This window comes from Nyctibius grandis, chromosome 11, assembly GCF_013368605.1.
Source record: "Nyctibius grandis isolate bNycGra1 chromosome 11, bNycGra1.pri, whole genome shotgun sequence".
Taxonomy (NCBI): Eukaryota; Metazoa; Chordata; class Aves; order Nyctibiiformes; family Nyctibiidae; genus Nyctibius; species Nyctibius grandis.
In genome coordinates this window covers 3,740,063-3,811,991 of record NC_090668.1, presented here as the reverse complement: position 1 = coordinate 3,811,991, position 71,929 = coordinate 3,740,063, and the positions used below count along the sequence as shown (strand labels likewise).

General features: G+C 49.9%; 1 protein-coding gene across 1 annotated transcript; it reads right to left on the bottom strand.

Annotated features, from left to right (window-relative positions):
- Positions 1-26,434: 26,434 nt before the first annotated feature.
- On the bottom strand, positions 26,435-63,769 carry LOC137668909 (maternal embryonic leucine zipper kinase-like). The gene is given in 18 exon segments (XM_068410723.1): positions 26,435-26,720; positions 27,890-27,993; positions 30,354-30,397; positions 30,400-30,521; positions 30,970-31,063; positions 32,808-32,912; positions 37,378-37,498; positions 45,391-45,537; positions 50,827-50,955; positions 52,249-52,335; positions 53,345-53,443; positions 53,992-54,060; positions 57,152-57,250; positions 58,429-58,521; positions 62,168-62,379; positions 62,494-62,601; positions 63,374-63,475; positions 63,705-63,769. Coding segments are annotated over 17 exon segments (1,875 nt in total). The 5' UTR covers positions 63,438-63,475; positions 63,705-63,769; the 3' UTR covers positions 26,435-26,542.
- Positions 63,770-71,929: the final 8,160 nt, after the last annotated feature.

The window sequence follows — 71,929 nt, the reverse complement described above, 5'->3', positions numbered from 1 at the left end:
GCTGGTGCCCACCCAGCTGCTCCGTCAGTGCCCTCCACAGCCAGATGGGGGAGAAAACACGAGGAACGGCTTGTGGGTGGAGACAAGGGCAGGGAGACACTGCCCAAGAGCTGTCACGGCAAAACAGGCTCGACTCGAGGGCATTAATGCAATTTCTTGTGAAGTAGGATAATGAGAAATAAGAAGAAACCCACAAAGCCCTTCCCCACAGCCCTCCCTTCTTCCCGGGCTCAGCTTCCCACCACAATTCTCTTCCTCCTCCCCCCGAGCAGCTTAGGGGGATGGGGAATGGGGCCTGTGGACACTTTGTCAGACGCTGTCTCTGCCGCTCCCTCCTCCTCACACTCGTGCCCTGCTCCTGCGTGGGTGTCAAGGCCCGAGTTAGATTCTGGGCTCTGAGAAGGTTCTTTGCCACCCCAGAGAGCGACACTGAGACACAAACGAGGTCAGATGCTGCCACTCAGACCGCTTTATTGAACGAGAGGGCAGAGAGAAAATGAAGCGACAGGAAAGTTGGGAAGTGAGAGGAGAAAACTAAGCAGGAGAGCGGAGAGAGCAGCAGGGCTAGTCACCACCACGGACCCAGCGGTGTGCCGTCGGTCCTCGTTGATTCTCGGCTGTCAGGGGTGGGCGCGCGCGTGGCGGGGCAAAACGGCCTCTTTTTTAGAGAATTTTTGCAGAGTCACGCTGACGTGGAGCCGCCAGCCACAGTTCGCACCACTCACAATCCCGAGGGCGTGACAGGTCTGGTTCCTGCACCATAGGATTGGCCCATTGCCAGGCTGTTCCCCGATATCCCGGATGGGTCTCTCCGGAGAGGGTGGAGGGCTGCAGGGCGGAGACGTCACTCACCCCTAGTTGACGACTAACTTCTTGGTTCAGAAAATGTTGTACACAACTGCAAACTTTGAGATATTCATCTGCCATTTTGTGTTCCCCCACAGTGGGGTCCACCCATGGGAGACAGTCCTCCCACAGCGGCTCCAGCATGGCTCCCCCAGGGGGCCCCAGGACCTGCCAGGAGCCTGCTCCAGCGCGCGCTCTCCACAGGGTCACAGCCTCCTTTGGGCCCATCCCCCTGCTCCGGCATGGGGTCCTCCATGAACTGCACGTGGATATCTGCTCCACCATGGAGCTCCATGGGCTATAGGTGGATTTCGCTCCACTATGGACCTCCATGGGCTGCAGGCGGAAATGTGCGTGGGAGGCAGAGATGGGCTGGGGACATGGAGATGAACTGGGGTCATGGAGAAGGGCTGGGCCGTGGAGATGGGTTGGGGCTTAGAGATGGGCTGGGGACATGGGGATGGGTTTGGGCCATGGCTATGGGTTGGGGACTTGAAGATGGGCTGGGAACAAGGAGATGGGGTGGGGACATGGAGAGGAAATGAGGACACGGAGATGGAAAGGGACATGGAGACGGACTGGGTTTTGGAGATGGGCTGTGACGTGGAGATGGGTTGGAGACATGGAAATGGGCTGGGACAAGGAGACTCAGCCAAGGAGCAGGCAGGATGAGGCATATGAATCTCTAGAGATGTGTGCTGGTCCTGGACATGCCCACCCGTTGGACACACACCTCCAGCAGACACAGAAAACCACCCATGGGACAAAGAGCCCCAGCAGGCACGCACACCCACCCATGGGGGACACGACACCAGGGGACACACAGCCGGCGCACAGGCACACCAGGGACACAGAGTCTGTTCATTTGTTCATTGCAGCTTTACTGGAGCCGGGGCCACACTGGTGCTGTGGCACGGAGGTGGTGGCCGGGCACCTCGGCGACCCTGGCTCCGCAGTCCCCCAGTGCTGGGGTCAGCTCAGCGGCGGCGGCGGCTGCGTGTCACCCGCCGGCGACGGCTGCTTGTGTGCCGGCGCTTTTGTGCCACAGCCTGCAGTGGGCTCCTCCCATATTGGCGGCGAGGACGGCGCCCGTAGCGGCCTGGACTGCGGCGGCGGTGGCTCCTGCTTCGTGTCTTGGTGTGCTGGGCCCGGGCCATGGTGGGGCGGGTGACGCTGGTGTGCAGCTGCCGTGTCCTGCCGAGGGGGACTGCAGCTCTGCGACCCCGTCCCCTTTTGTAGGGGCGCCGCCTTGTGTGACATGGGCTGACCTCATCAGTGACATCACAATGGCCCCACGGTGACGCCCGGCCACGCTCCGGCTCCCAACTCTCGGTCCGCGTGGCCGGGGTGGGAGCGGTGACGGGCGCAGCCGCTCGGCATCGCTTCCGCCCCCGTGTCGAAGCCAGGGCCAGAGCTGGCTATTGGGGGAGGAAGAGCAGGGTCCCATGAGCCTCGCCACGGCTGGACCCCAGGGACACCCATGGGCACCATCGTCACCCGCTCCATCATGGTCCCCCAGGCTCCTGGGGACACACTGGTCATTAAAGCCCCCACATGTCACCCCACAGCATGGCCTCCAGCCTTCCTGGTGCCACCGACCCCCACACACTCTCCCCCCAGCCCTTCCCCAGCCCCCGGCGCCTGGCTCCGGCACAGGACAGTGCTCCCGTCAGCCCCAGGGATGGGGTGCTGGTCATGGCTGGGGTCGCTCCAGCCACGCTCCCAAGCGGGGGCTGCTGCACCCAGCAGGCAGGGAGGAGAGAGGGGGCGGGGGGCAGGGGGGAGCTGCTGCTGGGGGACACCGTGCACCGCCATGACCGGAGGGTGATGCCGAGGGCTTTGGCGCAGCCGGCAAAGCCGCTGCGGTGGGTTGACCTTGGCTGCGCGCTGGTGCCCACCCAGCTGCTCCGTCAGTGCCCTCCACAGCCAGATGGGGGAGAAAACACGAGGAACGGCTTGTGAGTGGAGACAAGGGCAGGGAGACACTGCCCAAGAGCTGTCACGGCAAAACAGGCTCGACTCGAGGGCATTAATGCAATTTCTTGTGAAGTAGGATAATGAGAAATAAGAAGAAACCCACAAAGCCCTTCCCCACAGCCCTCCCTTCTTCCCGGGCTCAGCTTCCCACCACAATTCTCTTCCTCCTCCCCCCGAGCAGCTTAGGGGGATGGGGAATGGGGCCTGTGGACACTTTGTCAGACGCTGTCTCTGCCGCTCCCTCCTCCTCACACTCGTGCCCTGCTCCTGCGTGGGTGTCAGGGCCCGAGTTAGATTCTGGGCTCTGAGAAGGTTCTTTGCCACCCCAGAGAGCGACACTGAGACACAAACGAGGTCAGATGCTGCCACTCAGACCGCTTTATTGAACGAGAGGGCAGAGAGAAAATGAAGCGACAGGAAAGTTGGGAAGTGAGAGGAGAAAACTAAGCAGGAGAGCGGAGAGAGCAGCAGGGCTAGTCACCACCACGGACCCAGCGGTGTGCCGTCGGTCCTCGTTGATTCTCGGCTGTCAGGGGTGGGCGCGCGCGTGGCGGGGCAAAACGGCCTCTTTTTTAGAGAATTTTTGCAGAGTCACGCTGACGTGGAGCCGCCAGCCACAGTTCGCACCACTCACAATCCCGAGGGCGTGACAGGTCTGGTTCCTGCACCATAGGATTGGCCCATTGCCAGGCTGTTCCCCGATATCCCGGATGGGTCTCTCCGGAGAGGGTGGAGGGCTGCAGGGCGGAGACGTCACTCACCCCTAGTTGACGACTAACTTCTTGGTTCAGAAAATGTTGTACACAACTGCAAACTTTGAGATATTCATCTGCCATTTTGTGTTCCCCCACAGTGGGGTCCACCCATGGGAGACAGTCCTCCCACAGCGGCTCCAGCATGGCTCCCCCAGGGGGCCCCAGGACCTGCCAGGAGCCTGCTCCAGCGCGCGCTCTCCACAGGGTCACAGCCTCCTTTGGGCCCATCCCCCTGCTCCGGCATGGGGTCCTCCATGAACTGCACGTGGATATCTGCTCCACCATGGAGCTCCATGGGCTATAGGTGGATTTCGCTCCACTATGGACCTCCATGGGCTGCAGGCGGAAATGTGCGTGGGAGGCAGAGATGGGCTGGGGACATGGAGATGAACTGGGGTCATGGAGAAGGGCTGGGCCGTGGAGATGGGTTGGGGCTTAGAGATGGGCTGGGGACATGGGGATGGGTTTGGGCCATGGCTATGGGTTGGGGACTTGAAGATGGGCTGGGAACAAGGAGATGGGGTGGGGACATGGAGAGGAAATGAGGACACGGAGATGGAAAGGGACATGGAGACGGACTGGGTTTTGGAGATGGGCTGTGACGTGGAGATGGGTTGGAGACATGGAAATGGGCTGGGACAAGGAGACTCAGCCAAGGAGCAGGCAGGATGAGGCATATGAATCTCTAGAGACGTGTGCTGGTCCTGGACATGCCCACCCGTTGGACACATACCTCCAGCAGACACAGAAAACCACCCATGGGACAAAGAGCCCCAGCAGGCACGCACACCCACCCATGGGGGACACGACACCAGGGGACACACAGCCGGCGCACAGGCACACCAGGGACACAGAGTCTGTTCATTTGTTCATTGCAGCTTTACTGGAGCCAGGGCCACACTGGTGCTGTGGCACGGAGGTGGTGGCCGGGCACCTCGGCGACCCTGGCTCCGCAGTCCCCCAGTGCTGGGGTCAGCTCAGCGGCGGCGGCGGCTGCGTGTCACCCGCCGGCGACGGCTGCTTGTGTGCCGGCGCTTTTGTGCCACAGCCTGCAGTGGGCTCCTCCCATATTGGCGGCGAGGACGGCGCCCGTAGCGGCCTGGACTGCGGCGGCGGCGGCTCCTGCTTCGTGTCTTGGTGTGCTGGGCCCGGGCCATGGTGGGGCGGGTGACGCTGGTGTGCAGCTGCCGTGTCCTGCCGAGGGGGACTGCAGCTCTGCGACCCCGTCCCCTTTTGTAGGGGCGCTGCCTTGTGTGACATGGGCTGACCTCATCAGTGACATCACAATGGCCCCACGGTGACGTCTGGCCACGCTCCGGCTCCCAACTCTCGGTCCGCGTGGCCGGGGTGGGAGCGGTGACGGGTGCAGCCGCTCGGCATCGCTTCCGCCCCCGTGTCGAAGCCAGGGCCAGAGCTGGCTATTGGGGGAGGAAGAGCAGGGTCCCATGAGCCTCGCCACGGCTGGACCCCAGGGACACCCATGGGTGCCATCGTCACCCGCTCCATCATGGTCCCCCAGGCTCCTGGGGACACACTTGTCATTAAAGCCCCCACATGTCATCCCACAGCATGGCCTCCAGCCTTCCTGGTGCCACCGACCCCCACACACTCTCCCCCCAGCCCTTCCCCAGCCCCCGGCGCCTGGTTCCGGCACAGGACAGTGCTCCCGTCAGGCCCAGGGATGGGGTGCTGGTCATGGCTGGGGTCGCTCCAGCCACGCTCCCAAGCGGGGGCTGCTGCACCCAGCAGGCAGGGAGGAGAGAGGGGGCGGGGGGCAGCGGGGAGCTGCTGCTGGGGGACACCGTGCACCGCCATGACCGGAGGGTGATGCCGAGGGCTTTGGCGCAGCCGGCAAAGCCGCTGCGGTGGGTTGACCTAGGCTGCGCTGGTGCCCACCCAGCCGCTCCGTCAGTGCCCTCCACAGCCAGATGGGGGAGAAAACACGAGGAACGGCTTGTGGGTGGAGACAAGGGCAGGGAGACACTGCCCAAGAGCTGTCACGGCAAAACAGGCTCGACTCGAGGGCATTAATGCAATTTCTTGTGAAGTAGGATAATGAGAAATAAGAAGAAACCCACAAAGCCCTTCCCCACAGCCCTCCCTTCTTCCCGGGCTCAGCTTCCCACCACAATTCTCTTCCTCCTCCCCCCGAGCAGCTTAGGGGGATGGGGAATGGGGCCTGTGGACACTTTGTCAGACGCTGTCTCTGCCGCTCCCTCCTCCTCACACTCGTGCCCTGCTCCTGCGTGGGTGTCAGGGCCCGAGTTAGATTCTGGGCTCTGAGAAGGTTCTTTGCCACCCCAGAGAGCGACACTGAGACACAAACGAGGTCAGATGCTGCCACTCAGACCGCTTTATTGAACGAGAGGGCAGAGAGAAAATGAAGCGACAGGAAAGTTGGGAAGTGAGAGGAGAAAACTAAGCAGGAGAGCGGAGAGAGCAGCAGGGCTAGTCACCACCACGGACCCAGCGGTGTGCCGTCGGTCCTCGTTGATTCTCGGCTGTCAGGGGTGGGCGCGCGCGTGGCGGGGCAAAACGGCCTCTTTTTTAGAGAATTTTTGCAGAGTCACGCTGACGTGGAGCTGCCAGCCACAGTTCGCACCACTCACAATCCCGAGGGCGTGACAGGTCTGGTTCCTGCACCATAGGATTGGCCCATTGCCAGGCTGTTCCCCGATATCCCGGATGGGTCTCTCCGGAGAGGGTGGAGGGCTGCAGGGCGGAGACGTCACTCACCCCTAGTTGACGACTAACTTCTTGGCTCAGAAAATGTTGTACACAACTGCAAACTTTGAGATATTCATCTGCCATTTTGTGTTCCCCCACAGTGGGGTCCACCCATGGGAGACAGTCCTCCCACAGCGGCTCCAGCATGGATCCCCCAGGGGGCCCCAGGACCTGCCAGGAGCCTGCTCCAGCGCGCGCTCTCCACAGGGTCACAGCCTCCTTTGGGCCCATCCCCCTGCTCCGGCATGGGGTCCTCCATGAACTGCACGTGGATATCTGCTCCACCATGGAGCTCCATGGGCTATAGGTGGATTTCGCTCCACTATGGACCTCCATGGGCTGCAGGCGGAAATGTGCGTGGGAGGCAGAGATGGGCTGGGGACATGGAGATGAACTGGGGTCATGGAGAAGGGCTGGGCCGTGGAGATGGGTTGGGGCTTAGAGATGGGCTGGGGACATGGGGATGGGTTTGGGCCATGGCTATGGGTTGGGGACTTGAAGATGGGCTGGGAACAAGGAGATGGGGTGGGGACATGGAGAGGAAATGAGGACACGGAGATGGAAAGGGACATGGAGACGGACTGGGTTTTGGAGATGGGCTGTGACGTGGAGATGGGTTGGAGACATGGAAATGGGCTGGGACAAGGAGACTCAGCCAAGGAGTAGGCAGGATGAGGCATATGAATCTCTAGAGACGTGTGCTGGTCCTGGACATGCCCACCCATTGGACACACACCTCCAGCAGACACAGAAAACCACCCATGGGACAAAGAGCCCCAGCAGGCACGCACACCCACCCATGGGGGAGACACCACCAGCAGACACTGCCACCCACCCATGGGACACGACACCAGGGGACACACAGCCGGCGCATATGCACACCAGAGACACAGAGTCTGTTCATTTGTTCATTGCAGCTTTATTGGAGCCAGGGCCACACTGGTGCCGTGGCACGGAGGTGGTGGCCGGGTACCTCGGCGACCCTGGCTCCGCAGTCCCCCAGTGCTGGGGTCAGCTCAGTGGCAGCGGCGGCTGCGCCTCACCCGCCGGCGACGGCTGCTTGTGTGCCGGCGCTTTTGTGCCACAGCCCGCCGTGGGCCCTCTCCCTTTAAAAACTGGATCCTCTGTCCCTTTCCCGGTACATACTGGTCCTCATCCCTGTGCAAACTGAATGCCCTGGCCTTGTCCAAGTACAGACTGGGCCCTCTCCCAGTACAAACTGGATGCCCTGGCCTTGTCTCTGTACAGACTGGGTCATGTCCCAGTACAAACTGCATCTTCCATCCCCTTCCCAGTACAGACAGGGTGTAGCCCTGGTACAAACAGGATCCCTTGGCCTTGTCTCAGTACACACTGGGCCCTGTCACAGTACAAACTGGAACCCCTTTGACCCCTCCCAGTACAAACAGGGTCGCGTCCCAGTACAAACTGGATCCCCTAGCCCCTTCCCAGTACACTCTGGCAGCTGTAGCCCCAAGCCTGAGGCCAGCACAGAGTGTGCTGATGTTTGCTTCAGTGTGAGGCGTGGGGCTCCGGGATGCTTAGCTACGCAAACGTCCAAACCTTTCTCACGCTCTCTAAAAACCAAAAGAGCTGAGAGCCCAGGTCAAGGGTGCGAACGTCCGCAGATTGCTCCCCCAACAAAGGTGCCAGCCCTGAAAGCTATTCCCGGCTGTAAGCATCCCCTGGCAGCCCTTTCACGGCCCCAACAACAACGGGGCTCTGAACTTGCAGAGGTCTGTTTTGGACCCCTGTCAGCACAGACTGGGCCTTGTCCCAGTACAAACTGAATCCCCTGACCCCCTGCAAGGGGTCCAAAACAGACCTCTGCAAGCGCAGGGCCCCATTGTTGTTGGGGCCGTGAAAGGGCTGCCAGGGGACGCTTACAGCCGGGAATAGCTTTCAGGGCTAGCACCTTTGTTGGGGGAGCAATTGGCGGACGTTCGCACCCTTGAACTGGGCTCTCGGCTCTTTTGGTTTTTAGAGAGCGTGAGAAAGGTTTGGATGTTTGCGTAGCTAAACATCCCGGAGCCCCACGCCTCACGCTGAACCAAACATCAGCACCCTCTGTGCTGGCCTCAGGCTTGGGGCTACAGCTGCCAGAATGTACTGGGAAGGGGCTAGAGGATCCAGTTTGTACTGGGATGGGGTCCAATCTGTACTGGGAGGGGGCCACAGGGGATCCAGTTTGTACCGAGATGAGGCCCAGTCTGTACTGGCATGGGGCCAGGTCATCTAGTTGTAGTGGGACATGGGCCAGTCTGTACTGGGAGGGGGCCACAGGGGTTCCAGTTTGTACTGGGACAGGGCTCAATCTGTACTGAGAGAAGGCCAGGGCATCCAGTATGTACTGGGACAGGGCCCAGTTTATACTTGGACAAGGGCACGGCATTCAGTTTGCACAGGGATGAGGCACAGTCTGTACCGGGAAAGGGCCAGGGGATCCAGTTTGTACTGGGAGGGGGCCAGTGCGTACTAAGACATGCCAAGGAGATCCTGTTTGTACTGGACAGAGTCCAGTCTGTACTGGGAAGTTGCCAGGGGGTCCAAAAAGTACTGGGAGGGAGCCCAGTCTATAGTTGCAGGGGGCCAGGGGATTCAGTTTGTACTGGGACAAGGCCCAGTCTCTGCTGACAGGGGTCCAAAACAGACCTCTGCAAGTGCAGAGCCCCGTTGTTGTTGGGGCCGTGAAAGGGCTGCTGTGGGACGGTTACAGTCAGCAACAGCTTTCAGTGCTGGCCACTTGGGTGCGGGAGCCCGAGGTGGTGGGTGTCCGTTTTGGACCTGGGCTCTGGCTGGGTGAGGGGACACGTGAGGGTGAGGTGGCCAAACAAGTGCAGAGCCCCTTCCCCCTGCGCTGCCTCCCCACGACACAGAAAGGCTTCCCGCACGCTGCGGATTCAGACTCAGAAAGGCTTTCCCTGTGCTGCCTCATGACGACACAGAAAGGCTTCCCCTCTCCCGCCTCGGTACATCACAGGAACCTTTAGCCCGTGCTGCTGCGACCTGGGACTGCAGCTGTCTGCATGGATAATCAAACCTCTCTGGCAGATGGACGGGAAAGGTCCTGAAGAGAAAACAGGAATGGACCTGCCCCCAACACACACAATGCTCTTTGGCTATCTGCCTTAGAAGATTCTGGGGCTTCTTCCTGGTAATTTGCTCGTTTCCAGAGGAAACTGAAAGACACTGGGACATTCCTGGGAGGAGTTCCAGAGAGCTACTGGGCATGGACCTGCCTCCAACATGCACCAAGCTCTTGAGTATCTACCCTGGTGGAGCCTGGGGCTGCTCCCCAGGACTTCAGCTTCCCCCACAGCAGGACAAAACACTTTGTCAGGTGCCTGTCAGGAGTCCTGGCCAGCTACAGGGCATGCGCCTGCTTCCTGGTTCAGCTGTGAGGAGAGCTGCAGTTCTCATGAGCTGTCAGCTGTGGAGCACATCCAGAAAACCCCTGTCATTAACACGGGAGCCATTGGCTCCATACTCCTAAGTAGGACCTCCTATTCTTACATTTCCGGCTGGTCTTTTGACATGTTGTGCTACTCCGAAGTAACCCAAACTGGATAAGGAGAAGACGGAGAGGCTGACGTGGTTCTCCTTTTCCACTGGCTCACAAAGTTCTCCAGGCCATAGAGAAGGAACGAGGAACATCCCTATGGTCCAAACTTTTCCTCTTCTAAGGTCTGGAAGAGGTAGTCCCACCCCCACAAGGGGACCTCCAGCCCAGCCCTGGCACAGCAGAGGCTTCCCAGGGGCCCCGAGGCGACTGACCGGCTTGGCCTCATAGCGGGGAGCTGCTGGCCAAGGGTGGTGAGGAGCTCTCTGCTGCTGGGGATTTGACATCCTCCCTCTGGCAGTAGAGGCCAGGAATCATAGAATCACTCTTGTTGGAAAGGACCTTTAAGACTCTACCACTGCCCTGGGCAGTCTGTTCCAATGCTTGACAACCCTTTCATTGAAGGAATTCTCCCTGGTCTCCAATCTAAAACTCCCCTGGCACAACTTCAGGCCGTTTCCTCTCTCCTGTCGGTTGTGACTTGGGAGAAGGGGCCCCACCTCGCTACACCCTCCTTTCAGGCAGTTGTAGAGAGCGAGAAGGTCTCCCCTCAGCCTCCTTTTCTCCAGGCTAAACACCCCCAGTTCCCTCAGCCGCTTCTCATCACACTTGTGCTCCAGACCCTTCACCAGCTTTGTTGCCCTTCTCTGAACTCGCTCCAGCACCTCAACATCTGTCTTGTAGTGAGGGTCCCAAAACTGAACACAGGATTTGGAGGTGAGGCTTCACCAGTGCCGAGTACAGGGGGACGATCCCTGCCCTAGTCCTGCTGGCCACACTAGTGCTGATACAAGCCAGGATGCTGATGGCCTTCTTGGCCACATGGGCACACTGCTGGCTCATAGTCAGCTGGCCATCGACCAACACACCCAGGTCTTTTTCCACCAGGCACTTTCCAGCCCCTCCTCCCCAAGCCTGTAGCGGTGCGTGGGGTTGTTGTGCCCCAAGTGCAGGACCCAACACTGAGCCTTGTTGAACCTCATACAGTGGCCTCGGCCCATCGATCCAGCCTGTCCAGATGCCTCTGCAGAGCCTTCCTACCCTCCAGCATATCAACACTCCCGCCCAACTTGGTGTCGTCTGTGAAATTATGGAGGGTGCACTCGATCCCCTCATCCAGATATTGAACAGAACTGGCCCCACCACTGAGCCCTGGGGAACACCACTTGTGACCGGCCGCCCACTGGATTTAACTCCATCCACCACAACTCTTTGGGCTCGGCCATCCAGACAGTTTTTTCACCCAGCGAAGCTTACGCCCGTCCAAGCCATGAGCAGTCAGTTTCTCTAGTGGAATACTGTGGCAGACGGTGTCAAAGGCTTTACTAAAGTCCAGGTAGACAATATCCACAGACATTCCCTCATCCAGTAAGCGGGTCTTGACATAGAAGATCAGGTTAGTCGAGCAGGACCTGCCTTTCATAAACGCATGCTGACTGGGCCTGATGGCATGGTTGTCCTGTACGTGACATGTGATGGCATTCAAGATGATCTGCTCCATAACCTTCCTCAACACCGAGGTCAACCTGACAGGCCTATAGTTCCCCAGATCCTCCTTCCAGCCCTTCTTGTAGAAGGGCATTACATTTACTAACCTCCAGTCAACTGGGACCTCTCCGGTTAGCCAGGAGCTAATCTGTGACACTGTATGCTCAGCATGCTGGGCGTGCTCCCCAGCTGAAGGAAGAACACAGATGGTGTGCTGGTCCTCCCACAATGGCTCCAGTATGGGTCCCCCAGGGGGCCTCAAGTCCTGCTAGGAGCCTGCTCTAGCTCGCACTCTGAACAGGGTCACAGCTCCAGCATGGAACTCCACGGGCTATAGGTGGATATTGCACCACCATGGACCTCCATTGGCTACAGGTGGAAATGTGCCTGGGAGGCGGAGATGGGCTGGGGACGTGGAGATGAACTGGGGACATGAAGAAAGGCTGGGACGTGGAGATGGGTTGGGATTTAGATATGGGCTGGGAAATGGAGATGGACTGGGGACATGGGGATGGGTTGGGGACCTGGAGATGGGTTGGGGACAAGAAGATGGGCTGGGACCGAGGAGATGGGCTGGAGACATGGGGATGAAATGGGGACATGGAGAAAGGCTGGGATGTGGAGATGGGTTGGGACTTAGAGATGGGCTGGGAAACGGAGGTGGGCTGGGGACATGGGGATGGGTTCGGGACAAGGCTTGGAGGATTGGGTTACTTGGAGTATTGGGATTACCGGTAGAACTGCGTTCTCTTGTGTTACTGAGTGCCCTGGTGTTACTGGGAGCACTGTAGTAACTTGGCACGTGGGGAACACTGGTGCTTTTGGGCCCAGTTATGTTACTGGGTGACCTGGAGTTGCTAAGAGCCCTCATGTTACTGGGACCCCTTGTGTTACCGGGAGCACTGGGGTTACAGGGTGCACTGGTGTTACTGGGCAAGTTGGTGTTACTGGGAGCTGCGGGGTGACAGTGCACTGGTGTTACTAGGAGCACTGGGATCCCTGTGAGCACTGATGTTACTGTGAGCACTCTTGTTACTCGCAGTACTGGGAGCACCGGGGTTACTGGGAGCACTGGTGTTTCTGTGAGCCCTGGGTTTATTGGGCCGACTGGGTGCACTGGGTTTACTGGAGTAGAGCACACTGGTGCTACTGGGTGCCCTGGTACTTCTGCGTGCCCTGGAGTTACTGGAACTCCTGGTGTTACTGGGAGTCGTAGGGTTACTGAGAGCACTGGGGTTGCTGGGAGCACTGGTGTTACGGCGAGTATTGGGAGCACTGGTGTTGTTGGGCACAGTGGTGTTACTTTGTGCACTGGTGTTACTGGGAGTAATTGGAGCACCAGGGTTACTTGGAGCACTGGTGTTTCTGGGAGCCCTGGGTTTATTGGGCAGACTGGGTGCACTGGGCTTACTGGGAGCACAGCACTCTGGTGCTGCTGGGTGCCCAGGAGTTATTTGGAGTAATGGTGTTACTGGGAGGCCCAGGGTTACTGGGTGCACTGCGGTTACTGAGAGTACTGGGGTTACTGGGCACCCTGGTGTTACTGGGTGTGCTGGAGTTACTGGGAGACAGATGTTACTGGGACATCTGGTGTTACCTGATGCAATGATGTTACTGGGCACCCTGGGGTTACTGGGCACCCTGGTATTGCTGGGAACGCTGGGGTTACTTGGAGGATTTGGGGTTACTGGTAGCACTGCGAGCACTGGTGTTACTGTGTGCGCTGGTGTTACTTGAAGGATGGGGGTTACTGGTAGCACTGCGAGCACTGGTGTTCCTGGGCACCCTAGTGTTACTGGGAGCACTGGTGTTGCTGGGTGCGCCGGGGTTACTGGAAGCACTGTTATTACTAGGTGCCCTGTGGTAACGCCAGACCGGAAGCACTGGTGTTACTAGGAGCGCTGTGGTTACTGGGCACATTGGTTTTACCGGGAGCACTGATGTTACTTGGAGGATGCGGTTACTGGGAAGACTGAGAGCACTGGTCTTAATGGGAGCCCTGGTGTTACTGTGAGCCCTGGTGTTACTGGATGCAGGGGTGTTACTTGGAGCCCTGGGTTTAGTGGGAGCACTGGGCTTACTGGTAGCACTGCTGTTAGGAGCGCAGGGGGTACTGGGCACATTGGTTTTACTGGGTGCCCTGGTATTACTGAGGGCACTGAGGTTAGTGGGAGCACTGGTGTTACTGGGAGCACTGGAGTTACTTGGAGCCCCGGTGTTAGTGGGCACCCTGAGGTTACTGCGAGCCCTAGTGTTACTGGGAGCACTGGGGTTACTGACCAGACTGATCGCACTTGTGTTACTGGGCGCCCAGGTGTTACTTGGCCCCCTGGTTACATGGAAGATTGGGGTTACTGGTAGCACTGCGAGCACTGGTGTTACTGGTTGCGCTGGTGATACTGGGAGCACTGTTGTAACTCGGCACACGGAGAGCACTGGTGCTGCTGGGCCCAGCGATGTTACTGGGTGCCCTGGAGTTACTAGGAGCCCTCGTGTTACTGGGAGCACTGGGGTTACTGGGCGCACTACTATTACTGGCAGCCCTGGTGTTACTGGGCGCACTGGTGTTACTGGGAGCTCCAGGGTTACTTGGTGCTCTGGTGTTACTAGGAGCACTGGGAGCCCTGTGAGCACTGATGTTACTGTGAGCACTGTTGTTACTCACAGTACTGGGAGCACTGGGGTTACTGGGAGCACTCGTGTTTCTGTGAGCCCTGGGTTTATTGGGTAGACTGAGTGCACTGGGCTTACTGGGAGCACAGCACACTGGTGGTACTGGATGCCCTGGTACTTCTGGGTGCCCTGGAGTTACTAGAACTCCTGGTGTTACTGGGAGGCCTGGCGTTACCGAGAGCACTGGGATTACTGAGAGTACTGTGGTTACAGAGCATACTGGGAGAAGTAGTGTTACGGCGAGCACTGGAGTTGTTGGGCCCAGTGGTGTTACTTTGTGCACTGGAGTTAATTGGTGGATTGGTGTTACTGGGAGCCCTCGTGTTTCTGGGCGCACTGGTGTTACTGTGAGTAATGGGAGCACCTAGGTTACTTGGAGCACTGGTGTTTCTGGGAGCCCTGGGTATTTTGGGCAGACTGGGTGCACTGGGCTTACTGGGAGCACAGCACTCTGGTGCTACTGGGCACCCTGGTCCTTCTGGACACCCTGGAGTTATTTGGAGTAATGGTGTTACTGGGAGTCGTAGGGTTACTGGGAGCACTGCGGTTACTGAGATTACTGGGGTTACTGGGCACCCTCGTGTTACTGGGTGCCTCAGTGTTACTAGGAGCACTGAGGTTACTGGGCAGACTCAGGTTAGTGGGAGCACTGAAGTTACTGGTCAGATTGTGAGCACTGGTGTTACTGGGAGAGTTGGTGTTTTTACTGGAAAATAGTAACCAAGAAAATTCTCCAAACCAAATTATAGTTTAGAAAGCCAACATTGGTTTATTGCAGCGCTGGGTGCATGGGGGATTTCTCCTCCTAGCATGCACACCAAGGGACAAAAGCACACTCATTATATACATTATAGAAAAATGAATATTCATACAATTCCGAGTAAAGCCCACCTATTCCAAGAAACATTATGCATATGTTAATATATTATGTAATTGTCTTTGTGCATGCTTACTACACTGGGAAAGGGGTCTTGGGTGGTCTCTGGGGGTCTCTAGTGGTCGCAATTCCCCCATAGTTACACCGTCTGCTGTACAGCCCCGCTTCTGCGCAAGCGTGGTCGAGACCTTTTTGTTGACACATGCAGGTGGCTCCAAGGAGAAGATCCTGTTCTGATTCTTACAGGATTTATCTCTACTCCTGGCACCAGAGCTATGAATCAAGTCATTTAAGACACTACAAAGATGTTGTTCACAGTCTTACTTATCTCTGACCCTTCTTTGTAATTAGTGAGGAATTTAACAGAGACCTTGGATTCTCTAAGACTAAGTGCAAGGAAGAGTCAGTGATGACTATAACTCTAAGTGTTATCAGTCCCATGAGCAGACCCTATCTACAAAGCATGCAGTTTGCTTCAGAACATGCTGTTATTTTAGCTGAAAGGAAAATTACTGACAAGGATGTTGATTCTGTGTAAAGGTAACGCAGAGTAGGCCTTTTAGAGCCTACTCTGAGGGCTACTCTTGCTAAACCGTTGCTAAACTGGCTGGTAACAGTGTTACTAGGAGCGCTGTGGTTACTGGGCACATCGGATTTACTGGGAGTCCCGTTGTTATTGGGAGCACTGTGGTTATTGTGCAAACTGGGGTTACCGGAAGCCCTGAAGTTACTTGTCAGACTGGGAGAAGTGATGTTAGTGGGAGCCCTGGTGTAACTGGCTGCAGAGGTGTTACTGGGAGCTCTGGGGTTACTGGACAGACTGAGTGCACTGCGGTTCCTGGGAGCACAGCACACTGGGGCAACTGGGCGGCCCGGTGCTTCTGGGCACCCTGGACATATTGGCAGTAGTGGTGTTACTGGGAGCACTGGGAGCACTGGCATTAGTAGGTGTCCTGGTGTTACTGGGCACACTGGCGTTACTTGGAGGATGGGGGTTACTGGTAGCACTGGTAGCACTGGCGCTACAGGGAGCACTGTTGTAAATGGGCGCACTGGGAACACTGGTGTTGCTGGGCCCCCTGGTGTTAGTGGGTGCCCTGGAGTTACTTACGCACAGGTGTTACTGGGAGCCCTGGGCTTAGTGGGAGCACTGGTGTTACTGGGATCACTGGGACCGCTGGTGTTCATGTGCGCACTGGTGTTACTGGGAGCCCAGGGGTTACTAGGCACACGGGCGTTCAGCTGCCCTGAGGACACGGTGCTGCCAGCCGCTGCTCGGCCATGGACGCTTTCTGAGGCCAATAAAAGATGAAAATTTTCCTCCAGTGCTCGTCTGTGCCTGGTCCATGTCAGGAGAAAGACTGCTGCAGGCAAGGCCCACGCCTCGAGTCGGGCAGCCCCAGCCCTCACGCAGTGCCCAGCCACGGCCTCCCCTGGGCCCGGTGGCACCCACGAACCCCTTCCCTTCCCCGCGGTGCCACCCGTGCCCTTGCCGGCACAGCCCGGGCTGCGGGACTGCCCTAGCTGCCCGTGCATGCTGCCCACTCTGGCCTCCTGGGCCTTCCCCAGGAGGGAAGCCACTGCTTCTCCCCAGCCAGACGGCCCCGGTCCCACTTCCCACGGGGTGTCAGTCTACCCCCGGGCCGCTGCTCGGCGCTTGTCCCGGCTGGGTTTTCTGGGGTCCCCGGCAGACCATTCCTCTGTCCTGGCCAAGTCCCTCCCAAGAGCTCTCTGCCTCTCTGCTCCATCCCACGGCCTGGGACGATCCCAGGGTGCCTCAAGCCCGTCTGCCACCACGGGCCCCGGGGAGAGCCCAGCTGGCTCATCCCAGTCCCCCGCTCCTCCAACACGTCCCTGGGAACGACGAGCAGGAGCGTTTGTGCCAATGCCTTTGTGGGGATGTTATAAATATTTGAAATGAAATTAAATGTAATATAAAATTATAAGAAGATAAGTTGAATAGAATAGAAGGAGTGCTGTGTTCTGCTTTAGAATCTATAGAGTTAGCTATAGGATTGTTAAATTGTAACAGGTAACCATAGACACCCCACTAGGTAAGTCACTGGACTTTTTTTTGTTAGGAGACTGTCATGGATGCTAGCTAAATACAATGAACACCAGTAATGCTACTTGGAAATCCCCTTACCCTTCCTATCTTGATTTAAATATTAAGGATATCGGTCAGTAGAGCTAACCAATGATTATAATAAAATATTTATGAGATCGTGTGATGGAGAGCTAACTAATGATTATAGTAAGATTGGAATACTGATGTGATCGTGTCATGGGTGAAACCAATCAATGTAAAGGTTATGTATCAATGACTGGACTGAAAAAGTGTATAAAAACCCTTAAATTTTGATGCTAAGGTGGACATGTAAGGTGGAGCTATCCCCCGTGTCCCCAGCGCTGCGATAAAGGTGTGCCTGCTTCTTAATACTACATTGGTGTTAAGAGGTTTTATTCCTGATTTCGGGGACAGGGACGCAGTAGCCTGGAGGTTCTCCCACCGCTCCTCCTGGCCTGTCTGGCAGACGGCTCTGGCAGGTGCTCAGACTGCCAGGAGTCCCCCCGCATCAGCAGGCCCTTCCGCAGCGCAGAGAGTGGCTTCGCACTGGCACGGCCCGGCTCCCCCAGCCCCGGGACGCTCCCCAGCCACTCACATGGCCATTTGGTAAACGGTTTAATGAATAGAAAAAGGAGGCTCAGGGGAGACCTTATCGCCACCTTCAAGTACCTGAAAGGAGGTTGTAGCAAAGTGGGTGTTAGTCTCTTCTCCCAGGTAACAAGTGATATCATGAGAGGAAAGAGCCTCAAGTTGTGCCCAGGGAGGTTGAGATTGGATATCAGGAACAATTTCTTCCCCACAAGGGTTATCAAGCACTGGAACAGGCTGCCCAGGGCAGTGGCGGAGTCACCATCCCTGGAGGAATTCAAAAGCCGTGTAGATGTGGTGCTGAGGGACATGGTTTAGTGGTGGGCTTGGCAGTGCTGGGTTAAGGGTTGGACTCGATGATCTTAAAGGTCCTTTCCAAGCAAAATGCTTCCATGATTTTATGGTTCTAAGAGCAGCCCACGAGGGACCTCCCAGAGCCGCCTGGGGAGAGGGCTGTTCCCCCCGTGGGCCATGGTGACTCCCGGGAGCACCCCCGCGTGCCACAGAGCCTCTGGGCATGATGCCACCCACCCCCTCATCACGAAGCCCTGCTGGTCACTGGGGAGACCCCCGCGCCTGTGACTGGGCCTGCAAGCCAGCCCTGCCTCTCTCTGTGTGGGAACTGAAGCATCCCCAGGCCCGGGGGCTCCGTGTGAGAGCAACACCTGGGGACAAGGCCCACAGCGGTGGCACCCAGAGCTGATGAACACGCAGAGGGGCTGAGCTCTGCAGAGGCCGCTGGCACCAGGCTATGGGGGAGGTGTTGACTGGTGCTTTCCAGGTCTCTGGGAGGGGGGAGCAGGGGCTGCCCCGTGCCGGCCCCAGCCGGTCCCAGCCGGTCATGGGCGTGGCGTCTCCAGAGCAACTGGCAGGGCTTTGTGTCACGAGGGGGCTGCATCATGTCAGAGGCCATTGTGACATGGCGTTGCCACGTATATACCGGGGGGTATATAAGGAGCGCCAGCCCTGGGGTGCCTACTGCCAGGAGAGCACCTCGCGCAGCTAGTGGCCAGCAACAGCCTGCACCACCTGCTCGGGGCATGCGCGGTGAGTGGGGCACAGCCGCGAGGGCGGAGAGCTGGAGGCCTGCCCCGCACAGCCCCGCAGCCCGTGCCGCAGCTGTGAAGGTGACAGCCCGGCGGTGCTCCACGTGTGCTGCCCTGGGCAAGGCTTTGACTGGAAGCCGGGGACACAGCCAGCAGCTGGCGACACAGCGGCACTGGGCCCACAGCACGGCTGTGCTGACAACAAGAGCAGACGTGGTCCGGGCGGCAAATGGCACCAAGGCCACAGGCGAGGAGGACTCGCTGGAGCGACCGGAAGCCCATTCCCCAAGTGAGCGGGGGGCCGGGGCAGAAGGGGTGGCAGTCCTGCAAGCGCCAGAGGACGAGCCAGGGGTCTTGGCCGAGAGGGACGAACGGGAAGACAAGAGTGACAAAGAGTTGTCCCAAGGGGAAGACATAGCCATCAACGTCGGCTGGGCCAACCCCTTGGTCCCGGAGTTCTTCCAGGGCTACGGCACAAGAGGGGGCAGAGGCACCAGCTGCCCCTGTGCTTGGTGAGCAGGCCTCAGCAGCCCAGGCAGAGAGCCGGGCACCTGCCCCAAAGGGCCCTGCAGCCTGCCCCAGGGCTCTGCAGGATGCGGCCCTGCGCATCGTGAGGGAGGCCGTGGGCAAGGCCGTGCTTGTCGTCCAGGAAGAGCAGGGCCTGGCCCAAAGCATAGATGCAGCATCAACAGCAGTACCAGCTGCAGCACCTCAGGACGCCGAGTGTCCCTTGGCTGGTGAGCGTGAGGGAGAGGCCAGCACAGCCTCTGGCTCATCGTCAGCAGATGACAAAGCCCCTAGCCTACACCCAGGCCAGGCCTGCAGCACTGCCTGCACAGGGGCTTGCGGGGGGCAGGCAGGAGCTTGCCCGATGACCGCCCAGCACCTCGCCTACAGCTCTCCTTCCCCCGCAGGCATCGCTGCCCTCCCGCACACCCTGGCTTGACGGCGACGGCGCTCCATCTTCAGGAGGGTGCTCAGGGCTCTGCGCAGGCTTTTCTGCTGTACATACAGCATGGAAGAGGAAGAGCAGTAGTGCCCCGCTGCCAGCGCCAGGAGGGTCCCTGCAAATGGTGCCTGGTCCTGAGCCAGTGCAGCGTCCCGGGGAGGTACGCGAGGGATGGGTGCATGGACGGCGCCCCAGGTGTTCAGCTGCCCTGAGGACATGGTGCTGCCAGCCGCCGCTCAGCTGTGGATGCTTTCTGAGGCCAATAAAAGATGAAAATTTTCCTCCAGTCTGTGCTCATCTGTGCCTGGTCCATGTCAGGAACAAGACTGCTGCGGGCAAGGCCCATCCCTGGAGTCGGGCAGCCCCAGCCGGCACGCAGTGCCCAGCCACGGCCTCCCCTGGGCCCGGCGGCACCCACGAACCCCTTCCCTTCCCCGCAGTGCCGCGCGTGCCCTTGCCGGCACAGCCCGGGCTGCAGGACTGCCCTAGCTGCCCGCGCATGCTGCCCACCCTGGCCTCCTGGGCCTTCCCCACAGCCACTGCTGCTCCCCAGCCAGACGGCCCCGGCCCCACCTCCCATGGGGCGTCAGCCTACCCCCGGGCTGCTGCTCGGTGCTTGTCTCGGCTGGGGTTCCTGAGGCCCCTGGCAGACCATTCCTCTGCCCTGGCCAAGTCCCTCTCAAGGGCTCTCTGACTCTCTCCACCGTCTCATGGCCGGGGGCGATCCCAGGGTGTCTCAAGCCTGTCTGCCACCACGGGCCCCGGGGAGAGCCCAGCTGGCTCCCTGCTCCTCCAACACATCCCTGGGAAAAACGTGCAGGAGCATTTGTGCCAACGCCTTTGCGGAGATGTCTCCCTGCCCTTGTCTCCACCCACGAGCCATTCCTTCTGTTTTCTCCCCCATCTGGCTGTGGAGGGCACTGACGGAGCGGCTGGGTGGGCACCAGCGTGCAGCCAAGGTCAATCCACCGCAGCGGCTTTGCCGGCTGCGCCAAAGCCCTCAACATCACCCTCCGGTCACGGCGGTGCATGGTGTCCCCCAGCAGCAGCTCCCCGCTGCCCCCCGCCCCCTCTCTCCTCCCTGCCCTCTGAGTGCAGAAGACCCCGCTTGGGAGCATGGCTGGAGCGACCCCAGTCATGACCAGCACCCCATCCCCAGGGCTGACGGGAGCACAGTCCTGTGCCGGGGCCAGGAGCCGGGGGCCGGGGCAGGGCTTGGGGGTGAGTGTGTGGGGGTCGGTGGCACCAGGAAGGCTGGAGGCCATGCTGTGGGGTGACATGTGGGGGCTTTAATGACAAGTGTGTCCCCAGGAGCCTGGGGGACCATGATGGAGCGGGTGATGATGGTGCCCATGGGTGTCCCTGGGGTCCAGCCATGGAGAGGCTCATGGGACCCTGCTCTTCCTCCCCCAATAGCCAGCTCTGGTCCTGGCTTCGACACGGGGGTGGAAGCGATGCCGAGCAGCTGCGCCCGTCACCGCTCCCACCCCCGGCCACGCAGACCGAGAGTTGGGAGCCGGAGCGTGGCCGGGGGTCACCGTGGGGCCATTGTGATGTCACTGATGAGGTCAGCCCATGTCACACAGGGCAGTGCCCCGCCGCCCCGACAAAAGGGGACAGGGTCACAGAGCTGCAGTCCCCCCTGGCAGGACAGGGCAGCTGCACACCAGAGTCACCCGCCACAACATGGCCTGTTCCCGGGGCCACAAGAGAAGAAAAAGGAGCCGCAGCCGCAGCCCACGCCGCTACGGGAGCCGTCCTCGCCGCCGATATGGGAGGAGCCCACGGCGGGCTGTGGCACCTAAGAGCCGGTACAGGAGGAGCCGTCGCCGGCGGGTGAGGCGCAGCCGCCGCCGCCGCTGCTGAGCTGACCCCAGCACTGGGGGACTGCGGAGCCAGGGTCGCCGAGGTGCCCGGCCACCACCTCCGTGCCATGGCACCACTGTGGCCCTGGCTCCAGTAAAGCTGCAATGAACAAATGGACAGACTCTGTGTCCCTGGTGTGCCTGTGCACCAGCTGTGTGTCCCCTGGTGTCGTGTCCCATGGGTGGGTGTTGATGTGTGTCCCATGGGTGGGTGTTGGTTTCTGCTGGGCCTCTTGGTCCCATGGGTGGGTTTCTGTGTCTGCTGGAGGTGTGTGTCCAACGGGTGGGCATGTCCAGGACCAGCACACGTCTCTAGAGATTCATATGCCTCATCCTGCCTGCTCCTTGGCTGGGTCTCCCTGTCCCAGCCCACCTGCACGTCCCAGCCAATCGCCAAAATCCAGTCCATCTCCACGCTCCAACCCATCTCCACGTCTCATTCTATCTCCATGTCCCCATTTCATCCTCATGTCCCCAGCCCATCTCCATTTCCCAGCCCATATCTAAGTCCCAACCCATCTCCACGTCCCAGCCTTTCTCCATGTCCCCAGTTCATCTCCACGTCCCCAGCCCATCTCCGCCTCCCACGCACGTTTCCACCTGCCGCCCATGGAGGTCCATGGTGGAGCAATATCCACCTATAGCCCGTGGAGTTCCATGCTGGAGCTGTGACCCTGTTCAGAGTGCGAGCTAGAGCAGGCTCCTGGCAGGACCTGGGGTTTCCTGGGGGGCCCACGCAAGAGCCGTTGTGGGAGGACCAGCACACCATTCGTGTTCTTCCTTCAGCCAGAGACCACGCCCAGCGTGCCGAGCAGACAGTGTCACACTTTATCTCCTGGCTAACCGGGGACGTCTCAGTTGACTGGAGGTTAGTAAATGTAATGCCCTTCTACAAGAAGGGCCGGAAGGAGGATCTGGGGAACTATAGGCCTGTCAGGCTGACCTCGGTGTTGGGGAAGGTTATGGAGCAGATCATCTTGAATGCCATCACGTCACGTACAGGACAACCATGCCATCAGGCCCAGTCAGCATGCGTTTATGAAAGGCAGGTCCTGCTTGACTAACCTGATCTTCTATGTCAAGACCCGCTTACTGGATGAGGGAACGTCTGTGGATATTGTCTACCTGGACTTTAGTAAAGCCTTTGACACCGTCTGCCACAGTATTCCACTAGAGAAACTGACTGCTCATGGCTTGGACGGGCGTAAGCTTCGCTGGGTGAAAAAACTGTCTGGATGGCTGAGCCCAAAGAGTTGTGGTGGATGGAGTTAAATCCAGTGGGCGGCCGGTCACAAGTGGTGTTCCCCAGGGCTCAGTGGTGGGGCCAGTTCTGTTCAATATCTGGATGAGGGGATCGAGTACACCCTCCATAATTTCACAGACGACACCAAGTTGGGCAGGAGTGTTGATATGCTGGAGGGTAGGAAGGCTCTGCAGAGGCATCTGGACAGCTGGATCGATGGGCCGAGGCAACTGTATGAGGTTCAACAAGGCTCAGTGTTCGGGTCCTGCACTTGGGGCACAACAACCCCCACGCACCGCTACAGGCTTGGGGAAGAGTGGCTGGAAAGTGCCTGGTGGAAAAAGACCTGGGTGTGTTGGTCGATGGCCAGCTGACTATGAGCCAGCAGTGGTGCCCATGTTGGCCAAGAAGGCCACAAGCATCCTGGCTTGTATCACAGCCACTAGTGTGGCCAGCAGGACTAGGGCAGGGATCGTCCCCCTGTACTCGGCCACTGTGAAGCCTCACCTCCAAATCCTTGTGTTCCAGTTTTGGGACCCTCACTACAAGACAGACGTTGAGGTGCTGCAGCGAGTCAGAGAAGGGCAACAAAGCTGGTGAAGGGTCTGGAGCACAAGTGGTGATGAGAAGCGGCTGAGGGAACTGGGGTGTTTAGCCTGGAGAAAAGGAGGCTGAGGGGAGACCTTCTCGCTCCCTACAACTGCCTGAAAGGAGGGTGTAGCGAGGTGGGGCCCCTTCTCCCAAGTCACAACCGACAGGAGAGAGGAAACGGCCTGAAGTTGTGCCAGGGGAGTTTTAGATTGGAGACCAGGGAGAATTCCTTCAATGAAAGGGTTGTCAAGCATTGGAACAGACTGCCCAGGGCAGTGGTAGAGTCTTAAAGGTCCTTTCCACAAGAGTGATTCTATGATTCCCTGGCCTCTACCTGCCAGAGGGAGGATGTCAAATCCCCAGCAGCAGAGAGCTCCTCACCACCCTTGGCCAGCAGCTCCCCGCTATGAGGCCAAGCCGCGTCCAGTCGCCTCGGGGCCCCTGGGGAGCCTCTGCTGTGCCAGGGCTGGGCTGGAGGTCCCCTTGTGGGGGTGGGGACTACCTCTTCCAGACCTTAGAAGAGGAAAAGTTTGGGACCATAGGGATGTTCCTCGTTCCTTCTCTATGGCCTGGAGAACTTTGTGAGCCAGTGGAAAAGGAGAACCACGTCAGCCTCTCCGTCTTCTCCTTATCCAGTTTGGGTTACTTCGGAGTAGCACAACATGTCAAAAGACCAGCCGGAAATGTAAGAATAGGAGGTCCTGCTTAGGAGTATGGAGCCAATGGCTCCCGTGTTAATGACAGGGGTTTTCTGGATGTGCTCCACAGCTGACAGCTCATGAGAACTGCAGCTCTCCTCACAGCTGAACCAGGAAGCAGGCGCATGCCCTGTAGCTGGCCAGGACTCCTGACAGGCACCTGACAAAGTGTTTTGTCCTGCTTGTGGGGAAGCTGAAGTCCTGGGGAGCAGCCCCAGGCTCCACCAGGGTAGATACTCAAGAGCTTGGTGCATGTTGGAGGCAGGTCCATGCCCAGTAGCTCTCTGGAACTCCTCCCAGGGAATGTCCCAGTTGTCTTTCAGTTTCCTCTGGAAACGAGCAAATTACCAGGAAGAAGCCCCAGAATCTTCTAGGCAGATAGCCAAAGAGCATTGTGTGTGTCGGGGGCAGGTCCATTCCTGTTTTTCTCTTCAGGACCTTTCCCGTCCATCTGCCAGAGAGGTTTTGATTATCCCATGCAGACAGCTGCAGTCCCAGGTCGCAGCCAGCACGGGCTAAGGGTTCCTGTGATGTACCGAGGCGGGAGAGGGGAAGCCTTTCTGTGTCGTCATGAGGCAGCACAGGGAAAGCCTTTCTGAGTCTGAATCCGCAGCGTGCGGGAAGCCTTTCTGTGTCGTGGGGAGGCAGCGCAGGGGGAAGGGGCTCTGCACTTGTTTGGCCACCTCACCCTCACGTGTCCCCTCACCCAGCCAGAGCCCAGGTCCAAAACGGACACCCACCACCTCGGGCTCCCGCACCCAAGTGGCCAGCACTGAAAGCTGTTGCTGACTGTAACCGTCCCACAGCAGCCCTTTCACGGCCCCAACAACAACGGGGCTCTGCACTTGCAGAGGTCTGTTTTGGACCCCTGTCAGCAGAGACTGGGCCTTGTCCCAGTACAAACTGAATCCCCTGGCCCCCTGCAACTATAGACTGGGCCCCCTCCCAGTACTTTTTGGACCCACTGGCCACTTCCCAGTACAGACTGGGCTCTGTCCAGTACAAACAGGATCTCCTTGGCATGTCTTAGTACGCACTGGCCCCCTCCCAGTACAAACTGGATCCCCTGGCCCTTTCCCGGTACAGACTGTGCCTCATCCCTGTGCAAACTGAATGCCGTGCCCTTGTCCAAGTATAAACTGGATGCCCTGGCCTTCTCTCAGTACAGATTGAGCCCTGTCCCAGTACAAACTGGAACCCCTTTGGCCCCCTCCCAGTACAGACTGGCCCATGTCCCACTACAACTAGATGCCCTGGCCCCATGCCAGTACAGACTGGGCCTCATCTCGGTACAAACTGGATCCCCTGTGGCTCCCTCCCAGTACAGACAGGGCCCCGTCCCAGTGCAAATGGGATCTCTTGGCCTTGTCTCTCTACAGACTTGGCCCTGTCCCAGTACAAACTGGATCTTCTATCCCCTTCCCAGTACAGACAGGGCCCAGCCCTGGTACAAACAGGAGGCCTTGGCCTTGTCTCTGTACAGACTGGGCCCTGTCACAGTACAAACTGGAACCTCTTGGCCCCCTCCCAGTACAGATTGGACCCCACCCCAGTACAAACTGGATCCTCTAGCCTCTTCCCAGTACATTCTGGCAGCTGTAGCCCCAAGCCTGAGGCCAGCACAGAGGGTGCTGATGTTTGGTTCAGCGTGAGGCGTGGGGCTCCGGGCTTGTTTAGCTACGCAAACGTCCAAACCTTTCTCACGCTCTCTAAAAACCAAAAGAGCCGAGAGCCCAGTTTAAGGGTGCGAACGTCCGCAGATTGCTCCCCCAACAAAGGTGCCAGCACTGAAAGCTATTCCCGGCTGTAAGCATCCCACGGCAGCTCTTTCACAGCCCCAACAACAACGGGACCCTGCGCTTGCAGAGGTCTGTTTTGGACCCCTGTCAGCAGAGACTGGGCCTTGTCCCAGTACAAACTGAATCCCCTGGCCCCCTGCAAGTATAGACTGGGCCCCCTCCCACTACTTTTTGGCCCCCCTGGCCACTTCCCAGTACAGACTGTTAAGCATCACTGAGGCTTAGTAATAAGATGCAGTAATAAGATGCAGTAATACTGTACATATATAAATGGGATCATGGTTTAAATCCCAGCACTCTTGACTTCACATTTATGGAAGATAGTCCCATTTTGTACAACACAGAGCATACACTGTAACTCTGGGAACCACAGCTGTGACTTAATGATCTTAATAAATCCTACTTTAGCAGGGACAAGAAGAGAATTATGCAAATAACTATTTCTGTACTTGATAACTGAGGACATACCAAAATAAGCTTCAGCATACAAATACCAATACTTTTTTTAACCCACATACGTGAAAAATACACAAGAGGGGGAACAGCTTACAGCATTTTATTTCAGAAGAGTTGCAGTTGCAGAACATTTATTACAAACTGGATATCAAAGGAAGCATACAGAAGGCCTATGCACAGAGAGGGACAAAGAGCTTAAATTAAAAACTCAAGAAAGATGACAGATTTTTCAAGTACAATGGGGCGAAGAATTACTTTTCTAAACAGACCTTTCTAAAAAATTACAATTAAAGCCTCAGTATGAAACTGCTGCTTTCTCAGCACATGCATCAGGCAGTCACACTCGGCAGCTAGATAAGATGTCTTCCATCAGTCTCTTGTAGACCCAGGCATCACCTTTAAGCCGTTGTCGCCGGACACCCGCTACTTCACGTTTACTGAGTTGACACACTTCTAACTCAAACGCCATAGTTACTTTGCCAAAATCTGACCGTGTTTGACATTTGAGGGTATAACTGTACAAAACAAAGGAAAAACAGAGTAATCATTGAACAGTTTAATGTTCGTTTTGCAATGCAATTTTGAAGTAATAAAAGCACAAATTATCCCATTGCTATTCAGAATTTTGGGAAACAACCCAGAATTTAGTCAACTGAGATCTTTGAAGACTTTAGTCCCAGAACACTATCGCTATTCCCAAGGACCAACATGTAGCACCAATGTCCTACCCAGCCATAGGAAGCACTGCTAGCCACAGAGTGCCGTTCTCAGAGCACAGAGCTGGAAGGATGGAGGTGTTCCCACATTTTTCCTACAAGACCACTCTCCTCTCTGCAGACATCACTGCTAAGAGGCCGGTTACAGCTCAGCTGGTATGAAAAGTGGAAAAACTGGATGTGAAGTTTAAACTATTACAATGGGAGAAGGTCCTTCTGTGCCATTCAGCACCCTTCCAGATTTTGAGCTTGAAAATGCAGCAGAGGTTGAAGTATACTCTGGCGTTCTACAATGCCAATCACTTAAATGTTCCAGAACTTCAGAAAACGCATGTTTAAAAGTGAGGACATTTATTTCATGCATTGGGAAATAACAGACATTAAGCTCCGACCAGAACTAGGAACCAATCCTACTCTCAGTACCTTAGTCCAGTAAGTAAATCCTACAAATTAAAATGTAAATCCTACAAATTAAAATACAAATCCTAAAAACTAAAATAAGCCACACAAAGGTGTGTGGATTCTGTGCAGCTTTTAAAATGTACTCATCTCTTGGCTAAATGCTAATGTCTTTTAACCACCAAGAATGAGGGTTGAAAGGTATCCGCATTATCTCACAAAATTGTCTGATCTGGTCACGTGACCGAACCCTAACAAATTTTCGTATTTACAATTTCACAAGAGAGGGACAAAATTCACGTCAGCCTCTAAGAGCCACCTCACTATTACCAGTTTGTATCTGTCAGTCCAAGAGCTCTGTTAGAGCTCCCTAAACATTGCTTTGCATTGTGTGGACAAAGTTTTTATTGCACATGGTCATTTAGTGCTCTGTACACGGTCTATAAAATTATTGTAGTTTGCAATATGGGGCTGAGAAAGTAAGTTTAAATACTTTGCTTTATCAAGGATTGAAGTATTGACTATTTAGACAAATACAAGCTGAAGAAGTAATCATATTTTACACTTACCCCTTCTGAACATATTCCACATGCTGCTTTGAAAGAACAGCGATGATTTCATTCAACAGTTGGTCTGGATTCAGTAGCTGAGTGGTGGTAACATTATAGTGTGCCTAAAAGTAGTCAGCTCATTCAAAAGAGTCTGGGGTGGGGGGGGGAGTCTTTCTCCTAAAACTGAAGACATTATGAAAAGTTTCTATAAATAAAGCTTTGGAACAGTAACCATAGTTACAAATGCTTCAACTTCCCAATATTACCATAAATAGGACATTGTAGTAGCCACAGGAACACTGGACTCGATGATCCCTGAGGTCTCTTCCAACCTGGTTGATTCTATGTGATTCTGCAGTAGCCACAGGAACACTGAACAACTGCTGGACAATTAATATCAAAGCATGTCCAAACTATAATCCATTATAAAATCCAAAGTAGCAGCGATGGGCCAGGGCAGCACAGAGGCTATTTGAAGTCTGGTATGTAGCCAGAGACAATTCCTGGAGAGGACTATGGAAGACAGCCACAACACTGCTTAGAGCACCCTACTGCACACCCCACATTGGGAGGCTGCTCATAGCATGTTGCCTGGCTGAGACTGAGCACTTCCGATGTCAAGGAACAGGCATGGCACCATGCGGCTTTTCTAGGACTAAAGCATCACCACGTTTAAAGAAAAAAGTAACTTACTACTCACAAGTTTACTGTTATAGGGGGTCTTATATCACATCTAATGCTTCCTATAATGGACTTGTCTGACGAGTGACTTCTTGAACAACTTTCAGACACCCATATGTAACGAGAAGAATGTGTATGCCAACTGTAATGTTCCGCAAACGCTCTACCTAGCTTCCGAAGTCACAGCAGCAGATGAGAGAATACAAGATCATAAAAAAACCTTAGAAATTAACATAGGCTGAGGATGCAAAGTCAGAGTAAAAGGCTGGTTCTCACAGTTCTTATTCAGCCTGAAATGTATGCAACTCCCTGCCATAACTGCTGTAATGCTGTGAAATAAAATTCTGTCTTCCCCTATTGTACTCCAGTGTCCCCTAGACATGCACCAGTCATTTTGCATATGCTATGGACAAGGGAAAACTGATGCAGAAGGACAGAAGCTTTAGAAACAGAAGATCTAGCTTTTTGTTTCCAATTGCTCAGGTTCCTGAATTATTTCACAGTTTGGACTCCTGTCTGATGAGTTGGCCAGGTTTGTAGCCCAACATACATCCTGAACTTGTAAGACTGCCACCCTGCTCTGACATGTGCCTCTTGGAAAAGCTTTCACCTGGAATACAGCAGCTGAGTTCCATTTACACAGGCTGCAAAACACCAAGTGGTCATTTTACTGACAGACAGCCCTCCCCATCCCTGGAACCGTCCAAGGTCAGGTTGGATGGGGCTCTGAGCAACCTGATCTAGATGAAGATGTCCCTGCTGACTGCAGGGGGTTGGACTGGATGACCTTTAAAGGTCCCTTCCAACCCAAACCATTCCAGGATTCTATGATGCTGACTGTATAGTAGGTGTCCTCACAGCTGCAGCTCTGGGAACTGGCCAGCTGAAGGTATCCATCACTTATTTCTATGGAACTGTTCATGCCTCAGTAACAGCCTTGCCTCTTTCATGTTAATCATCTTTTTTCAAATATGTCATCTACAGATTCACACATAAGTTCCTCCTTGTATAACTTTTGAAGTACATTAGTTGCTTTTGAGTGATGTCTGCAGTTCTGTTCACTACACTACTATTATGCCAATGCCATTTGATGTGTATTCTACAAAGCTAATATTAACCCCATGAGTCAACTTTGGTAGGTACAAATTATTAATGTGATTTTAAAGTGCCCTGTGCAATGCACTAACTGAAGAACTGCTTTTTCTATGGCTACTTATAAGTGGCCAACTGGCTTGGACGCAGTGACATCAAAACTTTAAAAATCAAAATTATGCTGACAGCGACAGAAATTCTTTCATAAGGTGTAGTTATTTAGCCTTTAAGTTTAATGTCAGGTTCTCTTGACATCTAAAGGCTATCTCAGAACAGACATATCACTCCTGGGCTAGAAAAACCAAAGCCAGGAATGTTTATCAAAATTCTTTTTTTTTTTTTTTTTTTTTTTTTTTTTGTGGGAGAGCTAGCGGTATCTCTATAAAAATAAAATTATAACAATTTTCAGCTAGGGTTCCTTTAAAACTATCCTGCTTCCCCTCACATTTGGTTTAGATGGGATATAAAAAGCAATGGCCAAGGTCCTCCCTTGACCTGTTGGTGATGTGCCTGAGCCCAGACTAACATGACATCTCTTGGTGACAACTGCGACGTCATCATGTTATCAGATGCAGTAAGAGCAACTGCACTTCACTGTAGGATGCAGGCAAGTCAGATCACGGAAATTTTCACAAGACCGTTTCTAGAGGTATTGTATGTTTTCAATTATTATACTTCTTTTCATGTAAGATTCTTCTGGCAATGATACCTTAAGCTTCCTTGGACGATCTCTAGTGGATCGCTTCTTTTGCTTGGCGTAAGCATTGTGATCACTTTATCTAGGCCTCTTTCAAGACTTCCGAATATTTTGGCTTTTCTCTTCTTTTGGCTGCCATCCACATGAGCTAAGTTGAGTTTTAGTTCCACTGAATGACACCTGTTACATGCACAAATTCATCGGTTATTTTTCCTCAGTGTTTAGAAATTAGTTATTTCAGATACATCACTAAAATACCACCAGACCTGACAGAATGAAGAAAACCAAAGTAAGTGGAGTGTATTATGAGAGCTTCTGTTTGACAGTCCGCTGAGATTTAAACCCAGAGACGTATAGAGAAAGTGCAGCCCTCTGGGGAACTGGAATAAGATGGAACTTACATTATGGAAAATAGGAATATATTCTGAAGACAATTGAGTTACATAGTTTTAAAATTTTTTCTCTGGCTTCAGTGTTCCCTAGTGAATGTAGAAAGAGGTTTAGAAAGGTTTTTAACCAAGAGAATGGAAATAACAGCATGCTGTTGTAACAAGGCTTCCTAGGCAGAACATGGATTAAGGAAGTCCTGCTCTAAATCAGAAGTGTACACAAATAACTGGACATTTACCTTCTTTCATGAAGAATCTCGTCTGCTTTCAATTCATCTGTGTTTGTTGGGTTTGTGGGTTTCCTAAGTGGGGTGACTGCAGTGAACTGGCTCTCTGAAAGAAAACATCCAAGCCAAAGCAGGTATGTTTTTGCATAAAGGATTTTCTTTTCTTCAGCAAGGTTTTCTCATGATTAATAATTTATTTCGAAAACCAGCCCCCTTTTCTATCTCAGGTCTGTATCTTCAGAATGACGAAATGTGGTTTTAGTACATTAACAATGCAACCCCTACTCTACAAAGAAAAACTGTGACTGATTTCCCCAGGGCTCTACAAGTCAAGCCTTAGAGCGACCAGTGCAGTTCAGTATAAGAAACTTGGAAAGGAAGAGGAGTAGAATTGCTTTCTTGCTTTGCCACTGGTCCCAGAATATACACTGTGTCCAAATAGTTGCATTCTTCACCAAGCCATTTCACTCATATGAAGGGTGTGAGTTTATATAGCCATGTTTAGTAATACACGCTACATAACAGCCTAAAAAGTTCTACTACACACACATTAACAGAGTTCTGCAGTGCATGGTTATGAAGGTGCAGAAGCAAACACCAAGTGAAACAGTCAGCAAATGAGTTGTTACAATTAAATCCAACTTCAATGTTCAAGGTTTCAGCTCTCCACAGAATTGCACATGGCCCCAGACAGACAATGATGATCTCAAAATTCCCAATGGCTACTTCCACATTTCTGTCTCTAAGAGAGTATTAATACCACCTTGTCTGAATCAAAGATCTTTCCATGAAACAAAGAATTAGCTTTTAATTGTTTAATCCTCAGAAATATCTCACTAAAATGAGCTGAAACACTGCTTTTGCATTTCCCATTTCAGAAAGAGTACCTACTTTTGCTTTTCAAACTTACCATGAAGTCAAACTTCACAAGTTACCACATACAATCTTAAGACAAAAATCAAACTCAAACAACTAGCCTTTGTAGTGCACTTCCCTAAGTCCTTCACAAAGGATGTCATTGAACAGCAGTAAGTCCAGGATCCCTTATAACTTGATTCAGCTTGCAAAGACTTACTGTTTCTGAACAACGTTCCTTAGCATCTGGAACAGAAGTCTCCTATTGTAAGGAGTCCTTGGCATTTGAAGGACAGAGTTAGCATTTACAGCATCAACACCAAAACTTTTACATTAATGGTTGAAGGGAATGATACTGCACGTACAGGATCCATCATTTATCATAAAAATGAACTAGACAGCATGAGGACAGAAACTTCTGGGAACTCAGAAAAGCTGACATAATTTAGACAGATTTCTGTGGTCTATCACATAACTAAGATCTATACGCTGTTAACAGAAGTATTTTCACTGTCACACTGGACTGTTACTGTGAAAATGCTGATACGCTACCAAGAGAAATCTAAAAGTTAGGTTTTTTTTTTAGAACCAGCAAAAAAAGCAGACTTGACTAAAAGTATACCTTTGTTTTCACTCAAGGTAATAACAAACGAAAAACAGTGTTGAGGAAATCGCGTTCTCAGCCCTCATGGAAAAGTGGAACCAGATGCAATTTTTAGGAGCACAGCACTTGGGTCCATGTCAGAGTGTGCCAAAGGCATTGCAAGCAGCAATGACTTCTGTAATTAACATACAAGTAACATGCCCTGGTGTTAAACCTCTTGCAGCACTTTACCAGACATACTAGAAGAAGCAGGCTGGTGAATATGGCAAAAAAGTTAAGTCTTCCAGAAACAGATGTGTTGGATACACAAGTATTATGTTCATATTTGAATTTACAATAATTCCTATGCAACCTCTATGTTCTAACTCCTCATTAGTTACATTTGACATACCTTTGAAGGCAGGTGCCTGAAAGGGTATGGTTTGTACTTGTGTCTCAATCTGACGCTTCGCAAAAGGAGTCTTTGGAACAGGAAGCACAAAGGGCATTTCATTTCACAGAATCACAGAATCACAGAATGTTAGGGATTGGAAGGGACCTCGAAAGATCATCTAGTCCAATCACCCTGCCGGAGCAGGATTGCCTAGACCATATCACACAGGAACGCATCCAGGCGGGTTTTGAATGTCTACAGTGAAGGAGACTCCACAACCTCTCTGGGCAGCCTGTTCCAGTGTTCAGTCACCCTCACCGTAAAGAAGTTTTTCCTCAAATTTAAGTGGAACCTCCTGTGTTCCAGCTTGCACCCATTGCCCCTTGTCCTGTCAAGGGATGTCACTGAGAAGAGCCTGGCTCCATCCTCTTGACACTTGCCCTTTACATATTTATAAACATTAATGAGGTCACCCCTCAGTCTCCTCTTCTCCAAGCTAAAGAGACCCAGCTCCCTCAGCCTCTCCTCATAAGGGAGATGTTCCACTCCCTTAATCATCTTCGTGGCTCTGCGCTGGACTTTCTCTAGCAGTTCCCTGTCCTTCTTGAACTGAGCGGCCCAGAACTGGACACAATACTCCAGATGCGGCCTCACCAGGGCAGAGTAGAGGGGGAGGAGAACCTCTCTTGACCTGCTGACCACACCCCTTCTAATACACCCCAGGATGCCATTGGCCTTCTTGGCCACAAGGGCACACTGCTGGCTCATGGTCATCCTGTTGTCCACTAGGACCCCCAGGTCCCTTTCCCCTACGCTGCTCTCCAACAGGTCTGCCCCCAACCTGTACGGGTACATGGGGTTGTTCTTGCCCAGATGCAGGACTCTACACTTGCCCTTGTTATATTTCATTAAATTTCTCCCCGCCCAACTCTCCAGCCTGTCCAGGTCTCTCTGAATGGCTGCGCAGCCTTCCGGCGCGTCAGCCACTCCTCCCAGTTTTGTGTCATCAGCGAACTTGCTGACAGTGCACTCTAATCCCTCATCCAAGCCATTAATGAATATATTGAATAGAACTGGTCCCAGAACCGACCCTTGCGGGACTCCGCTAGACACAGACCTCCAACTGGACTCTGTCCCATTCACCACCACTCTCTGGCTTCTTTCCTTCAGCCAGTTCACAATCCACCTCACTACCCGATCATCCAGACCACACTTTCCCAGTTTAGCTGCGAGGATGCTGTGGGAGACCGTGTCAAACGCTTTACTGAAATCAAGATAGACCACATCCACAGCTTTACCATCATCTATCCACCAGGTTATGTCCTCATAAAAGGCTATCAAGTTGGTTGAGCATGACTTCCCGTTGGTGAAGCCATGTTGAGTGCCCCTAATGATCCCCCTATCCTTGATGTGCCTAGAGACAGCACCAAGAACAAGTTGTTCCATCACCTTTCCGGGGATGGAGGTGAGGCTGACCGGTCTATAGTTACCCGGGTCCTCCTTCTTGCCCTTTTTGAAGACTGGAGTGACATTCGCTTTCCTCCAGTCCTCAGGCACCTCTCCCGTTGCCCACGACTTAGCAAAGATGATGGAGAGTGGCCTAGCAATGACTTCCGCCAGCTCCCTCAGCACCCGCGGGTGCATCCCATCAGGGCCCATGGATTTATGGACGTCCAGGTTGCTTAATTGGTCCCTGACCCAGCCCTCATCAACCAAGACAGATTCCTCCTCTATCCTGACTTCTTCTGAGGCCTCAGGGGTCCGGGACTCCTCAGGACAGCCTCCAACAGTATAGACAGAGGCAAAGAAGGCATTCAGTAACTCCGCCTTCTTTTTATCCTCTGTCTCCAGGACCGCCACCTCATTCATCAGTGGGCCTACATTGCCTCTAGCGTTGGCTTTACCTGCAATGTATTTGAAGAAGCCCTTTCTGTTGTCCTTGACCTCTCTTGCAAGGTTTAATTCCAAGGAGGCCTTAGCTTTCCTAGTTCCCTCCCTACATCCTCTGACAGCAGACTTATATTCCTCCCAAGTGGCCAGCCCCTCCTTCCACGATCTGTACACCCTCTTCTTCCACTTGAGTTTGCCCAGCAGTTCCCTGTTCAACCATGCAGGTGTCCTGGTACCCTTCCTTGACTTCCTACCTGTTGGGATGCTCTGATCTTGAGCTCGGAAGAAGCAGTCCTTGAATGCTAACCAACTATCTTGGGCCCCCTTACCTTCTAGTACCCTGTCCCATGGGATTTCCCCTAGCAATTTCTTGAGAAGGCCAAAGTTGGCCCTCCTGAAGTTCAGGGTTGTGATTCTGCTAGCTATTCTGTTCCTGCCACATGAGATCCTGAACTCTACCATCTCATGGTCACTACAACCAAGGCTGCCCTCAACCTTCACGTCTTCAACCAGACCCTCCTTGTTAGTGAGGATAAGATCCAGCAGCGCTCCTCTCCTAGTTGGCTCATCCACCATTTGGATCAGAAAGTTATCATCAATGCACTGGAGGAACCTCCTGGACTGGGGATGGCTGGCTGAGTAGGCCTCCCAGCAAATATCAGGGTAGTTGAAATCCCCCACGACAACCAGGCCCTGTAATTGCGAGACTGCTCTCAGCTGCCTGTAGAAGGCCTCATCACCCTCCTCATCCTGATCCGGTGGCCTGTAATAGACACCCACAACAGTATCACCCCTGCCAGCCTGCCCCTTAATTCGCACCCACAAACTCTCAACTCGCTCCTGATCCGCCTCTGGACAGAACTCAATACATTCTAGCTGCTCACTCACATAAAGAGCAACTCCACCACCTCTCCTTAGTGGCCTGTCTTTCCTGAACAGGACATAGCCATCCATGACCACATTCCAGTCGTGCGAGGCATCCCACCAAGTCTCTGTAATTGCCACTAGATCATAGCCCCCCGACCAAACACGGATTTCTAACTCCTCCTGCTTATTCCCCATGCTGCGTGCATTGGTGTACAGGCATTTCAGGGAGCGAGGTGGGCACACCAGCTGATTTCACCCCAGGGGGATGGGAGGCCTCCTGGTCTACCTCAACACTAGAGCGTTGCCCCAGTGGTGCAAGCCCAGCTACTACCCCATCCCCCTTCGAATCTAGTTTAAAGCTCTCCGAATGAGCCCTGCTAATTCCTGTCCCAGAACCCTTTTGCCCCTACGACATAAACCTTTCCCATGTATTACAGTCACGCCTGTTGTCTTATAAAACCAGCCATTATCAAAGAACCCAAAGCCCTGCCTGTAGCACCAGTCTCGTAGCCAGGCGTTAATAGAGAGAATCCTACTATTCCATCCCACGTCATCACCTGAAAATGGAAGGAGGGACGAGAAAACAACTTGTGCCCCAGACTCTTTCACCAACCGTCCTAGGGCCTTGTAGTCTTTCTTCATCCCCTTCAGACTACGGGATGCAGCTTCTTCCCCACCTGTCTGGAAGATCAGCAGGGGGTAGTAGTCTGTGGCCTTCACCAGGTTGGGGAGTTGCCTGGTGATATCCCTGATTCGGGCTCCAGGCAGGCTGCAGACCTCCCTGTGATGGGGGTCAGCTCTGCATATTGGGCCCTCAGATCCCTTTAGGAAGGAGTCTCCAACCACTAAAACTCTTCTCTTCTTCCTTGTGGAGGAGGTAGCTATACGCCTGTCAGGTTTTTCTGACTGTGGTGGGACCTCTGATGTAGGTTGCCTCTCCACCACATCCCCATTGGACCGGCTGTATTCCACTAGGGCTTCATATCTATTGCTCAGAGGCACCTGTGGAGGCAAGGTAGGCAAGGAGGGCACTCGCCTTTTGCCACGGCCATAGACTTGCCTCCACTCACTCCTCTCCTCTAGGTTATCGTTTTCCACCTGAGAGGGGCAGAGTACAGGGGTCCCTCAATCCTGGGAGCTCTCTGACAGGTGCTCCCATTTTTGTTGCAGGGAGGGCAGAGCCTGGCTCCACCAGTCTATCTCCATTTCAGCCTCCCGAATGCTCCTAAGCCTTTCTACTTCGGCTTGAAGCCTTTCAACCTGGCTTTGCAGCTGTGCCGCTCGGCCAAGCAGATCATCTACTTGCTCACAGCGCACACAGCCCCCTGACACCACAGAGACGGTGTAGCATTCCCTGCAGCCCGCAACCTGCACCACTGCCTCCTTCCGTGGGAGCTCTGTCTGGGTTCCCACATCCATTTTGGTCTTCTTCCACCAGGTAGATACCATTGTTCTTCCACTGAACTGGGAAATACCTGTTGATGCCACCCCTGGTTCACAGCTCCTTGGCACCTTCCTTGCCTTGTGCACTGGGAGGGAGTCAGTGCCCTCCCCAACGAGCTGCAAACAACTGCAGCCTCTCCTGCCTTGGAGGAGCCTCTCCTGCCCTGGGACACACCCAGTCACTGCTGACTCACACAGTCACAGCTGAGTCTCCCTCTCCCTTCTGGCCAGGGACTAGTCCCTGCCCTCCAAGAGACTTTTTATCACCCGATAACAGGGGGTGGAGCATTTAAATCGCTTAAATCGCCCGCGGTGCCTCCGGCTACGCCCCCTCTTCTCCTGATTCATTGCCGGGAACCTCCGGGTCCGGGTCCGGAGGAAGCATTTCTTAAAGCTGACTCTGTATCAACATTTTCTTTGTTTTCATGCTTCTTTGATGCCATTTTTCTTGTCACTGGAGTTGACAGAGTGAATTCTGTATCATCCAGTTGAACATCATGCCTTGAATGCTACGAGAGATGTAACAAAAAACAAACAAACGAAAAAAGACTTCCTTTGCTGTATTCTGATGACGTTCAGGAATGTTACAGACAAGGAAATTCTAAAATTGAAGCAGGTTAAAAATACCATACAATGCCTGACCTATTGAGCAAAATAGTTTAAAACTCTTCAATACTTCTGATTCCCTCTATAACTTGCTAATAAACATCTCAAGTCATTTGCCATTTCTTTATCTGCTCTTCTAAATTATTCCGCTTGCACAATTAAGACTATTCCTCACCAGCTTATCTAAACATAGCTAAGAATTTTCATTTTGGTTTAACTGTATAATTTTAATTGCTTCATTGGATTTTCTTGTCCAATACAGACAGGTTGAATATCTTCAAAGACTTGTCCAGCTCTAGCCTAGCTCCAAGATCTTGGTTGCTGTACCTTGTCGTTTGCTGTACCTTGTTGTTTTCTGTTAGTTTTAAAATCCTCATTGCCTCATGTACTCCTTCCCTATACGCTGTTTTTATGCAAATCAAATGTCAAAGCTGAAGTTCTCATCAAATGAATCATGACCTACAGCTAGAAGAAGCCACAATTTATGCTCAGCTATATATTTAAAACATTTCTTTACTCAGTTTGTAACTCCCCTTGGCCAGGGTCCACCAAACATTTAAATACGTGTCACGGTTTAAAGCTGGGCTGGCGATTAAACCTGCAGCAGACGCTCTCTGTTAACCCTCCCCCCCCCACCCAAAGGGAAAGGGAAAGGGAAAAGGGAGAGAGACTTACGGGTTGGAAAGTTAAAACAGTTTTAATAAACCTATAATAATGAAAAAGAGTATAATAATAATATTGGAATAATCAAATATATACAAATATATATACAAAACCAAGATCGAGCTCCCCCGATGTCGGCAACGTCACCACCGGCACTGCAGGGCAGGCTCCGGGAAGGCCCAGGCTGGGCCTAGCGACGGTCGAGAGCTGGATTCAGGGATGCAGATCAGAATCGGGGGCAGCAGGAAAACAGTCGGAGTCCTCCTTGGACACCGGCCATAGCAGAAAGAGCAAGAGCGAGCAAGAGGAGCGAGACCCTCGTGATCCCCCGCTTTATACCAAGAATGACGTGTATGGGATGGAATACCCTCGTTGGTCAATTTTGGGTCACCTGCCCTGTCTGCTCCCCCCTGCAGCTTTTCACTTGTAAGCAGTGAGGAATCCAGCGGTGACCTTGGTTTCTCTAAGAAAAAAGTACAGCAAGAGCCTTACTGCACAACATCCCTACCGGTGCCTCAGCGATAACTACAAACTTCGAGCGTTATCAGTCCTGGAAGCAGACACTGTCTGCAAAAACATGCAGTTAGTTTCAGAAAGTGCAGTTATTTAGAGGAGACTTAGCTGAAAGTAAAAATCACTGAAAGGAAAATCGGCCTGGTTTAGGCCAAACCAGGACATTCCACCCCTTATTCCATACCATTCACGTCATACTCAGATCACCACTAACTTTTCATTTTAAAATATATACAGATAACATTAGTTTATGATTCATCTCTATACAGAAAAAAAAAAAAGTTCATCAAGTTCATTTAGTTCAGGATTGTGGGTTTCCATCTGGCTAGGAGTCTCTCAGGGCAGGAGACATGGTATGAGTTTTGTCACGGTTCATGCCCACGGGTTGCAGGTTAAAGATGTCAGTCTCGAGGAGGTTACTGGACACCACTTGCAGCTAGCTCTATTCCCATCACCACTGCTTCAACCTGAAAGACACTTATGAACACTGTTAGTATTATGCAGCAATTAACATCATACAGTTCAGAATTAAGTATTCTCACCCAAGATCAGATCACCTTCAGGGACACATCGGACTCCACCATCCTGCAGCATCACCCACCAAGTACATCCAGGTCCTTGAGCAAAAGCAATCCCATGAATGGGTTTACCTTTGCCTGTAGCAGGAAGAACCCAGACAGTTTTTCCCAACAGATTCCTTTCATGCACCACAGGGACTTTATCCCCTTCTACTGTATGTAAAAGGTCTGACTGAGCAGGGCCAGCTCGGTTGATGAATCCTCTGGTGTTAACTAGCCAGGTAGCTTGTGCCAAATGCTTATCCCAGTTTTTAAAGGTTCCACCCCCCATTGCTTTTAGGGTAGTTTTTAACAGCCCATTATACCGTTCAACTTTCCCAGAGGCTGGTGCATGATAGGGGATGTGATATACCCATTCGATGCCATGCTCTTTGGCCCAGTTATCTATGAGACTGTTTTTGAAATGAGTCCCATTGTCCGACTCAATTCTCTCTGGTGTGCCATGTCGCCACAAGATTTGCTTTTCAAGGCCCAGAATAGTGTTCCGGGCAGTGGCATGGGGCACAGAGTATGTTTCCAGCCATCCGGTGGTTGCCTCCACCATGGTAAGCACATAGCGTTTACCCTGGCGGGTTTGAGGGAGTGTGATATAGTCAATTTGCCAGGCCTCCCCATATTTATATTTCAACCACCGCCCCCCATACCACAAAGGTTTTAACCGTTTGGCTTGCTTAATTGCGGCGCATGTTTCACAATCATGGATAACCTGTGCAATAGAGTCCATAGTTAAGTCCACCCCTCGGTCACGAGCCCATCTGTATGTTGCATCTCTCCCTTGATGACCTGAAGTGTCATGAGCCCACCGAGCTAAAAATAGTTCACCTTTATGTTCCCAGTCCAAATCTATTTGGAACACTTTAGCAGCCTGATCTGCTTGTTGGTTGTTTCGATGTTCCTCAGTTGCCCGACTTTTAGGTACGTGAGCATCTACATGACGTACCTTCACGACTAGTTTCTCTAGCCGAGTAGCAATATCTTGCCACAGTTCAGCAGCCCAAATAGGTTTACCTTTACGCTGCCAGTTGCTTCGCTTCCACTGCTTTAGCCACCCCCACAAGGCATTTGCCACCATCCATGAGTCAGTATAAAGATACAGCCTTGGCCACTTTTCTCGTTCAGCAATGTCTAGAGCCAGCTGGATGGCTTTTACCTCTGCAAATTGACTTGATTCACCTTGTCCTTCTGTGGCTTCTGTGATTCGTCGTATGGGACTCCATACAGCAGCTTTCCACTTCCGATGCTTTCCTACAAGACGGCAGGATCCATCGGTGAACAGGGCATACTGCTTCTCATCCTCTGGTAGTTCATTATATGGTGGGGCTTCTTCAGCACGTGTCACCTCCTTTTCTGGTGGCATTCCGAAGTCTTTGCCTTCTGGCCAGTCCATGATCACTTCTAAGATTCCTGGGCGATTAGGGTTTCCTATTCGAGCCCTCTGTGTAATTAATGCAATCCATTTACTCCATGTAGCATCAGTTGCATGATGGGTAGTAGGAACCTTACCCTTGAACATCCAGCCTAGTACTGGTAATCGAGGTGCCAGGAGAAGTTGTGCCTCAGTACCAATTACCTCTGAAGCAGCTCTAACTCCTTCATATGCTGCCAGTATCTCTTTTTCAGTTGGGGTGTAATTGGCCTCGGAACCCTTGTATCCTCGACTCCAAAATCCTAGGGGTCGACCTCGAGTCTCCCCTGGTACTTTCTGCCAGAGGCTCCAGGTAGGACCATTGTCCCCAGCTGAGGTGTAGAGCACATTTTTAACATCTTGTCCCGTACGGACTGGTCCAAGGGCTACTGCATGAACAATCTCTTGTTTAATCTGTTCAAAAGCCTGTCGTTGTTCAGGACCCCACTGAAAATCATTCTTCTTTCTGGTCACTTGATAAAGAGGGCGTACAATCTGGCTGTAATCTGGAATATGCATTCTCCAGAAACCCACAACGCCTAAGAAGGCTTGTGTTTCCTTTTTGTTAGTTGGTGGGGACATAGCTGTTATTTTGTTGATCACCTCTATCGGGATCTGGCGACGCCCATCTTGCCATTTAATCCCTAAAAACTGGATCTCCCGGGCAGGTCCCTTGACCTTGCCTCTTTTTATGGCAAAACCAGCTTTCAGAAGAATTTGGATTATTTTCTCCCCTTTGTCAAAAACTTCTGCTGCTGTATCACCCCACACAATGATGTCATCAATGTATTGCAAATGTTCTGGAGCTCCACCCTCTTCTAGTGCAGTCTGAATCAGTCCGTGGCAAATAGTAGGACTGTGTTTCCACCCCTGGGGCAGTCGATTCCAGGTGTACTGGATACCTCTCCAGGTGAAAGCAAACTGTGGCCTGCACTTTGGTGCCAAAGGAATAGAGAAAAATGCATTAGCAATGTCTATGGTGGCGTACCACTTGGCTGCCTTTGACTCCAGTTCGTATTGAAGTTCTAGCATGTCTGGCACAGCAGCACTCAGTGGTGGCGTAACTTCATTTAGGCCACGATAGTCCACAGTTAATCTCCATTCTCCATCAGACTTTCGCACTGGCCATATAGGACTATTAAAGGGTGAGCGAGTCTTACTAATCACTCCTTGATTTTCTAATTGTCTAATCAGTTTATGAATGGGGATCAGGGAGTCTCGATTGGTGCGATATTGTCGTCGGTGCACCGTGGTAGTAGCAATTGGCACCTGTTGTTCTTCAACCTTCAGCAACCCCACAACAGAAGGATCCTCTGAGAGGCCAGGCAAGGTAGACAGCTGTTTAATGTCCTCAGTCTCTACAGCTGCTATACCAAAGGCCCATCTATACCCTTTTGGGTCCTTAAAATACCCTCTCTTGAGGTAGTCTATGCCAAGGATGCACGGAGCATCTGGGCCAGTCACAATGGGGTGCTTTTTCCATTCATTTTTAGTTAGGCTCACTTCGGCTTCCAATACAGATAACACTTGAGATCCTCCTGTTACTCCTGAAATACTGATAGATTCTGCCCCTTTATGATCCGATGGCATTAGGGTGCACTGTGCACCAGTGTCTACCAAGGCTCGATACCTTTGTGGTTTTGATGTGCCAGGCCATCGAATCCACACAGTCCAATAAACTCTGTTGTCCCTTTCCTCCACCTGGCTGGAGGCAGGGCCCCCCTAATCAAGAAATGGATTCGTGCTGCTCACAGGGACTGGACCTTCATTTCTCCTATTCACACTTTGGAAAAAGGAATTTGAGGCCCATCTACCCTGACTGGGGTCCTGCTCACTGGTAACTGGAGCAGCCATCCTCCTAGAAAAATTCTCTCTGGTATTTCTTTTAGCTTGCAACTCACGTACTCGTGCCTGTAGGGTACTGGTAGGTTGTCCATGCCATCTGTTCATGTCTTCCCCATAACCACGCAGGGCAAACCACAGGATACCTCGTGATGTGTTCCGTTTCCTTTGAGCTGGTCCTGTAGGAGGGCGTTTTCTCTTAACAGCTGCAACGCATGCCTGTGTAGGTAGAGAGTCAAGTTTATTCTCGATCCTGGACAGTTTGTCTGACAGTTGTTTAAATGAGTCCTTGTTTTCCTTTGTCAGTTTTTCCACAGCCGAGACACGGGCCTGCAGTGGGGAAGAAATACTATCTTCATACTGTCGCATACAGTTAGCCATTTCATCCACACTAGGTCGTGCCATAGCATTTTCTCCCCAGACTAATATTGACAATGTATGGGTATATGTCGGTGGAGCATTCTTCACAACCTTCCGGAACATGGATCGGTTGCATTCCACTTCATCAGGATCTACAGGATCTACAATTTCCCGTGGGTGTCTATAAATGATCTCTTGCACAGCTAGTTGTCTAAGGTAGTTAATACCTTTTTCTATAGTGGTCCATTTGCTCAGGTGGCTCATAACATCATCTTTATAGGGATACCTGCTCTTTACAGCTGACAAGAGTCGCCTCCAGAGACTGATAGTGTTTGACTTTCTTGCAAGCGCCTTATCAATACCACCATCTCTGGACAGGGATCCCAACTGTCTGGCTTCTCTGCCATCTAATTGCATGCTATCTGCCCCATTATCCCAGCATCGGAGCAGCCAGGTAATAATTGGCTCACCATCATAACGGCTGAAATCTTTCCTTATATTTCTCAGGTCCTTCAGGGATAAGGAGTGGTAGGTTATCTCTACATCCGAGTCCTCCTCCTGTGATAGTTCTGCTTTAGAACGACCTTTCTTCTGTGATGGGTCTGCTTTAAAATGACGATCAAGGGAACCCCCATCTGTGTCGGGCCCTGACTCTGCCTGAGAAGGGCCCTCACCTGGGTCATGTGATGGCTCTGCCTTAGAAGGCTCTGAGTCATCATCTTCCTCTTCACGAGCTGATTTCTTTCGGTATTTCTTCCTGGTTACAGGAGCAATTGGTACAGATTCGTTAGATGCTGGGGTCTGAGTAGATGCAGTGGCTGTCGTGGGAGTGCTGAGACTCGTTAGAGTCTGAGTAACTGCAGTGGCCATCTTGGGGGGTGTAGCAGCTGCGGTGCGAGCTGTAGCGGCAGCACACGCTGTAGGATCTGAGGTGGCTGCATAACACCTACACCTGTCCCTGCACCGATACTTAATCTTATCCCACATCAGAAACACATTCAGGACAACCGAAAATAAAAACATGCCACCTAGACAGCACCATCCGAATTTCACAAAATCTAGAGGAATCAGCTTGGCAGAAAAGGAGAAGGTACTATTTCCCAAAGTAAAATTGGAAGTGTAATCATTAACACAATCAGCTAAAGGACGCCCGGAGCCCGCAGATAAAATCGTTGCTACCGCGGTCAGAATAGTAACAGCCCAGTTTATCACGACATAAATCAGTATGAAACGCCATAACAAAACAATGCACATTGACCAGTGCCCAGCAGTGATAAACTGCACATAAACAGTAACAAACAGTGCATACGGCAAGTAAGGTATCATTACACTTAACTCTGTAAAAGGCTTTATAAAGAGATGAGATAACACAGCATTCAAAAATGACATCAGCATCTTCCCTATCTGTTTTAATTTCCAACCCCTCGTAAATCTCAAAGGAAGAAATCTGATACTCTCTCAGCTGAGCTCTCCGGGTCTCCTCCCGCCGGAGCTGGGATTCGACTTATCAGAGGAACCTGTTGGAGCTTCTCTCGAGCCCCACGTTGGGCGCCAATAAATCTGTCACGGTTTAAAGCTGGGCTGGCGATTAAACCTGCAGCAGACGCTCTCTGTTAACCCTCCCCCCCCCACCCAAAGGGAAAGGGAAAGGGAAAAGGGAGAGAGACTTACGGGTTGGAAAGTTAAAACAGTTTTAATAAACCTATAATAATGAAAAAGAGTATAATAATAATATTGGAATAATCAAATATATACAAATATATATACAAAACCAAGATCGAGCTCCCCCGATGTCGGCAACGTCACCACCGGCACTGCAGGGCAGGCTCCGGGAAGGCCCAGGCTGGGCCTAGCGACGGTCGAGAGCTGGATTCAGGGATGCAGATCAGAATCGGGGGCAGCAGGAAAACAGTCGGAGTCCTCCTTGGACACCGGCCATAGCAGAAAGAGCAAGAGCGAGCAAGAGGAGCGAGACCCTCGTGATCCCCCCGCTTTATACCAAGAATGACGTGTATGGGATGGAATACCCTCGTTGGTCAATTTTGGGTCACCTGCCCTGTCTGCTCCCCCCTGCAGCTTTTCACTTGTAAGCAGTGAGGAATCCAGCGGTGACCTTGGTTTCTCTAAGAAAAAAGTACAGCAAGAGCCTTACTGCACAACATCCCTACCGGTGCCTCAGCGATAACTACAAACTTCGAGCGTTATCAGTCCTGGAAGCAGACACTGTCTGCAAAAACATGCAGTTAGTTTCAGAAAGTGCAGTTATTTAGAGGAGACTTAGCTGAAAGTAAAAATCACTGAAAGGAAAATCGGCCTGGTTTAGGCCAAACCAGGACAATACGTAATAAGTTTTATGTACAATGAGAATAAGATTTTTTGGATTAAGAATAGTATATATATTTTTTTAAGGAACTAGTATTTATTCTTCAAACACCTGCTTTGTTCTGCGAGTATTTAGAACAAATTCTTCTAACGGAGATTCTTCAAACAGTGAAGCTGCATCAGAAAATTCCATGGATCCAAATGCATGTGGCACTTCATTGCAGTCTGGCACGTCTTCACATGTCATAGTTTTTTCAAACTGGAAAGAAAGATTCAATTGAGATTCCACTGCATGATTAAAAGGAAGATTTAATCAGAAAACTGTCATTAAAATCTAAATCTTACTTCTTTCTAAGTTCCTTATTATGGTTAACAGCTAATGGAAGTTCCCATGCCAGCGATCCAAGTTTTATAATATGACTTTAATATTGTCAGTGTGGATTTGTCATTTGTATCAAAAGCAGATGTGAAATTATTCTCATCAAAGAACCATTACCAAGCCATCTTTCATGACCTGTGCCAAGAAGAGAAGCAACTCACAAAAAAACCCTGCCTTTGATTTCAAAACTTGGACCACAAGCTCTTTTTACCAAGAGCCAAATAATAAGCTGGATAGAACCCAAGAAAAGAATGCAGGAAAGTCTGAAAAGGGGCCAGATAAAGGTAAACATGTTACATCCAAAACATATGATTACGGAATCTGCAACAGTACCTGAAACAGCATTCAGAACCCTTCATCTAATTGCTAGCCCTGAAAAAGGTTGTCATTTATTAAATCACAGGATTCATAACTTCAGCCAGCTTGCTAACCTTCATGGCTCACACCACATACAATCAGATGTGTATCACAGTATCCTCAGTTTCTAACACCTTTTGCTATTACCAGGAAACTCTTCCCAAGGACTTACAGATCGTGGAAGGAGGGGCTGGCCACTTGGGAGGAATATAAGTCTGCTGTCAGAGGATGTAGGGAGGAAACTAGGAAAGCTAAGGCCTCCTTGGAATTAAACCTTGTAAGAGAGGTCAAGGACAACAGAAAGGGCTTCTTCAAATACATTGCAGGTAAAGCCAACGCCAGAGGCAATGTAGGCCCACTGATGAATGAGGTGGGGGTCCTGGAGACAGAGGATAAAAAGAAGGCGGAGTTACTGAATGCCTTCTTTGCCTCTGTCTATACTGTTGGAGGCTGTCCTGAGGAGTCCCGGACCCCTGAGGCCTCAGAAGAAGTCAGGATAGAGGAGGAATCTGTCTTGGTTGATGAGGGCTGGGTCAGGGACCAATTAAGCAACCTGGACGTCTATAAATCCATGGGCCCTGATGGGATGCACCCGCGGGTGCTGAGGGAGCTGGCGGAAGTCATTGCTAGGCCACTCTCCATCATCTTTGCTAAGTCGTGGGTAACGGGAGAGGTGCCTGAGGACTGGAGGAAAGCGAATGTCACTCCAGTCTTCAAAAAGGGCAAGAAGGAGGACCCGGGTAACTATAGACCGGTCAGCCTCACCTCCATCCCCGGAAAGGTGATGGAACAACTTGTTCTTGGTGCTGTCTCTAGGCACATCAAGGATAGGGGGATCATTAGGGGCACTCAGCATGGCTTCACCAACGGGAAGTCATGCTCAACCAACTTGATAGCCTTTTATGAGGATGTTACCCGGTGGATAGATGATGGTAAAGCTGTGGATGTGGTCTATCTCGATTTCAGTAAAGCGTTTGACACGGTCTCCCACAGCATCCTCGCAGCTAAACTGAGGAAGTGTGGTCTGGATGATCGGGTAGTGAGGTGGATTGTGAACTGGCTGAAGGAAAGAAGCCAGAGAGTGGTGGTGAATGGGACAGAGTCCAGTTGGAGGTCTGTGTCTAGCGGAGTCCCGCAAGGGTCGGTTCTGGGACCAGTTCTATTCAATATATTCATTAATGGCTTGGATGAGGGATTAGAGTGCACTGTCAGCAAGTTCGCTGATGACACAAAACTGGGAGGAGTGGCTGACGTGCCGGAAGGCTGCGCAGCCGTTCAGAGAGACCTGGACAGGCTGGAGAGTTGGGCGGGGAGAAATTTAATGAAATATAACAAGGGCAAGTGTAGAGTCCTGCATCTGGGCAAGAACAACCCCATGTACCAGTACAGGTTGGGGGCAGACCTGTTGGAGAGCAGCGTAGGGGAAAGGGACCTGGGGGTCCTAGTGGACAACAGGATGACCATGAGCCAGCAGTGTGCCCTTGTGGCCAAGAAGGCCAATGGCATCCTGGGGTGTATTAGAAGGGGTGTGGTCAGCAGGTCGAGAGAGGTTCTCCTCCCCCTCTACTCTGCCCTGGTGAGGCCGCATCTGGAATATTGTGTCCAGTTCTGGGCCCCTCAGTTCAAGAAGGACAGGGAACTGCTAGAGAGAGTCCAGCGCAGAGCCACGAAGATGATTAAGGGAGTGGAACATCTCCCTTATGAGGAGAGGCTGAGGGAGCTGGGTCTCTTTAGCTTGGAGAAGAGGAGACTGAGGGGTGACCTCATTAATGTTTATAAATATGTAAAGGGCAAGTGTCAAGAGGATGGAGCCAGGCTCTTCTCAGTGACATCCCTTGACAGGACAAGGCGCAATGGGTGCAACCTGGAACACAGGAGGTTCCACTTAAATATGAGGAAAAACTTCTTTACGGTGAGGGTGACTGAACACTGGAACAGGCTGCCAGAGAGGTTGTGGAGTCTGCTTCACTGGAGACATTCAAAACCCGCCTGGACGCGTTCCTGTGTGATATGGTCTAGGCAATCCTGCTCCGGCAGGGTGATTGGACTAGATGATCTTTCGAGGTCCCTTCCAATCCCTAACATTCTGTTATTCTGTGATTCTGTGACTTGTTTCATACCGCTTCCGTGAAACTGCATACGGTTGTTTTAAATTATCAGTCCTCAGCTGGAATGGATACCTTTGTAGGAAGTTCTGCTGGCAGTAAGTATCTCTTGGCCTGTGATCGAGGATATTGCAATGATCAGATCTCTCATTACTACTGGAATAGAAACAGAGCTTCCTGGTATGCTACCAGACTATGACTTATTACAAAGGCCTTACAGGAGGGCTGCTAGCTACAGCCAGGAAGCTAACAGCCCAATATCGTAGTTAAAATCACATTCCATTACAACACTGTCCTGGTTTGGCCTAAACCAGGCCAATTTTCCTTTCAGTGATTTTTACTTTCAGCTAAGTCTCTTCTAAGTAACTGCACTTTCTGAAACTAACTGCATGTTTTGCGACAGTGTCTGCTTCCAGGACTGATAACGCTCGAAGTTTGTAGTTATCACTGAGGCACCAGTAGGGATGTTATGCAGAAAGGCTCTTGCTGTACTTAGAGAAACCAAGGTCACTACTGAATTCCTCACTGCTTACAAGTGAAGAGTCGCAGGGGGGTCGCACCTCCAGGGAGGAGCGGACAGGACAGGTGACCCAAAATTGACCAACGAAGGTATTTCATCCCACACACGTCATTCTCAGTATAAAGCGGGGGAATCACGAGGGTCTCGGCCTGCTGGTTTTGGGGGCCTTTGCCTGCTTGGGCTGCTTCTGCTGCTTCGGGCTGCTTCTGCAGCTTGAGCCTTTGGCCAGTGTCCAAGGAGGACTCTGTCCGTTTTCCTGCTGCCCCCGATCCCAATCCGTCCATCCCTGAATCCAGCTCTCGACCGTCGCTGGGCCCAGCCTGGGCCTTCCCGGAGCCTGCCCTGCAGTGCCAGTGGTGCCATGGCTGACATCAGGGGAGCTCGATCTTGATTTTGTATATATTTGTATATATTTGATTATTCCAATATTATTATTATACTCTTTTTCATTATTATAATTCATTAAAACTGTTTTAACTTTCCAACCCGTAAGTCTCTCTCCCTTTTCCCTTTCCCTGTCCTTTTGGAGGGGGCGGGGGAGGGGGGGGGAGGGTTAACAGAGAGCGTCTGCCACAGGTTTAATAGCCGGCCCAGCTTTAAACCATGACAAAGACAAATGCCTGAATAGGACTCCTTGGCTACCGCATTCCAGATGAAATTCTTGCCATGGTGAATTTTTCAGAATATCATTTTACAGTGAACGGCTTGAAATAAGGCAGTACTGTGTACCAGTTTGGGCCACCAAATTCAGAAACTGGCGAAGGTAAAGGTTCTGTTTTCTTGGTTGTCTTCATGTTAGACCAGCTCTAGCTAGAGAACTTTGCTGGCTCGGTATTTCAGCAAATTCAGTTGATATTCACTCACAGTATCTACATGCAGGTAAGTTCAGTGTGTCCTGAGCGCTGTAGAAGGACTAATGGATTGCTGTGTTGTGTAGACATGATTTTCACAATCACCTGTGAAGGCGTAATGCATATGTTAAATAGTAGCATTAGCCAGACCAATTTACCTAGGACACCACTGGAGATGAAGTAACTTCACAGCTTCAGCGCTACTGAACCTAGAGAACCTCCACCTTCAAGTCATCTGAGTGTAGAAGACTAACCCACCACCATCATGCAAATCACATTATGCATATTCAGCAACTTATGACTCATGATCTGTTATGCAGCACTGGTAATCTTAGAATTCTCATCTGTGTTTCAAAACAGTTGTATGAGTGAACTGAAGTTATTTACATGCGATTGATTCAGATGCAGAAGGAAGTATTTATTCTGAGTGCTTGGCACTATGCAGAGAATGGCACATTCAGATAGCTAGTTAACAATTTTACACAGATTTCTACAGTTCAAGTGGGAATGGCTAAAAGGAAGTCTGCAATTCTACTGAGTGCTTTTGAGTTTGTCAAACACAGACAAGTATCACTGACATCACGTAGAGCTGCATATTATATATGATATTGCAAGCAATTTAGCAACTTCAGAAAAGCTCTGAAGTGCTCTATTTGCACATTGCTACCAAACGACAGGAACAGAAGTTCCCACAAGATACACAAAACCGCCTGAGAATCCAATTCATCAGAAAAACATCAGCAACATGTTTACTTTACTCAAAATAAACAGAATCCTCTCTGGGATTGTGTTCTAAAAGGACACAGATGAGGAAGGAATGGGTCTCTCCGCTTTGACCATCAGCTCTTGTAGCATCCATGTCACCTCAAAGTAGGCCGCCCAGACGACATGCCAGAATGTTTCAGAAGACTCTCCTTACTAATACATGTTCAATGCAACTAGCAAGGTATAAAAACATTTAGAGACAAACGTGGAAGAGTGCAGTAAGAAGAGAAGAGGCATCACAGAGGAAAATCTGGAACGATCACATAGGCCAGAAAATGGGCAGTTTTAGTCCATTTCCATGAGCAGCCAAGGGGAGATTCTGTGCGGGACTCATAATGCACCATGTTCTCCCAGATAGTTGTTCCATTAATGTCAATTCATAGAAGCAGCCCAGCTCACTAAAACACGTTAATGAGGAGACCGAACTGTCTAATGACCAAGACTTTGGCTGATTGCACACGTGCTCTCTTACTGATATCTACGGCACCAGTTTGTTTTCCCAGGCAGAGCTTTGTTAATGCAGAGCAGCATTTTAAATCAGTAGGTTGTCCTGTTGAATTCAAAAACTTACCTCGAGGCCTGCTGATGGTGTTGTACTGGCGTGCCCTGTTAGACACGGAACCCTTAAGCAAATGCTCTTGCCACGAGCCTTCTTGGATTGAAGCAAGAGATATGTTGCTGACATTTGGTCATATTTCCACTAGAGGGGGGAAAAAAAAAAAAAAAAAAAGAGTATTTTAATCTCCTGTTTGGAAACATTGTAAGTACAAAACAAGCTCAGCCTTCTGAAAGTTTCTGCAAGTTTTTCTACCTGATCTGCATCCCTAATGTTTGAGCACCAAAGTGTAATTTCAGACTTCAGTTGATTCACATTATGTGTTTGAGATCAAGAGACAGACTACAGACTGTGGTGGTTATTCTTTGTAAGTTGGTTTGTAGTACGCTCACTAGGGTGAAAACTAATGCTGGGGCCAGAATCTGTCTACTGAAGCGAGTGGCAAAGCTATCAATTCAGTTTAGCCAATATTTCAGCCAAAGTCTCAATTTTTTGGAAGTCCCCTCCATTCTTCCCCCACGAGCAGCACCAATTTTTTGCACGATTTTCAGCAACTCTGCTTGTGTGATGAACATGGGTACAATGCTTGACAGGCTTGCAGCATAGTACAATTTGTTGAATTAGTCATAAGGGATTAGAAGTCCTCCAGTAAAGGACTATATGCAAATGACAGAAACCTATTTGGAAGGACTCTTCCCCCTGTAGACAGATTATTCAGATTATTTTCTATAACTGAAGAACAAGTAGCATTAACTCCACAAATCCATCTTAAATATCACACACATTTTAAAAGTCTGTTTCTACTAGAGTTACGTGGAAAATCTAACAGTTCTTCCAAAGCAAAGAACTATGTTACTGCTACTATGTACAATGAAGCAAAAAATTCAATTTCAAGGGAGAATTTTCAGATTCAGGTTGAAGCTGGAGTACGCAGCATGTTTTAAGTCTCCTTATTTGTATTCAAAAGTGACTAAACATACTCACTTTCTAAAAAACACTGCAAACAGTGACTCCAAAAACCATATTTTATAGTCTGTCTGGGTGATGTTCTGATATTTTTCTCTCGCTCTTTTTTTTCTTCTTACTTATTGAACAATTTCAAAGCAAAGAGTTAACCCAGTTGTTGTTCTGCTATACATTTCTGTAAGCCTATTTTGACTTTAAGAGATTCAGAAGGATTTTACCATGGTGCGAAATAACAGTAAGGTTTAGGAAGCATCACGAGAACAATTAAAGGAGGAAAAGTAAAGAACAAACTTGAACTTCGGAGCTGTAGTTAGGAGCTACAGCTAGATTCTGGAGTTCTGCAGGGGTTCCTTAAGTCTGAAAAGTATGAAAAATTTCATACTTGAGAATAAGTGAGCATTACTCTTAATACAGTAAGTTTATTTACTGTATTACTGTGTTTACTGTAAGTTACTGATATATACTTCTTACCTCTGATATTAATTCCAATATACTCTCCCTGCTCTGTTTATGAAACACAGAAAGCTCTGTTACGCAGTCTTCGTCAAGATGGCCCAGCTGCAAGAACATGGCAGATATTGAAGCATGAGGCTTTCAAGTTGTCTCATAACCCATATCTGACTGTGACACTGTCATGAAACACAGTGGGCTGAGTCAATAATCAACCAGGATTTTAGATCTTGTATTTTAAATAGTTAGCATCATAGCTAAATATTGTAGGGAACAGACTGAAATAGTCACACAACTTCAACAGCTTCACAGTCTGGCCCCTCCTTGGTGAGAGGTTGCAAATTTAAATAAGAAAGCCTGACAGTAGATGAGATTTTTACTAGAATGGAAGCTACGCTTTCACCTCTCCATAAATATTCAAAGCTATCAGACATGCACATCTTTTCTAGAGCCGGTTAGAACTGACGCAGCAAGCACAGTAGAGCTGTTCTTTATCTAGAGAAAAAGTGGCATCCAGTGGCCAATGGGAAGCATTGCCTGCAAACGTGCAGGAATTTCTCAGTACTTTCTACTGACAGCTAGTTTATTTTATTTCTTTTCCTACATTATTTTCTTTACTTTCCACACTACCTTAGTCTCTCACATGAGTACAACAAGTGATAGAGAGACGGGACAAACATACCTTCAGCAAAGTCAAATTTTTCTTCAAACTAGCAATTTTCGGTGAGGTCTAGACACAAGGTAAACCATAATCATGTCTAACATGCTCTCCAGAACATTTGCGGTTTGCACCTTAAACAAAGTATTGACCAAGCAGCCTGGAGAGTCAACTGGTCACTCATATGTGGAAATATTTCACATTTTGATGAGAATTCAGTTATTTTGCAAGTTAAGCATCAGCTGCAGAATACAAAGAAAACACATTCGAAATTCCTCCTCAAGTGAAATCGAGAGAAAGTAATAACATTTTGACACCAAGAAGAATCAGAAAGGAACCACAGCCATCTCAAAGTTCATCTTTGGAGAAATGTTTTCACACCCCCATACTGTGAGGACTGTAGTAAGCCAGTAAAGATTACATTAAATACTTTAGTATTCACCTGACAAGCGTACTTACTGGGTATTTACTTTGCCACCGAACAGCATCAGAATAACCTTGCATGAGCCAAGGGTGACTTAATAGATGTTTAACTGTGATCCGCTTCTTCGGGTCCACCTAGGGGGCAATAAAAATCCAGCTAATAAGTAAATCGTGGAGAAGAACCGAAGAAACTATTTGTCTTCTACTTGGAATTTTAGGGTGGTTAGAAGCTCAAATGGAAACCAGTACTGTTTCACAGCTTCACCAAAAGGAAGGTCAAACACATGAGCTGCAAAGAGCAGTTATAGAACCTACAGTTACAATAAGTGTTCCAGGAATATTTAGCATTGGCTAGATTGCTTAGATGTAGCCCAAATGCATATTCAGTACGTTTAGCTTCATTTATAAAACAGCTCTTATTTACATAGCACCATTAAGAACAACCAAATGCAGGCTGCTTGAAGACTGTTTAATCATTTAAACTTTGCTTAATTATTTCTATACCCCATCATTCTTCTCAAAGAATCTTCAGCAGAAGGCAATGCTAATCTTTTCTTCCAAAATTTGCAAGAATTAAACTTCGTGTTTAAACACTGAATATTTTTAAAGTATTTCATCAATGCAATGTTTTGAGCTACGCAATAGTACTTTCTAGACCTATTGAACAGAAGCAATACCTTTACCTGCAGCATTTGGTTAAGTAGTAGCGTACTGCTAGGTGAGAGCCACTTTGGAATACTGTATTTTCCTCTCTGCGGAAAAGAAAAGGATTTAGAACAAACCTTGAATGGCTAGCTCAAAAGGAACTGCTAAATTACCTGGGTGATAGTGACATCTGTATTCAGTCAAAAAGGAAGAGCAGCAAGCACATGCAAACTTCACTTTAAGAATGACTTGAATAAATTAAATGGTAGTACTAAAACCCAGCTGTATTAGTAAGGAAAATGCCATGTTTGAATTACCAGCTGCAGTTTTCACCCACTCAGCTTGTGTGACATTTCCACCTCTGTCCACTTTTACAGCTAACCGGGTCCTTATCTATTGCATTGCTTCATCATATCAACTTGATACCGAAGTTTTAGAAGTGCAGACATGTTGGAGCATGAATGACTGACATTAGTACTTTGAAATGTGAATATTAATTGAAATCACTACTTTTCAGACACTGGAAATAAACCATCCTCAACATTCAGCTATTCTTTTTTTGAATAGGCTACATCTAATGCTAGAGTTTCGATCTCTACTCATACTGCATACAGGAAAAAAAGGTTACAGATCTAACAGGTAAGTTTATTTCAAGCAAATTATTTACGGGGGTTTTTTAAATTCTTGATTAGAAGAAAATCGAAAATGGCTTTCAGATCTGAGGTACAACAACAGTAGCTAAAAACCAAACCAAATCCATCATCAAGGATCATTTACTTCTCAATGAAAATGGAGAAAAAATAAGTAAAAATCCGTAGACAGCCATTGTGAAATAACATAACTACCGATTTGTCATGGCAGTTTTCTTTCTACAAGCAAATGCCTCAATAACAAAACAGTTGGTATTATATGCAACATGTATTTCTAAGCAGAGTATGTATTGCTTTGATCACACGTTAAAGAATTTAAGTTACATCTTTGCAGACACTACTACTGAGCTATTTATAGATCGTTTCTAGGCTGTTTCATAATGCAGCTTTACTCTGAAACTAAGCCAAGTCAAGCAACACATGTAGTCTGCATTTTGTTTTTAATATATTGCTACAGAACATGGACAAGGAAAAACAAAATTAGCATCTACTTGACTGAGGGCAATGCTAGAAGGTAAATAGCTTGCAATAGCTACCAGATGCATAAGACCACACCAGAAAAAAGTTGGGGTTTTTTGTTTGTTTTTTTGTTTTTTTGGTTGGTTGTTTTTTTTTTCAGAATTTACATCACATGCTTAATTTTTCATTCAAAAAGTAGAAGTATTTATTCAAGTATTCCCAAATGAAGATATGTGGAATATTCCAAGGAAAGAAACATTGCATGTAAGTCATACGATACTGATTAGATTCAAGCAGCAGATTATTACATTGACTTGGAACAATGGGTCTCAGTTGAGATTACAATAAATTTCAGGATCTATAATGTGTGAAATTAAATTCCACAATACTGCACAAATGTCCTCATTTCAAGTGATTTTCAGTTCACAACCACATAAAATTAAAACAAATTCAGAGTGGAAGTAGCAAGTCTGCATCTTAACACCTGTGACATTATCGGTTTTCGACTGCACCCAGACTAAGTTTTAAAACTTGGTCGTCTCAGTTCTTTTAAACACGTTTCACCGGCCAACATTCTGTCAGTCCAAACAACTCAGCTTCTCTTTCCTGTGCATGTCAGACAACTATAACTATGTGGAAGTCATCTTTGATGATCTTAAGATCTCCGTTCCACATCTAAGCTCTCTGTTTGTGTTTCGACTATCGACACTAAGAGAACAAATACCTTAAGCAGTTAGATCATTTACCAGGTTCTGCATCTTGGCGTAACGACCAGCATCAGGGATTTCTGTCGTCCTACAAAAGTATGCTTATAAATGGACAGGTTCTCAATGTATACTAACCTCATGGGTAGACAACACAGTTCACACCACAAGCAGAGAGGGAAAAGTAGCTCGAGTCTGACTGACGACCTAGTTGATTCCCCTTTACAGCGATTTTCCTGAGAAACTGCAAGTGCTTGCTAACATTATCTGGACAATGCTCTTAGTCATGTGGTTTAGTTTTAGGTAGTCCTGAAAGGAACAGGGAGTTGGACTCGATACTTATGGGTCCCTTCCAACTCAAGATATTCTATGATTATGCAAGTAGGAGTCATATCATTTTAATGGTGACTCATCTGAATATCAGCACTGTCACATGATCTCTTTGGATCACTTAGCCATTGCAGCTTTTTTTTTTTTTAGCTTCCTATGGATCTTCTGTTAAGGTACTCAAGTCCACTCCAATTCCAGACTAAAAAAACATGCCGTTTGGTGAACTAATCCTGCACTTTATAGAGCTGCAACTGCTCTGTACCCTTAAAACACTCACTGTATAGATCAGCTGTCAGGTGCCTCCTACCAGAGTAGTCCTTGAACACTCTCAAGGAGTTTTTTGGGGTTTTTTTTAGACATATCAGACTCTGGGTGAAAGAAGAAGGAAGAGGTAGTAGAAGCCAAAGCCCTAACCCAACACGGCTACTCCTCACTCCACTCACTTGGTGGAAGCTTTATCAAAATAAATTTAATGGCAGCTTAGAAGTGGTTGGTAGAAGTGTGTGTATGGTGTGGAACAGAAGCTGTTCAGCTGCATCAGGAGGAGTTTACAGGGAAACAGAACCAATTCCTGAATTCTATTACTTTTTCTGTTGATTATGGTATCTTACATTTCCTCCTCATTTGGGAGGAAGAAAGCATAATAGTAGATGCAGAATCCTGCTTTTCCTAGACATGAGAATAGATGACATTTAAGAACACTCTTTTTGGTAAATCAAATTACATATTTGCAATTCTATTCCATAAAATACAGGGAAAAGCCAGATAAAGGCTCAGATACAAAAAACCAGCCCCCCAGCAAGAAAATGCTTCTCCTGAAACTCAATTTCCTATCATATTATAGGACCAAGCTAGAGTGCTGCAAAGGCCAATCAAAGATGGAAACAAATCCACAAAATATTGATAGGAAAAGTAGCAAAGTATAACATAATTCAGCAGATATGACTTCTGGCCCTAGGCACAGCTCAACAGGTTCTGCCATCAGAAAAGCAAAGGCCTCTCATAATGCTTAGCAATGCCTGTTCTTAGTGTATTCTAGCACCATCAATACCTACCATTATCTTCCTGTAGAGAGCCATGACATTGTCATCATCAAAGGGGAGAAAGCCACACAGTAGAGCATACAGGAGTACTCCCATGCTCCAAATATCTGCCTAAAAAATAAAAGTGAGTGGAAGTTCATGAACCTGATCTATCTAAAATGGCTTAGAGGCAGGTAATATTGTCCACCCTTTGGCCAAGCCCACATACAACTCATGTTGTAGGCTCCTTAATTCTGGACAGAGTTCTTATATTCCAAGTGAAAGCACAAAACGCAAATTCAAATTTCAATTCACTCATTGTAGAGCACTAGTAAAACCAATATCCTCTCCTTAGGTTACCAAATTGCTGCATTACCTTCAATCTACAAGGATTTCACTGGCAAAAATGAAATCAAACTCATCACAAGGGATTTTGTACAGTAACGTATTACCGATTACAACAGCTGTCAGCACAGTTACAATCAACTGTAAAGCCCTACTGCTGCTTCTCTACTTCTACAGGCACAACAAGGTCCACATGCCTCATACCGCATCATACTGCAATTCCCACTTAGACCATAAAGAAAAAGGAAGCTTGAAAAGCACTGGACTTCATGGAAAACAAACAAAACAAAAAAAAAGCAAGCAGGAGTCAGAGGCCAAGGACAGTGGTGCAAAAGTACGTAAAAGGAAAAAAGACTGACTCCATCCGACAGCACGGCAATTTAGGAAGTTTGAGGGAACTGCAATTACAGCATTTTGGATGGATTGACAAAGGCAAGTAGCAGGTCCTAATGTTCCAGAGATGGAATCAAAGCTGGATAAACTCCACATTTTTTTCTTCTCTCAAATTTTACTACACTGCGCAGTACAAAGAGAGTAAGTTTTCATACATAAAATTTCAAGCTAAAGACAGGACTGGCAAAGCATACAAGATACTGAGACTGCACAAAAATTTGCAACAAGAGTTGCATAATTAACAAATTGCTGCATAAAAGAATGTGCAGTAGAAGGAAGGGGTTTAAGTTACTGTTTCGTAGGGCACTAAAATGTGGAGCAACAAATAGAGATAGCGAAGGCTTGGCCAGAGATAAACTAGCCAGCTACATGATCTGTGGCCAAGAGCACTGTGTGCTATTCCAGGCTGTGACTGTTGAGGCTAGTCACACAGCTTCTGAGAGCTACCTGGGCAATGTTATCCAGCGGAATCCGAGAGAGAAACCAAGTGAGCATATCTGAACTTCACCACCTTTAAATACATGGAGGGGGCAAGGCAAAAAACAACCCTACCCCAGAACTGCACTACATACCTCTGAGCCAATATATGCTTTGCCCTGAATCAGCTCTGGTGCTGCATAAGCTGGGCTTCCACAGCATGTGTTCAGATGGTAATCAAGGCCACCCTAGAATAACACAGAAAACCCATCACACAGAAGCATTGGCTTTAACACAGCTTAAGTCTTCTAGCAACAACATATTAGAGGCCTCAGAGGCTTCATTTTCCTCTGCTGTGCATCTATATTCACCTTATATTTTGCTTGCTTTGGTGTAATATAGGGCTTCAGTAGGCAAAAATTGTCTAAGACCACGAGTATCCTATAAACGTTCAGATCCCAAGCTGCTCGTTCATCTATTATCCTAGCAGTCTTTTCCTCAGCCCCTCTTCTGATAAGAATGTATTGAGAGCAGCCCTGAGGAGAAGGACTTGGGGGTGATGGTTGATGAGAAGCTCAACATGAGCCAGCAATGTGCGCTTGCAGCCCAGAAGGCCATTCATATCCTGGGCTGCATCAAAAGAAGCATGGCCAGCAGGTTGAGGAAGGGGATTCTGTCCCTCTGCTCCACTCTTGTGAGACCCCACCTAGAGTACTGCATCCAGCTCTGGGGCCCCCAGCATAAGAAGGACGTGGAGCTGTTGGAGCGAGTCCAGAGGAGGGCCACGAAGATGATCAGAGGGCTGGAGCACCTCTTCTATGGAGACAGGCTGAGAGAGTTGGGGCTGTTCAGCCTGGAGAAGAGAAGGCTCCAGGGAGACCTTCTAGCAGCCTTCCAGTACCTGAAGGGGCTACAGGAAAGCTGCAGAGGGGCTTTTTACAAGGGCGTGATAGGACAAGGGGGAACGGTTTAAAACTGAAAGAGGGGAGATTTAGATTAGATATTAGGAAGAAATTCTTTCCTGTGAGGGTGGTGAGACGCTGGCCCAGGTTGCCCAGAGAAGCTGTGGATGCCACCTCCCTGGCAGTGTTCAAGGCCAGGCTGGATGGGGCTTTGAGCAACCTGGTCTGATGGAAGGTGTCCCTGCCCGTGGCAAGGGGGTTGGAATTAGATGATCTTTAAGGTCCCTTCCAACCCAAACCATTCTATCATTCTGTGATAAGAGTACTTTTCTTTGCAGCTGTGAAGAGAAGAGATATGAAATTTGGGAAGTGATCCAAGAGCTACTGGGCATGAGTACTGTTTTTTATGCCAATATTTAATGCAATAACTTCATGAAGAACCACTAAAGAGACTTCCTTATTAAAACCAGGTTATTACTTTGCCTGGGGTTTGTTCTAAGCAGATCAGAATAAGATGACATTATAGCACCAAGATGATGGTCTAATAGTCTTCATTGCCTGCAAGATGCTCTAACTTGAGTCAAGGAAAACTATCTGAGGACAAGTAACTCCCTTCAGATCAGTAAGAACTTCTTCTCATTAAATTGCTTCTTAACAGCACCTACTTTACGTGTTAAGCTGACAAATGGAAAGGGCTCCTAGAAAACAATTTTAAACTCAGGAAACAACTCAGCACAAGCACATGGCACCAGAGGGTTTGTAAACATAACTGGAATAGACTATTTGATCCAATCCACAATCTCCACATACATACAAATCTTTTGAAAAAAGACATATACCTTATGTGTACATACAACTTATTAGGGAAAAATGCACATGAGCATAAGCGTTATATTACAGGCCTTTACACGTGACAGCAGGTCCTATACATGCAGGATGATCTCTGCCTTAGATTATGATAAAAGATCACAGAAACACAGAATGTTAGGGATTGGAAGGGACCTCAAAAGATCATCTAGTCCAACCCCTTGCCAGAGCAGAATTACCTAGATCATATCACACAGGAACGCGTCCAGGCAGGTTTTGAATGTCTCCAGAGAAGGAGACTCCACAACCTCTCTGGGCAGCCTGTGCCAGTGTTTGGTTACCCTCACTGTAAAGAGGTTTTTCCTCATATTTAAGTGGAACCTCCTGTGTTCCAGCTTGCACCCATTGCCCCTTGTCCTGTCAAGGGATGTCACTGAGAAGAGCCTGGCTCCATCCTCTTGACACTTGCCCTTTACATATTTATAAACATTAATGAGGTCACCCCTCAGTCTCCTCTTCTCCAAGCTAAAGAGACCCAGCTCCCTCAGCCTCTCCTCATAAGGGAGATGTTCCACTCCCTTAATCATCTTCGTGGCTCTGCGCTGGACTCTCTCTAGCAGTTCCCTGTCCTTCTTGAACTGAGGGGCCCAGAACTGGACACAATATTCCAGATGTGGCAGATTTTCCTGTCAAAAGAGAAAGTGGTAATGAAGGGTTCTATAACTTAAGTATCCAAGGAACCACATTTTCTTCCACCTTATTTCTTCTTGTCATTAGCAGCTAGAATTTACCTAAAGCTCTCCTCTGGAGATTCTGATAGGTTGCTAATGAATACATCCCATATTCCAGATGGGGAATACTAGTTCCCATCTGCTAAGAAGGGCCTGGGGAAGCTGGGGGGTTGACAGGCAGCAAGCTGAAAATGAGGCAGCAGTCTGCTCTGGCAGAAAGGGCGGCCAGCAATATCATGGACTGAATTAAAAGGAGCACAGCTAGTGTATTTGGGGAAGTTAGGTCTGCCAGCACAGGAGAGACATCAAACTGAAGTAAGCTCAGTGGACGGCCACAAGTCTGCTCAGGGGGCTGAAGTGCCTGCTCAACGAGGAGAGGCTGAGGGAGAGACGTTCGTTCAGCCTGTGGAGGAAAAAGCTTCAGTGGAGACCTCATGGCAGCCTTTTAATACCTACAAGAAGGGCAGGAAGACAGAGCTAATCTCTTCACAGCAGTGCACGGTGGGACAATGACAGACAACAAGCATCAAGAGGTGTTCAGACTGCAAACAAGGAAAACTCTTTCTCCTCGTAAGGACAGTGGAGAGTTGAACAGGTTGCCTGGAGAGATTGTGGTGCCTCATCCTTGGGAGAAGTCGAAGATGTGGCTGGATAAAACTCCAAGGAGCTTTGTCTGACACTACTTTGAGGAGGAGGTTCAAGCAGAAGCCTCTAGTAGTCACTTCCCATCCAAGTTATCGCATGATCCTATGAATCCGTCAGCTCTCCAGCTACCAGCCAAAAGGTGTGTACAATGCTTTGTTTGGGGAGAAGTTCTTTGGAGACAAAGGGTTCATAAGCTGTCTAGGAAAAGGCTTGTGCACTAAGAATTTGCTTTTCTCAGAGATATCAGCTTACCTAAAAACGCAAATTTCTAACCCCTCAAAGGAGAAACGCACTCAAGTCTTCCATTCCCTACACCTATGTTTAAACTCTGCAGTGACAGCAAAGCCACAGAATGGGTGCAGTAGCATGCATCTCCTCCTACACCCTCTGTCCAGCCATCACTTGTTTAAACTATTGGTGTCACTTTTTCCTTTGGGTGTGAAAACAGAACGGTTTGCACAACAGAGCGGTACCATAAAGACTCTCTCCATGTACAAGCTGGCATAAAGGGGATAACAAAAACACCTAAGCGACATTCAAAGTCAGATTCCATGCCTCTGCTCCACTCCCAGCTGGAGCGTGTTGTTCCGCTTCTCTTTCAGAGAAAGCTCCTTCCTCAGATACAGCCGCATCTAGCTCAGCTGAGGAGCGTAGTAGGAAGTAGAAATGATGCTCTTTTAGAAGATGTTAGATAAAGAGCTCTAAGCACAAGAGAAGGGAGAAGGCATAACTTACTCCAGCTCCTAATAGAGAAATAAAAGGGGGTGTTCATTATTATTTATGCAAATCTGTCTCCTATTCAGCCTTACTGGTTTGAGATCCCTGTGGGCATATCCCTGACTGTGAACATAAGCAATTGCTGAAACAATCTGCCGAAAAAATACTCGAGCTTCCTCTTCTGAAAGGTGGTCCTTGGAAATTATGTAATCAAACAGCTCTCCTCCAGGGCAGTACTGCATGAAGACAGGAAAAAAGGACACATTTAGAATACAGTAATTAAATCTAAACAACAACGAGAGCACTGGACAGCAAGTAGAGGAGACTCTTCCATTCCCTGGAATGCAAGCAGCATTTTGACGTGTCACACCCCTGTATTCTTGAGAACTTCACAAGAACAGCCAAAGACGCCACCAACTTTTAAGTATCTTTTGGCTTACCTTTAGAGCAAGTTTGTTCATGGTTTTTGTTGCAACCTTTTCACCAGTGAGAAGATGTCGGGCAAGTTTTACCTTGGCAAACCCACCTAGACTTCGAAAAAGAGACATTTAAAGCTCAGTGTGATGACATGTTTTCTTGCCTATAATCTCATTTACGCTGGAGTATGCAGCACACACAGCGTGCAGCGTCTTCATTAGAGGAAGAAGCAGTCACTGCTACCAACTTCCAATTACATTTTCAGAGTTCTGCCTCCCAAAAGACACACTTGAAACAGGACCCATAGATTCTGCAGTAACAGTGAATCTATACTCCGATAAATACTGACGTGGCTATGTGGCAAATACTCTGATAAAATAATCAAGAATTGATCCTATAGAAGAGTCACGTTTGAAACAGGCAACCATAGGCACTGTTAGGTTTGAAACAGGTAACCAGAAAGTTACTGGAGTTTTCTATGTTTTGTTTAAAAAACTAAGGAGAGCATCACAGACACTACTTATGCTGCTTGGAAACCCCCCCTTACCCTTCCCATCCTGATTTGAATATCAGGGATAGTTTCCAATCAGTAGAGTAGAACTAACCAACGATTGCTTTAGAATAAGAATATTGATAAAGTTACAACTAATGGAGTGAGCATACTAAAAGAACCTATGTAATAATGACTCGACAGCAAAAGTGTATAAAACCTGATGGATTTTAATGTTTGTCTGGGCACATATGGAGGAGCTATCCCCCGCGCCCCCGGCGCTGAAATAAAGAAGTGCTGCTTATCTGCTTCGTGTGGATGAGTTTTCTTCCCCATTGCTAACAGTCAGATGGATCCCACACATCTGTTTGCATTCACAGATGAAGCCTACCGGTTCCAATTGTTCCATGTAACTCGTAGTACTTGAGAAGCTCCTCGTAGTCACCCACAGCCATTCTGAGGGGAACAGGCAGCCTGCAATTATTTCCCGCACCTGCGAGGAGAAAGCGTAGCCGGGGTTCTTGCTTTTCCGCTCTGAGCAGCCTTGCAGCTCTCTCAGGTGCCCGTGCGGGGCTGAGCAGCCCCTCCAGAGACCCCAGGGCCTCTCACAGCCCTGCCAGCGGCCCGTGCGGGGCAGCACTGGGGGGACTGCACTCGCCGGGACCGGAGGGCGCATGGGGAGCAGTACCGGGCGGGGCGGCACTCGCCGGGGCAACACTCACCGGCTCCGCAGCAGCCTCCCGGCGCGGCCGTTGCCGTTCAAATCTCCCTGCCGCGGCGCCTGCTTCCAGCCAGGACGCCCGAGGGGCCAATCATCGCGCAGCGCTTGACCGGAACAGGTGGGGCCGCCGCCGTGCATGACGGGAGAGAGGTCGAGATGGAGCGAGCGAGGGAGGGGGGCACCGCCATAGTAAGAGGGTTTCCGCTGCCGACGGAGACGACCTCGTCCGCGCCCGGCCCCGACAGAGACAAGAAACGGTGCCCGCTCCCATCGCGAAGCCTGCCGCCTCCTACAGCCGCGGGGACTGGAGTGGGGCCCGCGCCGCCGGGCCTGCCGCCACGCACAAGATGGCGGCCCGGGCTGCCGCCATGGGCAGAGCACTCCTCCCATCATGCTCCGCGGGGCCGGCTTCCGAGGCGTGCGGCCTTGGCAGCCGCCGGGCCCCACCGCCCCCGCCCCGGGCACTGCACGGCCCCATCCCCGTTGCGCCGGGGAGCAGCCCGGGGCTGGTGTGGACAGCGAACGGAAAGACCGGGTTCGCTCCGTGCCGCAGCCGGCCGTTCCCCGGGCAGGCCTGTGGCCTTTCTGCGTACCGAACGTCTCGGCCTGAAGCCACAAGCTACAAAAGGGAAAAAGAAAAAAAAGTTTAGTGGAACATCTTATTTGTGTAAACTGTCTCTCCTTTAGAATCCTCCCAGACAGTTAAATCTTTCCTGAATAAAGAGAAAGGAAGAGGGACGTTTCAGCGAGAGCGAATGGGGCCGTTCCTTCTGGGCAAGACAAGCGGTGGTTTACTTTCCCGGAGATGTCTCTTCTGGGTGGGGTGTCATCTGCTGTTCTGCATCAGCCTATTAACAGTTCCTTGTGTCCTGATGAATACAGTCACCCGTGATGAAAACCACGGATTAATTTCACTCCTATGTTTTCAGTCATTCCCTATGTGACTATCGCAGGCTAAAGGCCCTGAATGGGAGAGGCGAGTGTAGCTCCTTGCCGGTGTTGACTGAAATGAGGCGGGATACCTCGGTGCTGAGGGTTAACCCTGGCAGTCTGCAAAGCCCCGCACAGCCCTTTGCTTGGGGTGGGGGAAGAGGAAAGGGGGAGTAAAAGCGAGCAGCCGGGTGTCAAGATGAAAAATGTTTCACAAGCAAAGGAGAAGTGGAAGGAGAGAGAAAAGAAAACAAAGCAAGTAATGCGAAGGCAAGAGGCAAGCAGCTACCACCACCCGTGGGTAGACCTGCACCCAGCCAGTTCCCAAGCAAAAGCTGGCTAACCTCCCAAAACCCCCTCCCCACGCTTCTTGTGGCTCAGCATGGCATGGTATGGCACGGAATATCTGGGTAGTTGGGGTTGATACCAGACGGTTTAGTAAAAGTAGGCCTCAAAGCAGGCCCTCAAAAGACTAACCTTTAGACAAAATCAGCTTTTCTTTCAGCATTTTTCCTTTCAACTATAATAACTATACTGAAGCTAACAGCATGTTTGAAGACAGGGTCTGCTTCTGGGACTGATAACAGAGTTATAGTCATCACTGATTCTTGCTTGCACATTGTCTTAGAGAATCCAAGGTCTCTGTTAAATTCCTCACTAATTACAAAGAAGGGCCAGAGATAAGCAAGACTGTGAATAACATCTTTGTAGCGTCTTAAATGACTTGACTCTAACCCCTAAATGACAGGGTTAGAGATGTCTCAAGTTTAACCATTAGAGATTTTGTGCATGTGAATGAGCTAATGCTCTGCTTTAGGCTGAACTTTTGAGTTATATTTCATCAGAATAATCCTATTTTCCACAAAGGTTAGAGGGAAATAGGGGATTTCACCTATGCTACCATATGCTTCACATCCTGGATCAAACTTCCAAAGAGCCTGGAGGAAGGAAAAAAATATAGACTGTTCTCCTGGAAGACCACCTTGAGTTTTCTTTGCTGCGGAAGGGCAATCACAAGCATAGAGTAACTTCCATTGCTAAAAAGAAGCAGCCTCCTTCTCCCTTTTTACACTCAGTAGAAACTGAGGCACACAAAAAAGCCCTCCAATACACACACAAAAATGACCTAACCTGAGAGCCCACCCCCTCTTATTGCAACAGTCCCTTGCTTTGAGAAGCAGCAGAGCTCTACCTGGAGGTATTTACACATCTGCTTCCACCTCAAATCAAGAAAACCTGTGTGCAATGATGCTGTGGCTGAGCCTAGCTGCCCAGATCTCCCACCTGCCCAGCCCAGGGGACAAAGATGATCATGTGGAGCCCCTTCACTGAACCAACTAACCCCAAAAACCTGCTAGGAGGGAAGGTGCATGCTCAGATTTTAGAGACAAACAGAAAAATAACCCATAGTATTAAAGATCACACCTTCCCGTCTGCTCCAGTTCAGGACCAGTGTGCTTCGCCAGAGAGCTCCTGGCGTCTTCCTTCTTTCCTGTTAATGTGGAAACAAGATAAAGATATGTATTTGTAACCACTGGCTTGCTTTGCTTCTGGGCTGGGTGTGTGACTGTGTCAAACGGCGACCTTGAGAATTGGGACCCCTGAACAGCATCCCCGGCCGTGCTGCTGTCCTGCCCATCCCCCTCGCGCCTTCTCTGCCGCAGCACCACCTGCGAAGGGACGTTTTTCAGGGGCTCGATTCGGATCGATGGATCCCACTCTCCTGGTGGAAAGACCGTGACCTGATCCAGAAACTCGTCGATGCTGGCCATGAGGTCAGCCTGATTCTTGGCTTTATAGGCAACGTCATGGAAAACCTGCCCATAGGAGACAACCTGGTGAGACGACAACCCCTCTCAGATGTCCTAAGCACTGCAATAAGTTCTTGGCTAAATGCAAGAGAGTTTTCCCCAAATTTCCTACTGGAAATGGCAGGAAAGATTCCCCCAAAAGGAAAAACCTGTGCATCATGGTACTTGTAATCATCTCCACGAGGCTCTCGTCCCCCATGGCACACCACAGCCTTTTGCTTGAAGAGGAGAGGTTTTACTGGCCCTGGAAATGCCAGCACTGGGTACAGCGTCCTGCGGACAGCACTTGCGGAGTATCTCCCTGCCCTTGTCTCCACCCACAAGCCTTTCCCCGTACTGAGAGTTGGGAGCCGGAGCGTGGCTGGGCGTCACGGTGGGGCCATTGTGATGTCACTAATGATGTCAGCCCATGTCACACAGGGTGGTGCCCCGCCACCCCTATAAAAGGGGACAGGGTCACAGAGCTGCAGTCCCCCCTGGCAGGACAGGGCAGCTGCACACCAGAGTCACCCGCCACAACATGGCCCATTCCCGGGGCCCCAAGAGAAGAAAAAGGAGCCGCAGCCGCAGCCCACGCCGCTACGGGCGCCGTCCTCGACGCTGATATGGGAGGAGCCCACGGCGGGCTGTGGCACCTAAGAGCCGGTACAGGAGGAGCCGTCGCCGGCGGGTGAGGCGCTGAGCTGACCCCAGCACTGGGGGACTGCGGAGCCAGGGTCGCCGAGGTGCCCGGCCACCACCTCCGTGCCACGGCACCACTGTGGCCCTGGCTCCAATAAAGCTGCAATGAACAAATGAACAGACTCTGTGTCCCTGGTGTGCCTGTGCGCCGGGTGTGTGTCCCCTGGTGTCGTGTCCCATGGGTGGGTGTTGAGGTGTGTCCCATGGGTGGGTGTTGGTTTCTGCTGAGAGTGTGTGTCCCATGAGTGGGTGTCCATGTCTGCTGGGCCTCTTGGTCCCATGGGTGGCTTTCCATGTCTGCTGGAGGTGTGTATCCAACGGCTGGACATGTCCAGGACCAGCACACGTCTCTAGAGATTCATATGCCTCATCCTGCCTGCTCCTTGGCTGGGTCTCCATGTCCCAGCCCACCTGCACGTCCCAGCCAAACTCCAAAACCCAGCCCATCTCCACGTCGCAACCCATCTCCACGTCCCAGTCCCTCTGCATGTCCCCATTTCATCCCCATGTCCCCAGTTCATCTCCACGTCCCCAGCCCGTCTCCATTTCATAACACATCTCCATGTCCCAACCCCTCTCCACGTCCCAGTCTATCCCCATGTCCCCAGTTCATCTTCATGTCCCCAGCCCATCTCCATGTCCCCAGCCCATCTCCTCGTTCCCAGCCCATCTTCATGTCCCCAACCCATCTTCATGTCCCAAACCCATCCCCCTATCCAACCCATCCCCATGTCCCCAGCCCATCTCCATTTCCCAGGCCATATCTAAGTCCCAACCCATCTCCACATCCCAGCCTTTCTCCATGTTATAGACGCTCGTGAAAGATCGGGAAAGCCAATCTATATTAATCACAAGAAATTTTATTAACATGAATTTAGCAAGCGATAAATGAGCAAAAACAGCGCTGGGCGACTGGGGGAGTAACAGCTCCGCCAGCAGTTCACGCCGAATTTTAAGAGAAACGTCAATTTATTAGACAAATCATACATATTCATTAATATGGGTTGGGTTATTATAATTACTTCTGGGAGTGGGTGTGATTATTCCCCTCCTTTTAGCGCTTGCGCAGTGTCAGCCGGTGGTTGTCCATAGGGGTCCCTAGGATGAAGGCTGCAGTCTTCTTTACTGTGTTCGCTGATTGACCTCGCTTCTGCACAATCGTGGTTGTTGCCTTGCAAAGTTGTTGCATATGTATGCTGGCCCCAAGGAAAAGACACTATCCAGCACCCACCGCAGGATTTATCTCTTCCTCCAGCCAGAGTTGTAAATCACAACAATTAAGGCACAGCAGGCGTATTGTTTTTGTTCCCAAGGCCCAGCCATTTGTCTCCTGGCACCTCCTTATCTATGCATTTGCCATTTGTTGGTTGCGTTGGTATTTCCTTATCTAGTTACAAGCTTAACATATGTTATTCTAAACCTACTATCCTACATAACAGGAGGTTTCTTGCAGTAAAGCCTTTACGTCTACGTGCGATTTCATGAACAAAGTTAACCCGTCTATTACAATCCCCCCTTTTCTCTTTCATACTGATTTCGTTCACTTAATCGATTTAATACTTCTTTGGCTTGTTGGAGGATGGGAGTTATTCCTTCCTCCCCAATTTGTTCGTATTGTTTACGTAGCAGCATTAGATGCGCAGCTTCCAGGCGCCCTTTAACAATGTTAATTAATTTGTTAAAAATACATGGTTCAAAGGTTAACCCTAAAAGCAAGAAATCAAAGGTCCTGCAATTGTCGATAGCAAAGTAGTTAACCAGGGTGAGTAGTTAAACATAGATAATGTCCTGGAAAATTACAATATGATTTTCCTGGGTTCCATGCCGGGCAAAAATAATATCCCATGTGGTCCAGGCATGGATCAATGGGTGCTAGTTGACACAATGGTGCTGTAAAACTAGGAGCTCCTGGGGTAGTGATCATTTGTATTATCCACTTATTATCAGGCTGGATTAGCGACCATTTGAATGGTTAGTGATTAATACTGGTACCCTGGGTAGGTATCCCAAACCCTATAGTTACATACAATAGTAAAGATACCCATTTGTGGATTGTTGGTGGAGGCCTTTGAGAAATGTAAATCGATTTCCATGCCAATTCCAGTTTTTCTATAGGTCGGGGTGTGATCCAGAGAGTGATCCAGGCCCATCCTTTTAGTTGAGGTGTTTTGCCCCCGCCATTGCCTGTGGAGAGACCAGCTGGGTACTCACGCTCCCTTTTTGGTATGTCTCTGCCTCCTTCGCCTACTCCGGTGCCTGGACCAGTGAGGTTTTTCATCTTCTCGGCAGCAGTCATATTCCTTAGGGGTATACTTCCAGCTTTTGGGTCTCTCTCTCTCAATTTCAGACCTGTGTAAGGCGGATATGATGCCTGGGGCGACAATGTATTTATGAAGTTGAAAGGATGGAATTTTGAAGTTCGTTATAAGGATCACAACCCCTTTGGGATTAAGTAGTTTCCCAATTGAATCCCCCCACCCTTGGGGTCTAAAGTTTGTTTCCCCTTTCCCTTTAGCAACACTGTGTACAGCCACCTCAAGAAAGAAGATAGCTGTATCTACAGTGTGTCCACCAACATTCCTTGTATACAATATATTTAGGAAGGGTATACGGATGTGATAACACGTTTGGTCCTCTTCTAAGCAAATCTAGCAGTACACTCTCTCACTGTTCTATATCAGTCTTCCTCATATATCTCCCAAATTTCAGGTACCAACAGTTCCTGGCCACAGAGTAATTGACAAATTTCTATTTTTGTTCTTTGTTCTCCGATTGGGCGCCAATGCCCCCTGCAGCTCATACAGTGGATATGTCGTCTATTAGAAACACAATACCATTTTCAGTTGCACTGTATACATTTACAAATTACCCACCCTCTATGTCTCGATTTGGGATGTTTTATACAAGGTATACCCCAAACTTCCCTTTCAGAGGGAATTCCTGTTTCAACCTCACAGCAAAAAGGTAAATATGTAGAAGTCCCCACTATTTTATATATACCAGATTCCCCGGTTTGATAGGGTATTCCACCATGACACCAGGGTGCGCGATTGGTTACTTGTAAAAATCTCCTCAGGCGATATCTGAAACCACCGATACAAGGTCTTACAGTTCTTTCGAGGGGGTTCATTCATTCAATCCTTTCTTCCTTCTTATTACCAGTTTCAGGTTTTCAGGGGTTCCAGCCACCTCCCACTGATCTCTTGGTAACGGTCCCTTAATCCGCGAGGCATGCGTCCATCCTCTTTCCGCAGTTCAAACGGCAGTTTCTGTAGTGAGTAAAACAAGAAAGGGTCCTTCCCACCTAGGGGTGAGAGAGGATTCTTTCCAGGATTTGATTACTACTTTGTCTCCCGGTTTTACAGAGTGTATGGAAATGCGTTTCTTGTCCTTTCAATTATTATTTGCTACCCGTTCAGGGTCCTCCCTCTATATCCCTGCCATCTCTCTCTTTTCTCCTTATACTTATTGCACCGCCTGCCAATGCTGCACGCCGAACAACAACGCTGAGACACTTTCTTTTTCCTTGCCTCTAACGCCAATACCTCACCTTCACTTACAATCAAACCACATTCCTTTTGTACATCATAATCATCCCGTAATGCAAAGAACAAATTCACATACGGCATCTCATTCCACTTTCCCTCTCGTCTACAGAACAACATTAATTGCAGTATTGTGTTGTAACTTACGCTCCCGTTCTTTGGATATTTCTCCTTATCATCTAGGATATACAAAGCCCACCATTGATTACAATATTCTACAAGCTGCCTCTGGGTGAGAGAGTCTCCCCCCCACACACCCTTTTTCAATGTTTTAATATACATTCTAGAGGAGATTTTTCACAATCCCCCTTCCACCAAGGGTTTGTTACCCATTGCAAAATAATATCAGAACACAAAAACAGTGTTGAAACACACAGAGACACAAAAGCAACGACAACACAGACACAAAACCAACGACTTAACACAAAATAACAAGATGCTGGGGACTCAAACCTTTTATACCACTTTCAGTGGGACTCTAATCCACCCCTCAAGTAGACTGTTTGTTTCCCATTTTACAAAGTTTCAAAATTAACACGAATACCCGAACAAAGCCACACAAGTATCACAATTACCACAACCACAAATAAACCCATCACAGTTCAAAGCCAGACCGGCTGTCAAACTGATAGCAAACAGCAAAACACCGCTCACTCCCCCTTTTTCTCCTTTCCCTCCCCCGAGAGGGAGGAATGGAGAACACAGAGAGAAACTTGCAAGCTGAAAGTTAAAAGCAGTTTCACTAAGCAGAATGCCCTAAGTACTGCATACAGCTCACAAGCCTGTGTTGACCAGACAGGGCTCAAAGGTCCAGCTTCTCTTAAAGTAAAAACTCCTCCCATCCACCTCTATCTTAGGCCCTAATTATAGGATTAAGTCCCTACCCAACAAATTGTATTCTGCTTCTGGTACTAATAAGAGGGTTCCAATCCCATATTTACAATTTGATTCTGTTGCCACGTTTTTGCTAACAGGGACCTTAGAGGGTTCCCCTTTTGTCCCAATCACATTAATTAATTTTCTCCTGATATTTCACATCCCTGAGGTAGAACCTGTACAGCGGACCTTTCAGCTCCTGTATCTACAAGAAAGATGATTTTTTTCTAAGCGCTGAGGACCACTTTTAGGGTTATAAAGGGCTCTTTTTCACATGGGGTCCTCAGTAAGTAGAGTCCCTGACCCCCCTAGTCTTTTGAAATGCTTTTTCAGCCCGAATCCTCTTTCTACATTCTCTCTTCATCTGTCCCTTCTTCCTGCAA